Source organism: Homarus americanus, unplaced genomic scaffold (assembly GCF_018991925.1).
Source record: "Homarus americanus isolate GMGI-L3 unplaced genomic scaffold, GMGI_Hamer_2.0 scaffold19318, whole genome shotgun sequence".
NCBI classification, from domain to species: domain Eukaryota; kingdom Metazoa; phylum Arthropoda; class Malacostraca; order Decapoda; family Nephropidae; genus Homarus; species Homarus americanus.
Genome location: NW_024732238.1, coordinates 5,582,933 through 5,655,021, shown reverse-complemented (window position 1 = coordinate 5,655,021; position 72,089 = coordinate 5,582,933). Strand labels below are relative to the sequence as shown.

The 72,089-nt window shown below is 47.1% G+C and overlaps 1 long non-coding RNA gene across 1 annotated transcript; it reads right to left on the bottom strand.

The window, feature by feature from the left end:
- Positions 1-11,529: 11,529 nt before the first annotated feature.
- On the bottom strand, positions 11,530-65,013 carry LOC121868383. Its single transcript, XR_006089388.1, has 3 exons — positions 64,079-65,013; positions 38,021-38,053; positions 11,530-11,587 (listed from the first exon to the last, which is right to left on the bottom strand). It is a non-coding gene; the product is annotated as an uncharacterized LOC121868383 (long non-coding RNA).
- Between the last annotated feature and the right edge of the window lie 7,076 nt (positions 65,014-72,089).

Sequence of the window (72,089 nt, the reverse complement as noted above, 5' to 3'; positions counted from 1 at the left end):
GGAAATCATTAGCTTCAGTCTATTGGTCAGCAAGTATACAAGGCTGTAGTGTGGGGAGGTGGTCAAGCACCTAACCTAACCTAACCTAATCTAACCTAGACCTAAGCCAATAGAATTTTCAACTAATCTGGCCCAATCCTAACCTACTCTAGCCTAACCTAACCTACCTTAACCTAACCCAATTCCTTTATAACTTGACCCCACAGACGCGAAAGTTAAAACACCGTAAAAAGTAACACAGGTAAAAGTTAGGTAATACAATTTACGAGAAGGAACTCTTACACTCACGCTGTCCTGTTGATGTTTCGGATATTCCTTTGTTTTTATTCTTATTTGTTTTATTGTTATTCTTTTGTTTTATTGCTATAATTTTGTTATTTATTGTTATTTTGTTTTTATTGTTATTCTTTTGTTTTTTGTTTAATGTGGTTTTATTTTTCTTATAACATAGTTGGTAGAGATGTTTTTGTGCTGATTATTTTGCTGAGAGAGAGAGAGAGAGAGATCACTAAACCACCATCCCCACCACCACTACCATCTTCACCAACACCACTACCACCATCCCCACCACCACTACCACCATCCCCACTACTACCACCACCACCACCACCACCACCATCCCCACCACCACTACCACCTTCACCCTCTGACACCACCAACCAACCAAACCTTCACCTCATTACCGAAGCTGACGTGTGATAGGACCCGATGTGACCCCCCCCAATTTAAGGGAGGTGAGCAACACACCGAAGAGTTACATCATCGTTGCCAATTTAGTGAGATAATCTAGCGGTGGGTGAGGGGAGGAAGAGGAGAGGAGATGGGGAAGGAGGGAGGAAAGTGGGTGTTGGGAGGTCATTAACAGCTGGAGGTCATCACCTGAAACAGTTGGAGGCCATCACCACCCATAGCAGGAGGCCATCACCACCCATAGCTGGAGGCTATCACCACCAACAGCTGGAGGCCATCGCCACCAACAGATGGAGGCCATCGCCACCAACAGTTGGAGGCCATCACTACCACTAGTTGGAGGGCATCACCACCACCAGTTGGAGGCTATCACCACCACCAGTTGGAGGGCATCACCACCACCAGTTGGAGGCCATCACCACCACCAGTTGGAGGCCATCACCACCACCAGTTGGAGGCCATCACCACCACCAGTTGGAGGCCATCACCACCACCAGTTGGAGGCCATCACCACCACCAGTTGGAGGGCATCACCACCACCAGTTGGAGGCCATCACCACCACCACCAGTTGGAGGGCATCACCACCACCAGTTGGAGGGCATCACCACCACCAGTTGGAGGCCATCACCACCACCAGTTGGAGGCCATCACCACCACCAGTTGGAGGCCATCACCACCACCAGTTGGAGGCCATCACCACCACCAGTTGGAGGCATCACCATCACCACCAGTTGGAGGCCATCACCACCACCAGTTGGAGGCCATCACCACCACCAGTTGGAGCCATCACCACCACCAGTTGGAGGCCGGAACACGGAGAGGCAGGCAGGCGGCTGGTCGTCATGGTGACATCCCCCTCACATCCCTCACCTTGATTCCCTCACTCAGCCTCTGTGTTCACTCCCCGTGTGGTCACCTCCACCCGACACCCCCTCTGGCGCTCCTCACAAGGGACGAAGATACAAATTAGAGTCGGGTTAGTCCAAGTGCAGGTACAGGTACAAGGACAGGTAACAGGTAAATTGCAGGTACAGTAATCCCCCAGGTGATGGCTGTATTATGACACCTGTTTTAATTCACCCCGCCCCCATATATGTTTAAGTGTTCAGTTCATATATTCACGCCTGTAACCACGTACGGCACTCTGCAATCACGTCAATCACTCACGACACTCTCTAACCACGTACAACACCCGTGTTTCAAAATCCAGTAGTCCACTCCAAAGCTTCTCTTCGTTATATCGTTATATATATATAATCCTCTCTCTCCCTTCACCCCCCCCTCTCAATACATCCTGCAGAGTCGTGAGAGAATGAAAAAAGTGAGAATAAAAAAAAATAAAGACACATGAAGGCCATAAATAATATATTCAGGCTGGGTCTGTCCCCAAGCTACGCCCCAAGTCATAAGTTATAGTTATCTGACGGTCCCTCCAGTGGTCCCGTGTTGCCTCTACTTGCTGGGAAAGATTTATATTATTATTTTGATTTAAAGCTTCAACTGTGTACATTGTTTACCTTTTTATTTACTTGTGTTTATTTAAAGCTTCAACTGTGTACATTGTTTACCTTTTGTTTACTTGTGTTTACTTTAAAGCTTCAACTGTGTACATTGTTTACTTTTTATTTACTTGTGTTTACTTAAAGCTTCAACTGTGTACATTGTTTACCTTTTTATTTACTTGTGTTTATTTAAAGCTTCAACTGTGTACATTGTTTACTTTTTGTTTACTTGTGTTTACTTAAAGCTTCAACTGTGTACATTGTTTACTTTTTGTTTACTTGTGTTTACTTAAAGCTTCAACTGTGTACACTACTTATGTTTTGGAAGGATCTGTCAGCCATTGGTGTTTAAATGTCATCTGTGAGGTGGAATTTCTCTCATATTTGATGCATTTTTTAATCCACTCATGCGTAAATGTTGTAAATATTAACTGTGTAAATTTTTGGATGTAAATGTCTAAACCACCCATGTGTAAACTTCCACTCTGTGTGCATATTGTATACTGTACGTTAGCATGTGTACACTGTTTTAGTATTAATCTGTAAACAACGTGTAGGTAAATGTCGGCATTGTGTACGTATTTTTAAACCATTTTTAGGTTACTGGTATGGGATATGAAAGTGTGGTATGGGGTATGAACGTGTGGTATGGGGTATGAACGTGTGGTATGGGGTATGAACGTGTGGTATGGGGTATGAACGTGTGGTATGGGGTATGAACGTGTGGTATGGGGTATGAACGTGTGGTATGGGGTATGAACGTGTGGTATGGGGTATGAACGTGTGGTATGGGGTATGAACGTGTGGTATGGGGTATGAACGTGTGGTATGGGTACGAGTAGCAGTGCAGAGGTGATTATGGCGCTGTACCCTGACACCTTAACACCTCACGGATTGACTTCTTTATGGCCGTGATTAAATTGGTGCCTTGTGTGGCGTCATTTCAAGCTTCTCGGGGAAGAGGCTGTCAGCCAGGCCATGATTGGTTGGAATTTATGACGTCAAGTTCCCCCAAAATAGATTAAGCATTTCTTATTGTTGTTCCTTTCAGAGACACCAACGACCCAACCCAAAATGATCTGACGGTTAGGTTAGGTGAGAGCGAAGACAGGTTTGGATGAAGCTGGGTTGAGTTAAGTTAGGATTAAGACCAAGAGGACAAGTTAACGCAGGTCAAGTTACGAGTACAAGTTAGATGAAGTGCTCACATTCCGGGTTCAGGGTATTTTAGCGCCGCCCCGAACAACGCTCTTGGCCAATCTCAAGTTGGGAAACGAGCAGCCTTAACTCGGTATCCCTGTCGTCAAACACCTGCCCAACTTGTCATCCAGGCTATCACAACTGCTTTAACTTTCGGCGTTGTGTTCCACCTTAACCCGAAGCCACTTTAAATCATCTCTCTCTCTCTCTCTCTCTCTCTCTCTCTCTCTCTCTCTCTCTCTCAGTTGGATTATCTTAAAAGTTCTGGTGTGGAGAGCTGAGGAGTAATTTTGAGCCAGTGCTTCAAGAAACTAAATAAAACGAGACAGAAAAAGTGTGTGTGTGTGTGTGTGTGTGTGTGTGTGTGTGTGTGTGTGTGTGTTTGAGTGAGTGACAAGGGAGAATCATTCGGGGGGTTTCTAGTTAATGAGTAAAGGTTAACACGGATCCAATATTAAACGTCACACACACACATAATGTATTCCTGACAGGGTCGTTGACTCCCCAGGTGATGACAAAGCACAGGTAGTGGTGGTGGGTGGTGGTTCTGGGCTCCACTCCTCATTAAACACCCAACACTGCCACAATACACACACCTACACTCAGACCCACCACCTACACTCAGACCCACCACCACCTCAGACCCACCACCTACCCTCAGACCCACCACCTACACTCAGACCTACCACCTACACTGGACCCACCACCTAACTACCCCTCCTCTCCCCCATTGGTTAGGTCGGTATGAAAAGAGCCAATCATGAAACAGATCACGGTGAAGAAGGCAACCATCACGGTTCCCAAGGCGCTCAGATTGCCGGCTTTCCCTTGATTGGGTTGGCAGGGCAGGGGGACGTGGGTTGGTCTGCCCTCATAAAAAGATCGTCTCTCGGGTCATCTAATCAGATATCCCGGGTCGTGATGCCTTGTACAGGTGACCGGAAACTAACTGACACACGACACGCGGCAGCCTCAGCGTAAACAGTGTGTGTGTGTGTGTGTGTGTGTGTGTGTGTGTGTGTGTGAGAGAGAGAGAGAGAGAGAGAGAGAGAGAGAGAGAGAGAGAGAGAGAGAGAGAGAGAGAGAGAGAGAGAGAGAGAGAGAGAGAGAGAGAGAGAGAGAGAGAGAGAGAGAGAGAGAGAGAGTAGGTAGGTAGGTAAGCTGTAGAAAACTGAAAAATACACACACACACTCACAGAAACACATATGTTACAGTTTCCCACACGGGTCGTAGGTGAGGTAAAGTCCCCGGTTTGACACTAACAGTCGAACACACACAAACACCTGCATCCAACACACACACACACACACACACACACACACACACACACACACTCACTCTCTTTACAACACAAAACAGGAAGCCTCTGCAGCGCTAACAATAACATCGGGATCCTAACGGGGAAGAGTCAGAGATAAGAGCCAGTGCTGGTAACAGTGTCAGACGTTGGCACACTAACACGACCCAGAAGGAAGGAAGGAAGGAAGGAAGGAAGGAAGGAAGGAAGGAAGGAAGGAAGGAAGGAAGGAAGGAGAGAGAGAGAGAGAGAGAAGACTGCTCAATTCAGAAGACTAATTAAATGTCAACAGAGGAGGAGTCTTGTGGGCCAATAGCCGCCATCCAGGACTTACACCTCGTTCCGGGTCACTTATTACTGAACTACCCTCACCACTGGGAGATGACCCACTGTTGGCCAATCTAACTTACGAGGAACTTAATTTAGCATTATTAACGTGTGTGATGATGGTTGATGAAGCGAGTTACTGTAGGTTATCCATAGGTGGCGCTGATGAGGTGTGTGTGTGTGTGTGCCCGCTGATAAACACTGTTACCTAAAGTGGTCCATTTATCCTTTATTGTGTTGGTTAAATCCCCGCCCTTCTGCCACACACACACACACACACACACACACACACAGCCATTGTTCCTCTCTCTCACCCAACGTGGAAGTATAATAAGAGAAATTGTTGTAGAAATTGCATCTTGGATTGTGTTGACGGATGGCGGGACGAAGACGATGAAGTGGACGAAAGACGACGACGAGGACGATGAGGTGGACGAAAGACGAGGACGATGAAGTGGACGAAAGACGACGACGAGGACGATGAAGTGGACGAAAGACGAGGACGATGGACGAAAGACGACGACGATGAAGTGGACGAAAGACAGGACGATGAAGTGGACGAAAGACGATGACGATGAAGTGGACGAAGACGAAGACGATGAAGTGGACGAAAGACAAGACGATGAAGTGGACGAAAGACGAGGACGATGAAGTGGACGAAAGACGACGGTAAGGATGATGATGGCGGAGATGGTCGAGCGATGACAAAATGCTTCTCCTCATCCTCCAAAAGTCCGGCTAAAAATCACCGTCAAACATCCACAGTTTTACGAACTATTTCATCTCTTTTACACACGCAGGGGAAGGTGATGGAACAGGGGGTGGTGGTGAAACAGGGTGGTGATGAACAGGGGTGGTGATGGAACAGGGGTGGTGATGGAACAGGGGGTGGTGATGGAACAGGGGTGGTGGTGGAACAGGTGGATGGAACAGGGGTGGTGGATGGAACAGGGGTGGTGGTGGAACAGGGGTGGTGGATGGAACAGGGGGTGGTGGTGGAAAGGGGTGGTGGTGGAACAGGGGTGGTGGTGAACAGGGGTGGTGATGGAACAGGGGTGGTGGTGGAACAGGGGTGGTGATGGAACAGGGGTGGTGATGGAACAGGGGTGGTGGATGGAACAGGGGTGGATGGAACAGGGGTGGTGGTGGAACAGGGGTGGTGATGGAACAGGGGTGGTGGATGTGGAACAGGGGTGGTGATGAACAGGGGTGGTGGATGGAACAGGGGTGGTGGATGGAACAGGGTGGTGATGGAACAGGGGTGGTGATGGAACAGGGGTGGTGATGGAACAGGGGGTGGTGGTGGAACAGGGGTGGTGATGGAACAGGGGTGGTGGTGGAACAGGGTGGTGATGGAACAGGGTGGGTGTGGAACAGGGGTGGTGATGGAACAGGGGGTGGTGGTGGAACAGGGGTGGTGGATGGAACAGGGGTGGTGGTGGAACAGGGGTGGTGGTGGAACAGGGGGTGGTGGTGGAACAGGGGGTGGTGGTGGAACAGGGGGTGGTGATGGAACAGGGGGTGGTGGATGGAACAGGGGTGGTGATGGAACAGGGGTGGTGGAACAGGGGTGGATGGAACAGGGGTGGTGGTGGTGGAACAGGGGATGAACAGGGGGTGGTGGATGGAACAGGGGGTGGTGGTGGAACAGGGGTGGTGATGGAACAGGGGTGGTGGTGGAACAGGGAAGGTGATGGAACAGGGGGTGGTGGTGGAACAGGGGTGGTGGTGGAACAGGGGGTGGTGGTGGAACAGGGGTGGTGGATGGAACAGGGGTGGTGGTGGAACAGGGGTGGTGATGGAACAGGGGTGGTGGATGGAACAGGGGGTGGTGGTGGAACAGGGGTGGTGATGGAACAGGTGTGATGGAACAGGGGTGGTGATGGAACAGGGGTGGTGATGGAACAGGGGTGGTGATGGAACAGGGGGTGGTGGTGGAACAGGGGGTGGTGGTGAACAGGGTGGTGATGGAACAGGGGGTGGTGATGGAACAGGGGGTGGTGGTGGAACAGGGGTGGTGGATGGAACAGGGGTGGTGGTGGAACAGGGGTGGTGATGGAACAGGGGTGGTGGTGGAACAGGGGAAGGTGATGGAACAGGGGTGGTGATGGAACAGGGTGGTGGTGGAACAGGGGTGGTGATGGAACAGGGGTGGTGGTGGAACAGGAAGGTGATGGAACAGGGGTGGTGGTGGAACAGGGGTGGTGGTGAACAGGGGTGGTGGTGGAACAGGGGGTGGTGGAACAGGGAAGGTGGATGGAACAGGGGTGGTGGTGGAACAGGGTGGTGGTGGAACAGGGGGTGGTGATGGAACAGGGGTGGTGATGGAACAGGGGGTGGTGGATGGAACAGGGGTGGTGGTGGAACAGGGGGGGTGGTGATGGAACAGGGGTGGTGGTGGAACAGGGAAGGTGATGGAACAGGGGTGGTGGTGGAACAGGGGGTGGTGGTGGAACAGGGGGTGGTGGTGGAACAGGGGTGGTGATGGAACAGGTGGTGGTGGAACAGGGGGTGGTGATGGAACAGGGGGTGGTGATGGAACAGGGGGTGGTGGTGGAACAGGGGGTGGTGATGGAACAGGGGTGGTGATGGAACAGGGGGTGGTGGATGGAACAGGGGTGGTGATGGAACAGGGGTGGTGATGGAACAGGGGGTGGTGGTGGAACAGGGTGGTGGTGGAACAGGGGGTGGTGATGGAACAGGGGGGGGATGGAACAGGGGGTGGTGGAACAGGGGTGGTGATGGAACAGGGGTGGTGGTGGAACAGGGGTGGTGATGGAACAGGGGTGGTGGTGGAACAGGGAGGTGATGGAACAGGGGTGGTGATGGAACAGGGGTGGTGGTGGGAACAGGGGTGGTGGATGGAACAGGGGGTGTGGTGGAACAGGGGAAGGTGATGGAACAGGGGGTGGTGGTGGAACAGGTGGTGGGAACAGGGGGTGGTGGTGGAACAGGGGTGGTGGTGGAACAGGGAAGGTGATGGAACAGGGGTGGTGGAACAGGGGTGGTGGTGGAACAGGGGGTGGTGATGGAACAGGGGTGGGGATGGAACAGGGGGTGGTGATGAACAGGGGTGGTGGTGGAACAGGGTGGTGGATGGAACAGGGGGTGGTGGTGGAACAGGGAAGGTGGATGGAACAGGGGGTGGTGGTGGAACAGGGGTGGTGGTGGAACAGGGGTGGTGGTGGAACAGGGGTGGTGGTGGAACAGGGAAGGTGATGGAACAGGGGGTGGTGGTGGAACAGGGGTGGTGGTGGAACAGGGAAGGATGGAACAGGGGTGGTGGTGGAACAGGGGTGGTGGTGGAACAGGGGTGGTGGTGGAACAGGGGTGGTGGTGGAACAGGGAAGGTGATGGAACAGGGGTGGTGGTGAACAGGTGGTGGTGGAACAGGGGGTGGTGGTGGAACAGGGGGTGGTGGTGGAACAGGGAAGGTGATGGAACAGGGGTGGTGGTGAACAGGGTGGTGGTGGAACAGGGTGGTGGTGGAACAGGGGGTGGTGGTGGAACAGGGGGTGGTGGAGGGTGGTGAACAGGGGTGGTGGTGGAACAGGGGTGGTGGTGGAACAGGGGGTGGTGGTGGAACAGGGGGTGGATGGAACAGGGGTGGTGTGAACAGGGGGTGGTGGATGAACAGGGTGGTGATGGAACAGGGGTGGTGATGGAACAGGGGGTGGTGATGGAACAGGGGGTGGTGATGGAACAGGGGTGGTGGATGGAACAGGGGTGGTGATGGAACAGGGGTGGTGGATGGAACAGGGGTGATGGTGGAACAGGGGTGGTGATGGAACAGGGGTGATGGAACAGGTGGTGATGGAACAGGGGGTGGTGATGGAACAGGGGTGATGGTGGAACAGGGGTGGTGGTGGAACAGGGGTGGTGATGGAACAGGGGTGGTGATGGAACAGGGGGTGATGGTGGAACAGGGGTGGTGGTGGAACAGGGGTGGTGGATGAACAGGGGTGATGGTGGAACAGGGGTGGTGATGGAACAGGGGTGGTGGATGGAACAGGGGTGGTGGATGGAACAGGGGGTGGTGGATGGAACAGGGGGTGGTGGATGGAACAGGGGGTGATGGTGGAACAGGGGTGGTGGTGAACAGGGGTGGTGATGGAACAGGGGTGGTGATGGAACAGGGGTGGTGATGGAACAGGGGGGGAGGTGGAACAGGGGTGGTGATGGAACAGGGGGTGGTGGGATCAGGGGTGATGGAACAGGGGGTGATGGTGGAACAGGGGTGTGGTGGAACAGGGGGTGGTGATGGAACAGGGGTGATGGTGGAACAGGGTGGTGGTGGAACAGGTGGTGATGGAACAGGGGTGGTGGAAACAGGGGGTGGTGATGGAACAGGGTGGATGGAACAGGGGGTGGTGGATGGAACAGGGGGTGGTGGTGGAACAGGGGTGGTGGTGAACAGGGGTGGTGGATGGAACAGGGGTGGTGATGGAACAGGGGGTGGTGGATGGAACAGGGGTGGTGGGATGGAACAGGGGTGGTGATGGAACAGGGGTGGTGATGGAACAGGGGTGGTGGGATGGAACAGGGGTGGTGATGGAACAGGGGGTGGTGATGGAACAGGGGTGGTGATGGAACAGGGGTGGTGATGGAACAGGGGTGGTGGTGAACAGGGGTGGTGGTGGAACAGGGGTGGTGATGGAACAGGGGGTGGTGGATGGAACAGGGGTGGTGGTGGAACAGGGGTGGTGGTGAACAGGGGTGGTGATGGAACAGGGTGGTGGTGGTGGAAGGTGGTGGTGAGGGGGAGGGTGGGTGGAACAGGGGTGGTATGGAACAGGGGGTGGTGATGGAACAGGGGTGGAGGAACAGGGGTGGTGGTGGAACAGGGGTGGTGGTGGAACAGGGGTGGTGATGGAACAGGGGTGGTGGTGGAACAGGGGTGGTGGATGGAACAGGGTGGTGGTGGAACAGGGGTGGTGGTGGAACAGGTGGTGATGGAACAGGGGGTGGTGGATGGAACAGGGGGGATGGAACAGGGTGGTGGTGGAACAGGGGTGGTGATGGAACAGGGGTGGTGGTGGAACAGGGGTGGTGGTGAACAGGGGTGGTGATGGAACAGGGGTGGTGATGGAACAGGGGGTGATGAACAGGGGTGGTGGTGGAACAGGGGTGGTGATGGAACAGGGGTGATGGTGAACAGGGGTGGTGGAACAAGGGGTGGTGATGGAACAGGGTGGTGGTGGAACAGGTGGTGATGGAACAGGGGGTGATGGTGGAACAGGGGTGGTGGAACAAGGGTGGTGATGGAACAGGGTGGTGATGGAACAGGGGGTGGTGGTGGAACAGGGGTGGTGGATCAGAGAGAGAGAGTGTACAACGAAACTCACAAGAATTCAAAAGCTATTTCCTGAATCTCTCTCTCACACACACAGCCACCAGGCTACCCTAAAAGACAATCACAAGAGGTGTATGAACTGTGACGCGATGTGATGTGGTCGCCAATACACAAACAAACAAACAAACAAACAAACAAATTCCTTTCTTGACTTGAAGCCGCCACGACAACAATCCCCCATCTCCCACTCAAATATGCCGAAGGTTGAGGATGTGATTTTATTTACCCGCATCGCCACAACTACCACCACCACAACCACCACCACCACAACAACCACCACCACCATCACAACAACCACCACCACCACCACCACCACCACAACAACCATCACCACCACAACAACAACCACCATCACAACAACCACCACCATTACTACCACCATCAGGGCCCACGAGCCAGCCAAAACAAACACGGTTTTCCACTTTTTTTTAATTTACCAGGATTATATAATAATTTTAACACTGATAAAACCCGTGATAAAATTTTGATATTTCCACTAAAAAAAAAAACATTTCCATTGATTAAACAATTATAATGTTCTAAAAAAGTATTTAAAATTTTTCTCTATATATATTTTTATTATAGGATTTTTTATACACTAAGGAAAAATAATAATAATAATGTAGACTTTTAAAGACAATATAAACTCTATGTAATATATCTATAATTAATAACTATACTGCGTCTATATTACTGTAATACTAAGAACAGAGGTGTAATTGTTTGTTATTTTCCAAGCTATTTAGGACACACTTAACTTCCTCACTCCAAATGGCGTCGAACTTGGGTTGAAACTCGACCTAGATTGAGGAAAACACATAAGGAGTATTTGTGAATTAACTTAACTTAAAGAGGAAAGAGGAAGACGTGGAGGACAAAAGAAGAGGAAGGAGAGCAAATAAGAGGAGGTAGAGAAAATAAGAGGGAGAGAAAAGAGGAGGGAGAGAAAATAAGAGAAAGAAGGAGATAAAATATGAGGAGAAAGAGGAAGATGAAAGAAGAGGAGGAGGAGAAGAGAAGATGTGAGTGAAAAAAAGAACAAGAAGAACAAGAACAAAAACAAGAACACGCATAAGACGTAGAACAATAAAACGAATAAGAAAACAAAGAAAAAGAAGCAGAAGAACAAGAAGAACAAAGAAGAGGTCGTGTACTCACCTTGGTAAGGAGTGAGGGCAACATATGATAAACACCTCCCTTAGTCACCCCGCGCCACCTGTAACAACAACAAGACGAGGTGTCAGGTATTACTCCAAGGTAACAATAATACACAGGCACTTAGCACATATGTTTACCCATGACATAATCACACCACTTACCCAGAGGAGGGAAGAGGAGGGAGAGGAGAGGAGAGGAGAGGAGAGGAGAGGAGAGGAGAGGAGAGGAGAGGAGTGGTGTAGTCTTTCGTTATTATTGGATAAAATTAGCAGAACTTTAAGTGATGGTGATTGAGGTGGTGGTGGTGATTGTAGTTGTGGTGGTGATTGTAGTTGTGATGGTGATTGTGGTGGTAGTGATGGGGGAAGAAGAGAAGTCACGCAGGGAGGAGGTGTTGGTGAAGAGGAACAGAATGACTCCCTCAACACACCCAGTACCACTTCCTCTTTCCCTCCTTCAGGAAATGGACATAATTATTGATGTTTTCCTCTCGCTAAATACCTCGTACGACCTGCCTGCTGGTGTCATGCGTCACCCGCAACACGACAACCTGTTCCCCAACCTCCTCCTCCTCCCCCTCCGGCAGGCACACCGTCTTGCACATGTCGTTACCAGTGTCGCGGTGAGGCAGGAGCGAGGCGGGACTGGGCAGGGGCGGGCAGAGCCAAGTAGGTCAGGAGTAGGGTGGGGTGGGGTGGTTGAGCCACGTTCTCTATGTCACTAATAACACAACACTACCACAGTCCCTCGTGGGGTGTAAACTGTCTAGTTATTTACGTCACGACTCCTGCAGTGCCGACCCCTTGCCCGCCCTCCACACACACACACACACACATCATAGTCTCTCTCGACCACAATAAACATCCCACAAAGCATCACACGACATACAGTATACACCTTTGAGATGATGACAGATGAAGGCGAGGAGAGAACAGGATCTTAGGGTCAATAAATAAACATGTGATGGTGTGGTTAGGTTATCCTTGGTCAAATAGATTTACTGTTTGCCATTGTTTGTGTACCTGCACTGTCTAGGTGTGTGTGTACGCCAAGAACACGCACACATCAATATATTTACACACACACACACATACAGGTAGCAGCCAAATATAAGGGTAAGTACCTATATGTAGCTACACAGACGAGAGAGAGAGAGAGAGAGAGAGAGAGAGAGAGAGAGAGAGAGAGGAGAATATATTGAACCAGCATCACACACAGGTCTCCGGAGGGCAGGCGGAGGCAACAGGACAGACGGACCATCCATCTTGCGACTCATCCACCAGCAACACAACTCATCCACCAACAACACAACTCATCCACCAACAACACAACATCCACCAGCAATACAACTCATCCACCAACAACACAATTCATCCACCAGCAATACAACTCATCCACCAACAACACAACTCATCCACCAACAACAGAACTCATCCACCAACAACACAACTATTACCAGCAACAGAACTCATCCACCAACAACACAACTCATCCACCAGCAACAGAACTCATCCACCAACAACAGAACTCATCCACCAACAACACAACTCATCCACCAGCAACACTTAAACAATTTTACTATCATATCCAAGGACAAGACAAGCGAACACATTTTTACGTGACATTCCTTTAAAACATTATTTCTTTTCCCACCTTCCTATCTCGCTCTAACCAACACTAATGACACAACCCAGCCTGAGGCAACACTCTCCAGCCCTCCTCACTACTACAATCATTACTATTACTACTACTACTACAAAAACTACTACTACCGCCACTACTACTACTACTATACCACCGCTACCGCCATCATTACTACTATTATTACTACCCTACCACCACCACTACTATTAATATTACTACCAACAATACCACCACTATTACTACCACCGCCATTACTACCACACACACACCAAGTTGTTGTTGTCTTTCCAATGTAGTTTTCCCACCACGGTTCTGTTATCACGAGCCACCTCACACTGTATCGCCTGATGACACAAACTCCCGGAAAATTAAAACAAAATAATAATATATATATATTTTTTTAAATATAGACAAGAGGATCCTCAGGTAAAAAGCCTTAGCGGAATAGTAAATAGGCCGCCCCTCTTACCTGTACTTCAGTAAAACGACACAGGAGTTGGCTTATGAGAGAGAGAGAGAGAGAGAGAAGATTTCACAATCACCAATCTTCACTCTGAAGTCATGCCCGAAATACCTGACCTTTAACAGGGTATTGGGGCATGAGTCGAGCGGGAGGGACAAAAAAAGGCGATCTTATTAGGAAATAACCCAAGGTAGGTAATTTTCGGGGATGGTCACAATTTTTCTCCTCCTCCTCACCTCATCTCACCCACCCCAATCTCACTAGCCTCACCCCAACCTCTCCCTGCATCTCCACTCCCCACCCCACCATCCCAGGTCGATATTTCCCTTCACCTCATCGGAAATTGAATCGAGGAAACAACCGAGTGATTCTGACCTATTGTATAATTACTAGTGGTGAGGTAACTACTTTGATGTTTGGAGGGGTGATGAGGGAGGGAAGGTGTGGGTGGTGAGGGAGGGAAGGTGGGGGTGAGGAGGGGAAGGTGTGTGGGGTGAGGAGGGAAGGTGTGGGGGTGAGGGAGGGAAGGTGTGTGGGGGTGAGGAGGGAAGGTGGTGGGTGAGGGAGGAAGGTGGGGGGTGAGGGGAGGAAGGTGTGGAGGGAGGGAAAGGTGGGGGTGAGGGAGGGAAGGTGTGGGAGGGAGGGAAGTGTGGGGTGAGGAGGGAAGGTGGGTGAGGAGGGAAAGGTGGTGGTGAGGGGGAAGGTGGGATGTGAGGGAGGGAAGGTGTGTGGGGTGAGGGAGGGAAGGTGGGTGATGAGGGAGGGAAGGTGTGGGGTGAGGAGGGAAGGGGGGGAAGGTGTGGGGGTGAGGAGGAAGATGGGAGGGAGGGAAGGTGTGTGGTGAGGGAGGAAGGTGTGTGGGGTGAGGAGGGTGTGGGTGAGGGAGGGAAGGTGTGTGGGGTGAGGGAGGGAGGTGGGTGGTGAGGAGGAAGGTGTGTGGGGTGAGGGAGGGAAGGTGTGGGGTGAGGGAGGGAAAGTGGTGGTGAGGAGGGAAGGTGGTGGGTGAGGGAGGGAAGGTGTGTGGGGTGAGGGAGGGAAGGTGTGTGGGGGTGAGGAGGGAAGGTGTGGGGTGAGGAGGGAAGGTGTGTGGGGTGAGGGAGGGAAGGTGTGGGTGGGGTGAGGGAGGAAGGTGTGGGGTGAGGAGGGAAGGTGTGTGGGTGAGGGAGGAAGGTGTGTGGGGTGAGGGAGGGAAGGTGTGTGGGGTGAGGAGGGAAGGTGTGGGGGTGAGGGAGGGAAAGGTGGGGGTGAGGGAGGGAAAGGTAGGTGGTGAGGGAGGGAAAGGTAGGTGGTGAGGGAGGGAAGGTGTGGGTGGTGAGGAGGGAAGGTGTGGTGGTGAGGAGGGAAGGTGTGTGGGGTGAGGGAGGGAAGGTGTGGTGAGGGGTGAGGGAGGAAGGTGTGGGGTGAGGGAGGGAAGGTGGGTGGGGAGGAAGGTGGTGGTGAGGAGGAAGGTAGGTGGTGAGGAGGGAAGGTGTGGGTGATGAGGAGGGAAGGTGTGGGGGTGAGGGAGGGAAGGTGGGTGGTGAGGGGAGGGAAGGTGGGGGTGAAGGAGGGAAAGGTAAGGGTGAGGAGGGAAGGGTCGGTGGTGAGGAACGAGGAAGGAGTACTGAGGGAAAAGAGGAGGGGTGATGAGGGATTAAAGGAGGAGGGGGAGGGAAAGAGGGAGGGGGAGGGAGGAGCTGTATCTACTCTTAACACTCACTGTGTTATGACTGTGTCCTCCTGTTTACTAATTTGTTTTGACTGGTGTGTGTGTGTGTGCGTTACCTGACTAATCTGACTTTGAGGGTGAGGTGATGCTAGGTGAGGTGGTGCTAGGTGAGGTGATGCTAGGTGTGGTGGGTGCTAGGTGAGGTGGTGCTAGGGTGAGGTGATGCTAGGTGAGGTGATGCTAGGTGAGGTGATGCTAGGTGTGGTGGTGCTAGGTGAGGCGGTGCGGTGAGGTGGTGCTAGGTGAGGTGATGCTAGGTGAGGTGGTGCTAGGTGAGGTGATGCTAGGTGAGGTAGGTGCGATAACTTATTATTTTCATTCCTTGTCTGTGAAAACTGAAGTAAAATGCAAGCTTTTGTAGTCGAGCAGCAATTTTAGGACAATATATAATACTAAAATAGCTAAGTTCTGTAAGACAAGTTTGTAGATATGAGTACAAAAATATCATGAATAAGGTAGGTTAGGTTAGGTTAGGTTAGGTGTCAATAGCAAGTGATGAGAGGAGGGCGACGACACGGGGTGAAGGTCACACCTGCCACACACACACAACACACACACACACACACACACGTTGATATATTTACCGTTTGATAGCTGGATACCCCCCAAGCCATGTTCTCTACCACTTATCACTTTACCCGAAGCTTACCTGGAATTAGTAACGGTGGACGTGTCTCTTGCACCCCACCCCGAGACATGCAACAGAATTTACAAAGTCGTTTGGTTGAGAATATGGATGTTTTCAGAGCTCTGGTTATCCTCCAAAGCCTTCGAAAATATATCAGACAGTTACATTCGGTACACAACAGCATACAAGAGACATGAGGGTTAAAATCCAATGTACCGTGGATGAGTTATCGGCTCCACACACTCCCTGACACACGCACGGACACACCACCTTCATTTTAAAGCTCTCAGTTATATTCACACATCTCTTTTATCTTTACAAGCTACAGGTTGAAGAGTCGTTTGTTGTCATATCAGGTGGGTCAAAGTTTGGCTTCATGCTGTTGTTGCGTGGCGAGGTGTGTGTGTGTGTGTGTGTGTGTATTCATATTGAAGCAAGTGCCCTCGAAGAATCACATGTCTAGTCAGGTTCGAACTCTGGCACTCAAACATATACAATATCCACATGCCAACATCACCGTCCCCACATGCCAACATCCCCACATGCCCAACATCACCCACATGCCAACATAAACCAACTCGTGTTAACAGGGCAGACAACAACAACTTGATGGTGTGGGTTTCCTTGTTAACTCTCTACGCCACAGCCTCAAGTTTCCCGCCAACTACCAGATCAAACACTGAGAGCTTCAACCTTTGTCTTCACCCCCAGTTAGTTTGGGTACCATACGAGCGTTGACGTCATCAGCATTGACGTCATCAGCCAGCATGACGTCATCAGCCAGTGTTAATCATACCAATCTCAAAAAAATACTGAAATATATACATGATAACTTAATCAATGCTAACTTAAAAGCCTCAGTAATAATCCCATGTTGTAACCTCGTCAGATTTAGGATTAACAAGTATTTAACAGTAATCGGGGTGTTTAATCATCACATGAAATAAACTGAGGTAATCCGAGTTTTTTCTGCTTTATTTACAATTTTTTCCAGATTCTGATGTCAGGACTAACATTCTTTAAAATATCCGTCAGTCATCTCTCCCCACTTGTAAATAATACCTAACCTAACCTATTTATTTCTAATCTAAACTAAACAACTAACCTAACCTAATCTAATCTACACTAACCTAACCTCTGAAAATCGATCTTTGTAGCTGTAGATCACGTGAGCTATTTGCATACGTAAGTCCTCAGGCCGCGAGTCGAAGGGTAAAAAAAAAAAATAAGGTAGGAAATTGCGAGAATCGTTGAATCTACACCAAAAAATTATCCCTACGAGGTAAATCTTTCCTTATGGACGGATTCACTCACTCACGCACTCAATAACTCACGCACGCACGCACTCACTCACTAGCTCCAGTTGTCAGCGAGGTCAGCTCTTGGAGGATTTAGGGTAATTGTTGTTCTCGGCAGGGCACCATCTTCCCAGGTCATAGCTCTTTGCCCTAGTTGGCGGAATATTTCACTGAATGTAAGTAATTAAAAGTAATGTAACCATATTCACAAATGTAATTAAAACCAATACCAAATCAGAATGAATTATGAGGTCGTATCAGAATCAATATTGTAATCAGAATCAAGTGTCATTTTAATCAAAGGAATAATTAGACTACAGTGTAATCAGAATCAAAACTACAATTAGAAGCCATTATGTAATTAGAATCACCACCACCTGTAGTGCCTAACCTAACCTAACCTAACCTAACCTAACCTAACCCAACCCAAACTTAACTTACAAAAACAAAACAAAACTCAACTTGAAGATATGTTTCCCCAACACCATTTCGTGTCTTAATTAACTACACAAATAAAATAATATATTAAATTACGATAAGTGTCAACATCTGAGCCAAGAGTTGATTACATAATATTGATGCCTATCTGAGGGTAGTTTTTCCCACTAGCCCTCTCTTATATTCCCGTTTTCTCTTATATTCCCGTTTTCTCTTATATTCCCGTTTTCTTTCTCGTATATTTCGTTTTAATTTTATATTGCCACGACATTATAAGACACTTATTGTATTGTTTGGATGATAACAGAAATAAAAGGAACCCTAATAATAATAATAATAATAATAATAATAATAATAATAAAAATAAAACAGCAACAATAATAATAATAATAATAATAATAAAAATAAACCATAATAATAATAAACTAATAATGATAATAATAACAATAATAAAAAGAAAACAACAACAAAAATAAATAAACCTGACCTGACCTGACCTACCCTACCTACCTGCTGGCTGTCATTAGGAAGATTAGGCACCTTAGTTTATGTCACCTGATATTTAAAACCCTAACGCTAACCCAACCAAACCTCACCAAACCTACCTAACCAAACCTAACCAGCAACCAACCTAACCTAACCTAACCCAACCAAACCTAACCTAACCTAACCTAACCTAACCTAACCTAACCAAACCTAATAAAACCCCACCCCAGGTAGCGTTAGGGTGTTTAATCAGCAGGTGAAATAAGGGGTGGGTGGGGGCCAAATCTTCAGGTGATCCAATTTATGGTGCCGGGGGGAGCACAGGTCAAGGCCTTTATGGGGCTACAGTTTAATGTTTGGGGTCAATGGTGCGAGGATATATAGCCTATAAAGGATAAATTACTAACACACACCTGCCATCATTATCCCAAGCCCTGCCCTCACCATCCCCTAGCCCTGCCCTCACCATCCCTAACCCTGCCTCTACCATCCCCTACCCCTGCCATCATTATCCCTAGCCCTGCCCTCACCACCCCTAGCCCTGCCCTCACCTATCCTCTCATCCCTGTCCCTCAGTTGCCCCCCTCCCCTCGGTCCTACCAGCACCTATCGACCAGGTCCCCAGCAGGCTGAAGCGGCGTAGTCCAGGGGTGAGGGGGAAGGAACGACCAGCTTGAAACAATAAGAGAACATTCTTATATTTTAAGGGTGACCAAAGTGGTAGTAGTGGTGGTTGTGGTTGTGGTAGTGGTGGTGGTGGTAGGTGGGTAGGTGGTAGTGGTGGTGGTGGTAGGTGGTAGTGGTGGTAAAGTGTGGTAGGTGGTAGGTGGTAATAGTAAGTGGTAGTGGTAGTGGCTAAAGTGAACATTAAACACCTTATTCATGAAACTCTGTCAGCAAACAACAACAACAAAAAAAAAATAACAATCATAATAAAATAAATAACAATATAATGCATAACCCAAAAGAATCATTACACAGTTTACTACCGAACCCATGAACCCTTGATCCCTGAACCCCTGATGCCGGGGTCTCATACAACACACATCAAGGACACATTATGGACCCGACTGTAATCAAGACGTACCTGAACAACCCCGTCTCACCTGGGGCTGCAACACCGTATTTAACCATCACACACACACACACACACACACACACACACACACACACACCATATGCTTGCCTGGGCCTACCTGTGTGATACCCCTCCTGTCACTACCACACACCGTCTCCTGCAAGTGATACTTTCCTGTACCTTCCCACCTCACCTGCCTGTCTGTTTTACACACACATTTACATCCAAACATAAACATACATTAAAACACACACACACACACACACACACACACGGTAAAGCACATACAATAAAACACACAAACACAAACATACATAAACATTCACTAAAACACACACACGTGAGAGGTGCAGAGGGAGGCGCGGCGGGCGTGTGGGGCGCGGGATCAATAGGCAGGAGGTATGGTAAGGGCGCGGGTCAAACAGTTGGGGTGGGCGTCCATACGTGGTAGCCCCCCCTCCCCCACACACACACACCCCCTGATGTTTATATAGTTACATCAACACCTCCCAGGACCCCACTGTGTGTGTGTGTGTGTGTGTGTTGCCTCAGGTGCCCCTACTAATTCGTCAAAAGGTGTATAACTCCCACCAAACACACCTGTCACGCACCTTGTATTTACCACCATCCTGCACTAGTGTCTGACCTGACCTTTCAACTTTGACCTTCATCAGTGATATTTAACACCTTTTGGAATTATGTCGCGTCATCCACCATATTTTCTGGTGCCGAAGCATGAGCATCATTCAACCAACAACATACAACCACAACACCACACACCACTGCAACAACCATCACCACACTACGTAATCACAACCGCTACACACAATCACCACCAAACTACGCAACCACAACCACCACACTACGCAACCACAACCACCACACAACGCAACCACAACCACCACACTACGCAACCACAACCACCACACTACGCAACCACACACACCCACTACCACACACCACCATCGCCTTAAAACAACAAACTCGCAGGATATTTGTGACCGTTACTAAAATAAGCACACTCAAAATAACACAGAAATAATTGGTCCTGGAAAATTTGATCTAGCAACGCGAGCGCCCCCCAAAAACATTGTACTCGGGAGTAATTTATCAACAAACTGAATTTAGTCCAGCGCACAAACAAATTCTGGCGAGCGAGCAATTAGGACCAAGATGAGCCTCTCCCCCACGTCAAGGTAGTAAACACGACTAGCGAACACGACTTGGTCAAATCTATAAGCTAGCGAGGTTTGTAGTTGCACCCCCAGGTTTATTTCACCTGATGATTAAAGATTTTATTACTATTTGGGGTTAGGTAAATAAGGTATGTAAGGTAAGGTAAGGTATAGGTTAGGTGGCGAAGGTAAGGGTGATATGTTGAAGGTAAGGTATGTAAAGGTAAGGTATGTAAGGTATGTAAGGTAAAAGGTATGTAAGGTAAGGTAAGGCAAGGTAAGGTAAGGTAAGGTAAGGTAAGGTAAAGGTATGTAAGGTATGTAAGGTAAGGTAAGGTAAGGTAAGGTAAGGTATGTAAGGTAAGGTAAAGGTAAGGTGTATGTATGTATAGGTATGGTAAGGCAAGGTAAGTGTAAGGTAAGGTATAAAGGTAAGTAAGGTAAGGTAAAAAAGGTAAAGGTAAGGTAAGGTAAGGTATGTATGTAAGGTAAGTAAGGTTAGGTAAGGTAAGGTAAGGTAAGGTATGTAAGGTAAGGTAAGGTAAGGTAAGGTAAGGTAAGGTAAGGTAAGGAAGGTAAGGTATATTAGGTGGGTATGTGGGAAGGTAGGGTAAGGTAAGGTAAGGTAAGGTAAGGTAAGGTTTGCTTTTTCTGTTTTTTTTTTTCGTTACTTTCAATTTTTATTTTATTTGTCAATCATCATTTAACGGACTACATGTAAGAAGTTAGTCCGTTAAATGGAGGTTTCACTGTTTCAGCTGGTTTACCTTCATCTGATGTGTCAAAGTTACTGAGGGGAAATCAATTGGGGGAACAGGGAGGTTAGACGGTAGGAGAGTGAGGAAGGAGGAAGGGGAGGGGATTCGAGGGGGGGGGGAGAGGGATGGAAGGGGATGATTATTGGTCTAGATTTATGATATTAATAAATACTATCATTACAACTTCCACTATAACAACTACAACAACAACTACTACAACAACTGCTACTACTACTTCTTAGTATAGATGAGTTACTTTTCTCCTCCTCCTCCTCCTCCTCCTCCTCCTCCTCCACAAAATTCGCATTCTTTTACACATTTTTTTAATCTTCGCAGTGGCACATCTTAGTCCTCGTCCCAAGATCAATACGGAGAGAGAGAGAGGGACTAGATGTACCACACACACAAAAGCTAACATCAGCACCACCCTTCCCTCACTCTCCTTTCTCTTTGTTTCTCTATGTAACATAACTCTCTCTCTCAAGATAAGATAAACCTGTTCCCCTTCTTTTCTTTCTCACTTTAATTGATATCATCTCTGTCTCCCCGTCTCTTGCTCCTTCTCTTTCACTCTTAACTAATCTCTCTCTCTTCTTTCTCTCTCAAGATAAGATAAACCTGTTCCCCTTCTCTTTCTCTTTATTCTTCTGTTCCCCTCTCTTGCTCTCTCTTCCCTTAACTATCTCTGATTTCTGCAAACGTTTCATAATTCATTTTTCCTCACCAATTCTGGCAATATTCGCTCTCAACGGTATTGCAATTCTTATCACCTGAAGCAACATATGTCGTAACCAAGGAAATGTGCCCTTAGTTTACAGTCACCCTTCTACTGACTGTGTACTGACTGTGTGGTTTTGACTGTATACTAACTGTGTGATTTGACTGTTTACTGACTGTATGGTTTGACTGTGTACTGACTGTATGGTTTGACTGTTTACTGACTGTATGGTTTGACTGTGTACTGACTGTATGGTTTGACTGTTTGGTTGATTATATTGTACTAACTGTGTGTTTTTGCTGTGTATATGTACTGACTGGGTACTACCTGACTGTATACTAACTATGTGTATTAACTGTATGCACTATCCGTCTTTCTCACTGGACGACAAAGGACGACTGTCGAGAAATACCAATGGGTTCAAGAAGCCAGACAGCTGAAGTGTTACTAATGTTTTGAGTCCTTGAGTACTATGTCTTGAGTCCTTGAGTATTACGTCTTAACCCTTGAAGTCCGATTAACTATTGTACTCAAGAGGGATTTGAGCCATAGTACTACGAGATTAAACCATGCGAATACTGAATACCTTAAGTTAAACACACACACACACACACACACACACACACACACACACACACACACACACACACACACACACACACACACACACACACACACACACACACACACACACACACACACACACACACACACACACACACACACACACACACACACACACACACACGCACACACGCACGCACACACACACACGCACACACACACACACGCACACACACACACACGCGAGCGTTTAAGAGGTTGGTATCATGGGATCTGGCACAAATCTAGCATAACGTGTCGAGAGAATTAAAGTAAGAAATAAAACTTACCCTTTTTTTTCCAGCAAGATATTTGACCTTACGAATCTAGGACACCGGGAAGGAGAATCTCGCTCGGACAATGGGTAGAACTGAGGCAGGAGGCGTTATTGGACCAGTGAGGAGGAGGAGCAGGAGGATAGGAGAGGGGGGAGGAAGGGATGAGGAGGATTAGGAGGGGGGAGGAGAGGGGATGAGGAGGAGGAGGGGGGAGGAGGATGAGGAGGGATAAGGAGGAGGAGGAGGAGGACGGGAAGGGGGAGGCGGAGGACTTGGAGGAGCGAAAGGAGGAAATTGAGAAGGAAGAGGAGGAAAAAGAGGAGGAGCAGGTGGTGAAGGAGAAGCACGAGGAGGACCTGGAGGAGAAGGAAGAAGGAGGAGGAGGAAGAGGGTGTTAATGATGTATAAGAAAAGAGGATCACTTGAAGATTAACCACCCACTTATATCACCTTATAATTAATCATCGTAACCTGCCCAATCCAACTGCCCACAGGTAGCATCAGGGTGTTTAATCATCAGGTAAAATAATACAGAGAAAAAGCCGCTTCGAGTTAGAAAAAAATTCTAATTGTTTACAGAAATTTGTACATATTTAGGGTTAACAAGTGATTCTATTTTGACTATGGTTGACCAAGATGACCTAAGGTTCGGAGGTCATAAGATTTTAGATTTTAAATTGCCCACAGGGGCTAGTTTATTAGGCACCCCCTTACATCCTGTGTAGGTGAAGCGCAGAAGCGTTTACAGTGCCCATCTGGGAAGCATGCGGAGTTCATGCTTGCCTTTTATGACTCATGTATTAAGGGCGTAAAAGCCTGAAGGGTCATAAGACAATCATTAATAGGGTCTTGGGGTTGAAGGTCAATTTCCGTCTGGGTTAAGTTCTCCTCGGGAGGTGTGGCGAGTGACTTGTATCTCGTAATAACATTGATGAACGAGACACCCACTCCATCCCCGAGTCATCAATCACTGGAGAGGAGGGAGGGTGTGGAGAAGCAGTCAACAAGGAGGGGTGTGGAGGGACAGCCAACAGGGAGGGAGGGAGTGTGTGGAGGGAACTAATCACTCCGACAATCATCACCGTCATTATCAAGCACCAAAAATACAAAACAGGAAGGTGGCTTTTTTATCCAAGCAAGCGGATGAGTACTTCCTACCTCACCACGCTGATATACGCTACATATTTCTCTTATTCTTTGACCAAATAAGTAAAAATCTCTCGCACACACCCACACCATCATGCCACCTCTGAACCGCCGACAAAAGCCATATGTCTAAAATTACTTGAGTGAGCAATACGTAGCAGCACCAGTGACTCCAGACAAGAACTTCAAGAATCTGTCCCACACCCACACCACAACGGGCTGGCCAAGTCGTCATCCAGCCCTCGCGTCTCTGTAAGCGTTTATCGAGTGGGAGGTCGTGTGTTCGTCATGGTGTGCCTGAAGCTCCGGAAATCGATGACCAAATAACTCTTAAGTAACTTTGGCTAACGAGACCCCACCAGCCAGACCAGACTCTCCTTAACATAATAATACACCTGGGTACCAGAAAGACAAGACAGACAGACAGACAGACCCCCCAACACCAAACTCACCACACACAATAATAGCTAAATCCTCACCTCCTCTCATCATCACCCCCCCTCCCTCCTCTTTCCTCTTCGACTTGGGGCGTTAGGACAAGGGAAAAAACTTTACTAATTAAGAGTGCCGGGAAAAAGGACACAATAATCAAAGATGTGACAATAGGGCGACCTTGTTAGTAGATGGCGGAGGCTGAGTGAGTGAGTGAGGTGTGCGTGTAATTGGTGGTGTGTGTGTGTGTGTGTGTGTGTGTGTGTGTGTGTGTGTGTGTGTGTGTGTGTGTCCCATTATGGCAAGTGAGGAAAAAATACGAGGAACAGTGAACAGAGGGAGACGTTATGAATAGGAGAGAGATTAGAAACAGAGACGAGGGCATTTGATGATACGATTGGGGAGAGGCAACGTAAACAAGAGGTCAAGAGCACATAAGAGACTGGAAATATAATCAAAAGCAAAGAACAAGACAACGAGAGATTGGAACTACAATCTGAAACAGCTGAAAGAGATTGGAAACGAAAATAAACACAATTAAATAAATATTGGAGAACAATAAAAACACGAAAAAAACAGATTGAAAGCACGTGTTAAGATTGGTGTTATGCAAGACGTGTTAGGATTAGAAGCACGTGTTAAGATTACAAGCACGTGTTAAGATTGCAACACCTGTTAAGATTAGAAGCACGTGTTAAGATTGAGCACGTGTTAAGATTACAAGCGTGTTAAATTGGAAGCACGTGTTAGGATTGGAAGCACGTGTTAAGATTACAAGCACGTGTTAAGATTGGCAGTGTTAGATTAAGCACGTGTTAAGATTGGAAGCACGTGTTAAGATTAAGCACGTGTTAGGTGCAAGACGTGTTAAGATTGCAAGCCGTGTTAAGATTGCAAGCATCTGTTAAGATTACAAGCACGTGTTAAGATTGGAAGCACGTGTTAAGATTGCAAGCACGTGTTAAGATTGGATTAAATTCAAGCATGTTAAGATTGGAAGCATGTTAAGATTACAAGCACGTGTTAAATAATCCTGACGCAGAGGTTACTAGAAGGTTGAATGGAAGTTTAAGATTGTCACGCACAGAAGAACTTACATGCATATAATGATGGTAATGATCATCTAAATGCAAATGAGGTTTTGCAAGAATAATTGGCCTCTCAGGAGAATAACATGCCATTGCAGTGAGAGAGATACACTGTAATCATTCTATTGTCTGATACAAACTAAAGACGCTGCTATCCCTGTAATAAGATACGCAATAATAATAATAATAATAATAATAATAATAATAATAATAATAATAATACCAACCAAGACAATACCAACCACCATAATAACAATAACAACAACCACAATAACAACACAGCACAATAAGGTAATAAGATAATCATGATAAAGAAGGAAGAAGTAAAAAGAATTAGTTAGGAAAGTCATCGGAAAGTTTAGTGAGGGAACAATACCATTAAGGCGACGACGGTGAGGGGAACACGCCGACCATGATCTAACAGAGGCAGGGAGGAAGGATGGGGGAGGGAAGGGAGGAGGAAGAAGGAAGGAGGAAGAAGGAAGGAAGGAGGAAGAAGGAGGAAGAAGGAAGGAAGGGAGGAGGAAGGGGGAGGAGAAAAGGAAGGAGGAAGAAGAAGAGGAAGGAGGAAGAGAGAGGCGGTACAGGGAAGGAGAGAAGGTCAGGGAGGAGGAAGACAGGGAGCAGGAAAACGGGGAGGAGAGTGAAGGAAGGGAGAGTGAAGGAAGGGAGAGTGAAGGAAGAGAGAGTGAAGGAAAGGATAGTGGAGGAAGGTAGGAGTGACTGGAGAGACTGTATAGTAACTGGAGATTGTACAGTGACTGGAAACGAATAATTTGAGACTGTGGTATTAAGTGGAGACAGACTGTGGTAATAACTGGAGACAAAGACTGTATAATAACTTGACAAACACTCTTTAATAACTGGAGACAGACTGTGTAATGACTGCAGACTGTAGTAATGGTAAAGACAAACTGTTTATAATGAAAACACACACACACACACACACGTAGCCAAGAGGAACTGTACACAGGAGGTCCCTTATGGCTGAGGACTTGTGTGTGTATTAAGCCATCACACACACTGTCCATTGTAACTCTATGTAAACAAACTGTGGCTATATCTGTGTGTGTGTGTGTAGGAGAGAGAGAGAGAGAGAGAGAGAGAGAGAGAGAGAGAGAGAGAGAGAGAGAGAGAGAGAGAGAGAGAGAGAGAGAGAGAGAGAGAGAGAGAGAGAGAGAGAGAGAGAGAGAGAGAGGAGAAGAGATTTGTTTTTCATCATCTCGCCCACAAAGTTTCCAGCCAGGTGTGAGGTGTGCTTTCGGATGTTGCTTTTTCTTAATCACAGGTAAATAATCAAGGTAGGCGCCACTGCAGCATAATTGAACTTTGCTTTTTCTTCAGCATTAATTAGCAGCCGTCCTCCCTTTTTCCCATGATGAGGACGCCGCCGCCGCTGTGTGTGTGTGTGTGTGTGTGTGTGTGTGTGTGTGTGTGTGTGTGTGTGTGTGTTTTTGACCTTGTGGTGTTGATGAGCAGGCGAATGCAGGTTAGGTGAAGTTAGGATAGATTAGATTAGGTTAGGTTAGGTTAGGAGATTAGGTTAGGTAGGTTAGGGTTAGGTTAGATTAGATTAGGTTAGGTTAGGTTAGGTTAGATTAGGTTAGGTTAGGGGTGAATATAACCAACAAGATCAAGGAAAAGAAAATTGGATTCAAATCGTATGGAAATGAAGACTCACTGGCGCGCTGACGAGGAAAATGAAATTACAGTTAAGACGTAATCATTACAACTGCTCGTGGCGATGAAACGTGAAGACTGAGGAACATACCAAGGGAAGGTACCGCCAGAACTACAGGTATGTGAGAGTGATACCAGTGATGGGAGCAGTGATACCAGAACCATATGGAGTGATACCAGTGATGGAGTGATACCAGGGATGGGAGCAGTGATACCAAAACCATATGGGAGTGATAAGTGATGGGAGCAGTGATACCAGAACCATATGGGGTGATGTGGGAGCAAGCAAACCATATGGGAGTGATACCAGTGATGGGAGCATACCAGAAACCATATGGGAGTGATACCAGTGATGGGGAGCAGTGATACCAGAACCATATGGGAGTGATACCAGTGATGGAGCAGTGATACCAGAACCATATGGGAGTGATACCAGTGATGGGAGCAGTGATACAGAACCATATGGGAGTGATACCAGTGATGGGCAGATACCAGAACCATATGGAAGTGATACCAGTGATGGGAGCAGGATACCAGAACCATATGGGAGTGATACCAGTGATGGGAGCAGTGATGCAGAACCATATGGAGTGATACCAGTGATGGGAGCAGTGATACCAGAACATAGGAGCATACCAGTAATGGGAGCAGTAATACCAGAACAAAATGGGTATAATACAAAAGACGAATGTATTAAGAGAATTATACAACAGGACCCACATCTTCACTACAATACAACACTACAATCGCCAAACTATACATCACTACAGTACCCCACCACCCATCCACCTCCTCTTCCCTTCATCACCCTCCCCAATACAACACGACCGATGAATCAATCAGTATATATAAAAGAAAATAACTAACCTAAAATCCCCGAAAGACAAGAATTAAGCGGCTTTTGTGTCTGTGTGGGAACAATATACCCCCCCCCCACCTCTTGCCTCTCACCGCTCCAACATTGTGAAGGAAGTGTTTGTTGTCATCTCCATCAGCGGTCACCAACGATGGGCTGCTACCTCTCTGTGTGTGTGGGAAGCTATAACGAGTCTAAATGGCTATGTGATTCGTTATTAAATTTCTAAAACTACGAAAGAAATATATTTTATTTTTTTCCTTTAAAAAATGGTGTTTATAATCCTAGTTTATATATTTCTCACTAAATCTCTAAAATATGTTAAGTATTAAAATTCTTCTCGCTAAAAAATCATCTTTATAATCCTAATAATACGATTCGTCAGTAAATTTGTAAAATACGTAGGAAATAAATAAGATAAATAAGTTTTCCCTTTAAAATTTCATCTTTAAAATCCACAATGCATAACTTCGTCTTATTTTTTATTATCCTTGACCGAGTTTTCCTTTTCCTTCGTACAAACTCGATCTACATTCCACAACAGTAAACAATAACAAGTTCCCAAAACGCAAAATATGAGTCAAATCAACACGACAAATTCAACATGACACAAAATATGACTAATGGTATGGAAAAAAAATCCACCATGAAACCCTGAATTAACTTCGACAAAACGCTTTTGGATGTATAACTCCCAAGCATCGTATTCCAGGGGCATACACGCGATTATCTGTCTAGTTGTTGTTTTTTTAGTATAAGGAAAACTTATAGTTTGGAAGGCACGTTGAACCCATTACAGAGAGAGAGAGAGAGAGAGAGAGAGAGAGGGGGGGGGGGGGGGGGGGCAAAAACGTGAATCCTTAGAGCAGTAATGTGAAACAGTCTCAAAGTGCATAGATTTTGGGAGTCGAGGCAGCGTAACACAGCCTTCGGGACGTGGAGACAAGAACTGTGGACATACCAATAACACGAGGACGAATGTGTAGGTTAGGGTACCCGGCCGCACAAAACCTAAAACCAACGATGACGAATAAATCCACCAATCAGGAGCAAGAAGGGTAGATGACAGCACCGGCAATAGCAATATAAGGAAACAGCAGCAACAACAACAGCGAAGATAAAACCGAAACAACCACACGAGCGACAGGAATAGCAGCCGGAGGTAATATAATAGTCGTAGTATCAAGAAGCCCCAGTGTATGAAGTTGAGGTAGGTAGGGAGGTACGGAGGAGGAGGCCAGGGAGGGAGGGAGGAGGCCGGGGAGGAGGTAGGAGACCAGGGAGGAGGGAGGAGACCAGGGAGGGAGGGAGGAGGGAGGGAGGGAGGAGGGAGGGAGGGATGCTGGGTGGATAAGCAAGTAGGGAAAGAAAGGGGGCCTGGAGGAGGGAGGAAGAGAGGGGGGGGAGCCTGGGAAACATGGTGTGGTGGGAGAGGGAAGGAGGTAGGGAGAAGGGTCAGGGAGAGAGTGGGGAGGGAGGGGGGAGGAAGTGTGTGTGTGGAGGCCAGGTGTGTGCTGTACGCTGGGACAGTCAAGTTAAAGGAGATGTACGCCTCCTGAATCGATTTATACTACATCAGAATACACTAGTTACCCCAGTGGTCCTGTAAGAGTAACTGTACCTACACCTGAAGGTCCCTTATACTACCGACTACTACGACTACTACTACTACTACTACCGACTACTACTACTACTACCACGACTACTACATCCATCACCAACCTTGACCAATCAACATTTCTGGACCCACTCAGCACCTCACTCCCTCCCCCCCTCATCTTAACTCCTTTCGCACCATCAACTAATATAAACATCAAAACCAACCAACCAACCAACAACCACACACACACACACACACACACACACACACACACACACACACACACACACACACACACACACACACACACACACACACACACACACCTTCAAGCTGAAATATTCACTACCGTCCCGACATCATAACCCTGGAATTCAAAATACTCTCACACCTTGAAGCTGAAAAACACACACAGCCATACAGTTTGACCCCAGTCCTTGATGTTGTATCTTCCTCAGTGACCTTTGACCTTGGGTGGGGGGTGGAGAATGGAGAGTGGGGGGTGGAGGGATCCAGGTCATACTATTAGCAGATTTATGCACCCCAGAAAAGTTCCCTAATGCTGATGTGAACCTGAGTCTCTGTCGTGCCCTGGGAATGAAATATGTAGGACAATCACACTTTTTTCCTTTTTTCTTTCTTTCACCTCGGAGTTAAAGCTTGGAACCTTATCACTATGTTTCGAGATGTTGTTCGTTATGCCGTTACCTGCACCCGGACGCTGGAATGTTCATTGATGTTTCCCTGACGTTGTACAACATTTGAAGAAGAGATGTCCTTTAGTCTCGCTCTCTTGAATTTCATTCGCTCGCTGTATTGTATCTGAAGCCGAAATGTACTTTGATGAGAAGCTGAGTCTCCCTTACTGTACCCTGAAGCTGAGTCTCACTTCCTACTGTACCCTGAAGCTGAGTTTCACTTCCTATTGTACCCTGAAGTTAAACCTCACTTCCTACTGTACCCTGAAGCTGAGTTTCACCTCCTACTGTACCCTGAAGCTGAGTTTCACTTCCTACTGTGCCCTGAAGCTGAGTTTCACTTCCTACTGTACCCTGAAGCTGAGTTTCACCTCCTACTGTACCCTAAAGCTGAGTTTCACCTACTGTACCCTGAAGCTGAGTTTCACTTCCTACTGTACCCTGAAGCTGAGTTTCACTTCCTATTGCCCTGAAGTTAAACCTCACCTCCTACTGTACCCTGAAGCTGAGTTTCACTTCTACTGTGCCCTGAAGCTGAGTTTCACTTCCTACTGTGCCCTGAAGCTGAGTTTCACTTCCTGCCCTGAAGCTGAGTTTCACCTCCTACTGTACCCTGAAGCTGAGTTTCACCTCCTACTGTACCCTGAAGCTGAGTTTCACTTCCTACTGTACCCTGAGCTGATTTCACTTCCTACTGTACCCTGAAGCTTAGTCTCACCCTACTACCCTGAAGCTGAGTTTCACCTACTGTACCCTGAAGCTCAGTCTCACCTCCTGTACCCTGAAGCTGAGTTTCACTTCACTGTACCCTGAAGCAGTCTCACTTCCTACTGTACCCTGGCTGAGTTTCACCTGCTGTACCCTGAGCTCAGTCTCCTACTGTGCCCTGAGCTGAGTTTCACTTCCTACTGTACCCTGAAGCTGAGTTTCACCTACTGTACCCTGAAGCTGAGTTTCACTTCCTACTGTACCCTGAAGCTGAGTTTCACTTCCTACTGTACCCTGAAGCTGAGTTTCACTTCCTACTGTACCCTGAAGCTGAGTTTCACTTCCTACTGTACCCTGAAGCTTAGTCTCACTTCCTACTGTACCCTGAAGCTGAGTTTCACCTACTGTACCCTGAAGCTCAGTCTCACCTCCTACTGTACCCTGAAGCTGAAATGCTCACTAGGAGGTCTACTCCCCCGCCCCCGCCTCTCCCCTGAACACCTCGTATATAAAGTATATTTGAAATTCCCGGCACAGAGGAAAATTATTTGCATATCCTAAATGTCTTTTTAAGAGTCCACAATATTTTTCGCTATTTTCTTGGGGGGTAAAAATAGAGGAGGTGAACGTACCATAACTCTTTCTTGATTCACCTGAAGATTAACCACCCTAACGCTACCTGGAGGGAGGTGTGTAGTTAGGTTAGGTTAGCGTTAGGTGAATTAAGCTAGGGTGTCTAATATTCAGGTTACGTTAGGTTAAGGCAGTTCATCTTCAGGTTAAATAATAATAATAATAATAGTAACAACAATAACAATAATAAAAAATAATAAAAAATAAAAAAACTCTTAGCTGTTATATGTGTACCCGGAACAGCATTTATCTCGCATTAACGCCAATATTTTTCCCAGGAACAGCTATCTAATTACGCCCTTTTACGCGAACCAATGGGACCTGATACCTCTAATTGCCAGTTTAATTAAAATCCTTGTTAAAAGTCTAGGGTCAGGAGAGTTGTTCAGGCCACGGCAGGAAAAAAAAAGATCTATTTTATAATGTTAGTTTAACCGACAGACGGGATGAGGGAAAAAACGCGGGAATTTTTCATAGATGATCGATCTTTAAGTGAGCTTGAGACTGTCCTGGTGTTTACTTGTGGTGGGGAGTGGATGGAAGGGGGTGAGGGAGGGGTGGGAGAGTAGGTGGATAGATGGGGTGGATGGATAGGAGAGATGGGAGGGTAAGATTATCCACACGACGATGAAACCTTACAATCATACCTACTAACCTAAAAACTTCCATTATATTAGACAATAAACTATCAACACTGCATATATTAAAATAACTATATACATACAAAAGATCAAATACAACTTACAAAACATAAAAAAAACTAACAATAAATGTACAAAAATGGGAGAAAAATACACCAATGTTTATCTTATAACTTAAAGCTGGTGAAGAAACACATAGTAATATTTTCAGATCAAACGGCAACATCCCACAAACCGGAGTTGACAGGAATTGCTGCGGCCAAAAATGCTCGCTTGTATCCCATGATAATAATAACAAAATATTTCCCTATCTCGTATTCAAATTGCATGTTCCCTGCTGGTAACACAAAGCTTATCTCAACACAGAGGCCAATGTCAACAAAGGTCACATATAAAGATACAGGTAAGGGAATATAACACGTCTTCACACAATATACTCACCGTCTTTATGTCCTGTCTGTACACGACACTAACCTAACCTAGAGTCGCAACACAACCAAAGGTGATCCTAATATTCAACACTTGTATCCTAACAGTGTTGACCCCGTCCCCCAACACCACAGGGGTCTAGTGTCTCAGCCACCCGCCTCGCATCTTTAACTTAAATATCTTGTTTTAAGGAAAGAAAATGTCTAAATAAATATTAGATAAATAATACAGAGGACCATAAGAGTAACTCCGTGAACACAAGGTAATGGTCACACATCATAAGACAAAATGAGATGCAAAACAAAATTTTTGCACTCGGGCCCAACTTTCATCTTTTCACACAGTGGCATCCATGCATAACATCTCCTGAGGTCATCTGCATATTCATGTACTGCAGTCACCAGCGAATTTGCATTTTGCAAACTACAAAAGAGCAGATGGTGATGGTGGCTTTGTCATTGTCAAAGCAACAATGCAGTCATTTTATTGCAACATCCAACTGGGGAGGGCAAGTGTGAACATCACTCACTGTCTGGCAGACTTACGGAGGTCAGTAACTCACTCCAAGAAAACCGAATTTTCCTTAAGTCTTATATTGTAGAAACACGAGCTAAAGTGTACGGAGTTTAACAACCCTGTTAGCTGGAGCTCCTCAAACAATAAACAACCACAACACCCCGAGAAGAATGACACTTTTTATTCTTCTTTTGAAAACAATTTTCATGTAATGTTATTTATATGAAGACTGAAGTTGCAAGTGCAGTGCAACGAGCTAGAAGCATCTCTTGACTCCTGCTGCTCGTGACAAAGTTTCAAAGAGCTGGGGCGGTAAGGGAGGTGTGGAGGTGTTGCATGCCTCCCCCCATCCTGTACTGTCCCTCCCTGTGACAACTTGAGCCTCACACCTCCCTCCATAAGCCTCAACCTCTTCGTCTATACAATACACCCAATGTACCTACCATACCCCCCTCCCCCTTCCCATGAACTGAGCATAACCACGAACCAACAGCGGCAACAGATCAATCAAAGCTCCTGAGGGTAAATCCAGGTAAGCTTAAAGTGTTTTCTCTGTATAAACACTGTCGGGTCTGCATCTCAACTACACAATACTGATCCATAACACCGACGGACAAGCGCACTGTGAAGACCCCAAAAAAGAAATGTTTTCCTCATCGAGTGGTCCTTCGTTCACAGCTCTCAACCCAATCCTTTACCATAATAAATAAATACTAATACTAATAATAATAATAATAATACTAATAATAATTACACCACCACCAATAACAACAACTATAATAATAATAACAATAATAAAAGAGATAGGAGGGGAGACTCATCGATAACTGTATATACTTTGGTGTTGGTCTTACAAATACTATTCTGGCGCCGAGGGAATAAAGTCGTTGTTCTACCCAAGCTATGAATCTCATGAATTCCAAACACACCTCGTCCTTGTCTCCTACTCTCTCCTTCTGTTCTTCTCCTCCTCCTTCTCTCTCTCTCTCTCTCTCTCTCTCTCTCTCTTGCCTTCATCGATAACCCAAGTCATCACCCTCAACTGATGCGCCTGTCCAGTACCCCCTCCCTCTGTGACCATCTGAAGCAATATACTGTATCAGTGTTAGAGCCGCCGCCACCAACATCGCCACTACCACTACCACCACTTTTTCTTTAATTCTACTACTACCACCGCCAACCACTATCACTACCACCACTATTACTATCAAGGGCTGGGCCACGGCACTCTAAAATGGTTACCACTCTCCCAGAAATATATAATAATAATAAAAATAGAAATTATGATACTGCAGTTCCTTAATTTTTATATTGTTATGAGGAGAAAGAAAGAAAGAAAGAAAGAAAGAAAGAAAGAAAGAAAGAAAGAAAGAAAAAAGAAAGAACACTACTGAAACACGAGCCTTTGATATAATTTTTATTAAACGCACACACACACACACACACACACACACACACACACACACACACACACACACACACACACACACACACACGTAAACAAAAAACACACAAAAAACAAAAGCGAAAACATCAGCGCGACAACAACAGACTTTCTTCCGTCTTTAAAAGCAGGAGAGGAGAGGAGAGGCAAGGAGGAGGGGGAGAGAGCCAAGAGAGAGGGGAGGAGAGAAGAGCAGCCCGCCAAGCCTTCTGTGTTGACCATGGCGAGACTTGAATGTAAAATACGAAGAGGTGGAGAGAGAAAAAAGACGAAGAATAAAAGGAAAAAGATGGAGGAATTGAGAGGAGGGAAAATAAAGGAAAATTGGAGGATGAAGAGGGAGAGGAGGGAGAGGAGGGAGAATAGGGAGATGAAGAAAAAGTTCGTGGTCGTATGTGATGCTAATGGCAAAGATGGTGGTTGCTGGTAGTGATGATCGTGGTGGGGATGGTGATGGGAGATGTTAGTAGTGGTGGTAGGGGGGATAGCGGTGGTGGTAGGTGGGGATAGCGGTGGTGGTAGGTGGGGATAGCGGTGGTGGTAGGTGGGGATAGCGGTGGTGGTTGGTGGGGATAGCGGTGAAAATTGGTAGGTGGGAATGGTGGTGGTGAGTGAAAGTGGTGGTAGTGGGTAGTGGTGGTGGTAGATAGGGGTGGTGGTAGATAGAATTGGTGGTAGATAGTGGTGAACAGTGAGTGGTGGTAATAGTGGTAGGTAAAGAGGGGGGGGGTTGTGGTAGGTGGGGGCGGTAGTGGTAGGTCCAGCGTCCTTATCTCCCTCTCCCCCATCGTAGCCAGTAAGAAGCGCCACAACTCAGAAGCTGTGTCAGGGAGGAGGAGGAAGTAGGGAGGGAATAAATGAGGGAGGCAGTGCTGGAGGAAGGAAGAAAGGAAGTAGGGAGGGATGGGGAGTGAGGTAGGAAGGAAGGGAAGGAAGGAAGGAAGGACTAAGGGAGTGTCAGAAGGAGAGTTAAATGTGGGGGGCAGATAAAAAGAAAGGAGTAATGCTGAAGGGAGGAGAGAGAGGAGGAATGAAGAGAGGAGAGGGAGGGAGAGAGCGGCCCACACAGACATCCTGAATCAGAGGTTGTGAGAAGGAGTCAGGAACTACATTGAACTTACACAGAGGGAGACCAAGAAATATATTTAACCAAGAAGAAGCAGGAAAATAAACTAGGGAGGAAGAGGAAAGATGATAAAATAAACCAGGAGGGAGAGAAACAGGAAAATAATAAACCAGGAAGAGAAAGGGAAGGAGGATAATAATCAAGGAGGTAAGAGAGGAAGGATGATAAACCAGGAGGGAACCCTGTACACTGAACTGACAAAAAGAAAGATAAATTTTAAACCAAGAAGAAAATGACAATTATTAAACCAAGGAGAGGCAGAAGGATGATAAACATGAAAAAAAAAAACAGAAAATGTTAAACCCAAGATGAGAAAAAAATTAAACCTTGGATGAAAAACAAATAAACCTTTGAGAAAAAAATAAATAAAACACGAAAGACAAAAAATAAATTAAACCTCGAAATGAAAGACAATGAAAAAAAAAACCCAAGACGAAGAAAAAAAATGAGACAAGATAAAACCAAAATCCCGGAAGAAAAGAGAGAGATAGAAGGGAGATGTGAATAAACGAGAGATAGAGAGAGAGAGAGAGAGAGATACATAAAATACATGCATAAATACATATAAATGTGTAATGCCGCCCTGTAGTTCAGCGTCGCGGTTCAGACCATCAATGGGATGCATCTCTCACCGCGAGGTTTGAACTCGAATGCATGTTAATGAGGACAAGTTGCTACAGGGCGAGGGAGGACACTGCCACACATCACGGACCGTCTCACTGGCGCCACGGACTCCAGCAGCGACAAATACCTGGGTGTATGTGTGTGTGTATAACAGTACTGCGGTGCAAGGTGGTGCCGGAGTCGGAATCGAGGAGCTAAAAACACAAACCCGGAACCGAATCTTCCTACTACAAAATATGCGGGTTTGGTTATGTTGTGTTTGGATTCGGTTACACGTGAGTTAGGTCAGGTTTGGTTAAAGGTATGTTAGGTTAAGTCAGGTTACGGGTAGGTAGGTTAAGTTACAGGCAGGTAGGTAGGTTAGTGTTAAATTAGGTTAAGGTAGATTAAGTGAAAGGGAACTTTTAATGGCTATACTGAAAAAAGAGGGGAAAGGGGGTGAAGGGTACGGCCAGCAGAGGGACTAACTAAAGGGAAGTACCATTAGGAAGGGAAATATTGAGAGGGTGAGAAGGGGGGGTTAAGGGGGCAACTTAAGGAAGGGGGCGTGAGAGGAGGTCTTGGGAGAGTAGAGAGACATAAAGTGGTTAGAAACTCAGGCTTGATGTTATGAGGCGATGGGGAGGGAGGGGGACTTACGGTGCCAATAGAAGGTGTTGGATACTCACGGGGAGGACGTGCTGGCGGGGAGGTGCTAGTGGGGAGGAGGTGTTGGAAAAAAGGGGTCGATTGGTTGGGTGGTGCTGGTGGGGAGGTGCTGAAAAAAAGGCTTGATTGGTGGGGAGGTGCTGGTGGGGTGGTGCTGGTGGGGAGGTGCTTGAAAAAAGGGCTCGACTGGTAAAGAGGTGCTGGGAAAAAAAAAGACTTAACAATTGGTGAAGTAAAGGAAGGTAAAAGAGACAAAGGTGTAGCTAATTAGGGTAGGCCCTCCCCCCTCGCCATTCATAAAGTACTGAGAGGAAGTCCCGAATTCTTGAACTGGTCTGGGATGCTGCGGTGGCGGACCTACGCGTGGAGTCTTGTTTATAACTTACAGTTGTTGTTATCGTCTTCCTAACCTGGACACACACGCATGGGGTTAAAAAAAATGTGTGTATCTATATCCTGTTACTCCCTCACTTCTTTTCCTCTCTGATTCTCCTGCTCTCCTGCCTTCTCTTCCTCATTCCTCTCCCCTTCTTATTTTCTCTTCCCCCTGCCTCTCCTCCCTTCTTCATCTTCCTCATGCCTCCCCTCCCTTTTCCTCCTGCCTCTTCTCCTCCCCATTCTTCCTCCTCCTCCCCTTCTCCCCCACAAACGACAGCAAACAAAAAGGCGTCTCTACATTCCATCCTATACACAAACCACCGCCACGGACACCCACAAACAACATCTTACACACGAGAGGCAAAATAAGTTTCGTGTCCGCTACCGAAAGAGCAGTTATAGTTACTTAAAATTAAACAACACGAGGGCATTTTCCCGCACGATGAAGGACGGTGGTGATGGAGGTGGTGATGATGAGTGGTGACGACGATGAGGAGTGGTGACGACGATGAGTGATGAGGAGTGGTGACGACGATGTTAAGTGATGACAGGTGCTCCAACACTCTTACCTTACTCAGTGGCGTCTCACACGATCCCCTCACCTGCAGGAGACAATAACCTAATTAGTTTACCTGTTCGCACCTAACACACCTTGGCTACACTAGCAACAAACTACATAAATGATAAATAATTAACTACTCTACTATACTGACCATAAATACTCTTACTATTAGCAAAGTCTAATCAATCATACACGTCTTAATAATAATAATAATAATTATAATAATAATAATAATAATAATAATAATAATAATAATAATAATAATAATAATAATAATAACGATTTACTAAAAGAAAGAGGCAATCAAAGGGTTGAATATATACAGTCACTTGATTGACAAATAACATACTATTAATATACAGGTGACATAAGTGGTGTGTGTGTGTGTGTGTGTGTGTGTGTGTGTGAGTGGACAAGATATAGATGCTATGTGTGGCGTGTATCGGGCGTGGATAAGGCGTGGCGTGGAGTTACGTGTCTTGGTTCTCTGATAAGACCAAGAGGCGCGGGGATATATCATCAGGCGTGGTGGAGGCGCGCCTCATGGTGGAGCAAATTGAGTTTTGTGGGTGTTTGAAGGCGCGGGGAGGAGGCGTGCATAGGAATGAGTCAAAGGTTGTCTCCGTGCGTGTGTGTGTGTGTGTGTGTGTGTGTGTGTGTGTGTGTGTGTCCTGACGGTATTTTTCCCCGAAGGTCTTGGTTCTCTTACCCTTCAAGCACTCAACTCAAGTCTCTATCTCAAGTGTTTTCCTCCCTGTACCCTAAGTCTATCCAATATACCAAGCATACTACCCTCTGTACCCTAAGTCTATCCAATATACCAAGCATACTACCCTCTGTACCCTACACAACATACCATACAAGTATACTACTCTGTGTACCCTGAATCTATCAATCATACTAAGTACCAGGAGACTACCTTGTGTATATCAGGTACTTGGAGTACTCTTCAGCCGTGTACCTCTGAGAGAGAGAGAGAGAGAGAGAGAGAGTCTACTAACATCGGCATAAAACACACACGCTACCTAATATTTACCTGTCGTCTGTTCAAAGGTCCCCCGCCCAGCCCTCAAACCCAGACAATCAACAACATGATGCAACACCATGGATAAACAAACCCAAGCTCCAGGAGAAAGATAACAAGAAAATACACAAGTTGAGACGTTGTTAATTTACTTAGAAATTAGAATTTTAATTTACAGGTAAAGTGGCTATTGAGTTCTGAGTTTATGTAAGAAGGTTCACACACACACACACACACACACACACACACACACACACACACACACACACACACACACACACACACACACACACACACACACACACACACACACACACACACACACACACACACACACACACACACACACACACACACACACACACACACACACACACACACACACACACACACACACACACACACACACACACACACACACACACACACACACACACACACACACACACACACACACACACACACACACACACACACACACACACACACACACACACACACACACACACACACACACACACACACACACACACACACACACACACACACACACACACACACCATAAAACAGGTATCTAGTAAAGTAGAATATAACATACAGGTGTCAAGAGGTAATTAGTAACAGGTGATCATCACCAACACCACCAACCTCCACCACCCTCCTCCACTCCCCCGTGTGTGTGTGTGTGTGAAGCTGCAATTAACTGGACCACTTAGGCTATGAGGGCAAAAACAGCGCGAATATTACATTAAGACTGTACCCAACCTTAATGCATTCTCTCCTCCCCAGTTAACAGGTGACATAACATGGTAAAAATCTCTGGGAGGGAGGGAACGGGGACTCGAGGCCAGGTGATGCTGCTCTCATCCCAACACCTGTATGTTACCTGTTGTTGTTGTTCAGGTTAGGTTAGGTTAAATTTGTGCTAATAGGATTGATGCCCATTAGGGGTGACTTATTAGAACTGGATCATGTTAAAATTGTAGGCCATTTTGACTAGTGACCACCTGGAGGAAGGAAGGAAGGAAGGAAGGAAGGAAGGAAGGAAGGAAGGAAGGAAGGAAGGACGGAGGAGGCAGGAAGGAGAGCGAAGGAAGGCACTAACACTTCCCATCAACCAGTGATTATTAAAAACCCACCCAACCCACCAACCACCACCCGGCTACTCTTGAAATTTAATTAAAACTTGCGCAACGTCGACGCTATTGTAAGGAATGAAAAAGTCACCTCTCTCTTAAGCCAACAGCCAGTCGTCAACCCTAGATTGTAGAGGAGGAGGAGGAGGAGGAGGAAGAGGGTGAGGAGGAGGAGGAAGAGGGGGAGGAGGAGGGAGGAGGAGGAGGGAGAAGGGGAGGAGGAGGAGGAGGAGGAGGAGGGAGGAGGAGGAGGAGGAGGAGGAGGAGGAGGAGGAGGAGGAGGAGGAGGAGGAGGAACGGGAGGTTGAAGTAAGAAAAAAACAGGAGGGAGATAAAGAATTAGAAGAGGAAGAAGGTGGAAGAAAACAAGAAGAAGAAAAGGAAGAAGAATGAGAGGAGGAGGAGGAGGAAGAGAAAGGGTCTATCTAGTATTTTTAAGGAGTACCTGCCACTATTTTTGTTCACTACCTCTTATCATCTTCCATTGTTTTTGAGTTATTTTCTTTTTATCTTCTATCATCACTTGTCTCACTTTTCTTCCCCCTTTTGTCTCTCGTTTGTCTCACCCTCTATCTCTCAATATTTTCCACCTGCGACGATACACTACAATATTTATCTCTCACCTGTAATCCCATAACTCTCTCTCTCTCTCTCTCTCTCTCTCTCTCTCTCTCTCTCTCTCTCTCTCTCTCTCTCTCTCTCTCTCTCTCTCTCTCTCTCTCTCTCACAGTTCTAGGAAGCCTTTTCACCCTTACAGTTGTTACCCGGTATCTTCCATCACTCTGACACTCCCGTTCAGCCACACGCCACAAACACCAATGTAAACGTGGCAGCTTCGTGACGTGACCTTAAAAAAAAATAAAAAATCCTTGACCTGACCTAAAAAAGTTGGTACCCATGACCTGATCTGACCTAACGAAACCTAACCCTACCTTGCCTACCCGATCTAACCTAACGCACCCTAACCTAACCCAACCCAACACACCCTAACCTAACCCAACACACCCTAACCTAACCCAACTTAACCTCACCTAAACAATAGCTGATAGTATCCTAACCTTACGTTTACGTCGAATCAAAGGCGAATGTTTGAGGGTGAAAGCTCCTAATTGGTCCCGTCTCTCTCTGTGTTCCAGTGTCTATACATAGTAACAATTAGGAAGTTATCTCGGCATAGCGGTAAACAAGTACTGTACTCAGCTCCGTGTTGAATGACGATACAACAATTTTTTTTTCTGGTCGGCTAGAATCTGATTGGGTAAGTTTATTTAGTACAGTATTGTATAAGTTTGGGTATATGTGGATACAGTGAACTCTCTCTCTCTCTCTCTCTCTCTCTCTGTCACATGCTGAGTGCCACAGTGTTACGTGTTAAGAGAGCTAGGGTGCCATGTGCTGAGAGAGAGAGAGAGAGAGAGAGAGAGAGAGATTCAGTCAGGGGAGTCCTCGTCTCACAAGATCTGCCTGAAGGTGACTTGCCCATCCATGACTCATAATCCATTTTGTGTTTTTCCTCCTTGGCGACAGATTTACACAGGGAGGGTCGACCTTCCTGTCAAATAAATAAAGCCTTTTCCAGACTCTGTATAGCGCAGGGGAGAGAAGCTTTGTGTTGGCTAAATGATCACGACTCTCACCCTACCGTTATCTGTCTATTGCTTTATGATGAACCTGTAGTGTGTAGCTTCTGGTCCGGTATGTAATGTAGAGAGAGTAACCTGTAGTGTAGCCTGTAATGTGTAGTCTGTAGCATTTAGTGTGTAGCCTGTAGCGTGTAGCCTGTAGTGTGTAATGTGTAGCCTGTAGTGTGTAACCTGTAGCCTGTCGTGTGTAGCCTGTAGTCTGTAATGGGTAGCCTGTAGTGTGTAATGTGTAGCCTGTAGTGTGTAACCTGTAGCCTGTCGTGTGTAGCCTGTAGTCTGTAATGGGTAGCCTGTAGTCTGTAATGGGTAGCGTGTAGTGTACAATGTGTAACCTGTAGTGTATAATGTGTAGCCTGTAATGTGTAGCCTGTAATGTGTAGCCTGTAATGTGTAGTCTGTAATGTGTAGCTTGTAGTATATATTGGCCTCACTAGTATATACAAAATACATAAAGCGTTCATTTCTTTCTTTACGATATGAATTTTAATCAAGCAGTCACAGGGTAGGACTTTCACTCAAGCAGTCACAGGGGTAGGATTTTCTGTTACTCAAGCAGTCAGATGGTAAGGCTTTCTCTCATTCAAGCAGTCACAGGGTAGGACTTTCACTCAAGCAGTCACAGGGGTAGGATTTTCTGTTACTCAAGCAGGTAGACATTTTTTTTGAGGGAGGGTCGAAAAAAATATAATCTACAATTATATTTTCTAGTACAAAAAAACTTATTCCGTCACGATTACATTAAAAATAAAAAATAAAATATATAAAAATAAAATGAGAAACCCACATTCCTTTCCTTGTGTTTCCCCTTCTGTGTAGCTCCCAACATCACTACTAATTAAAACCTCTTAAAGGACCTCGGAACCAAAATATTTTCCCCCGACCAGCACTCGTCATTACCAACAAGAGTATTAGTGAATCACCTTCTCCACAGGTTTGTAATTAGCTTTCGGCCGAGCTATTTTCTTGGACCATGTGAAGATTAGACACCCCCCAACATGTGAAGATTAGACACCCCCCAACATGTGAAGATTAGACACCCCCACCATGTGAAGATTAGACACCCCCACCATGTGAAGATTAGACACCCCCACCATGTGAAGATTAGACACCCCCACCATGTGAAGATTAGACACCCCTCCTCAGTTTAATTTATCTGGTTATTAAACACCCTAAACCTGCCTGTCGGGTCGGGTTCAATTGAAGCTAAAACGGACTTCTGAGGAAACAGTTGATTTTGACCTTTGACCTCCTGACCCGATATAATGACAAGGACACACCTGCCTCCTAAATTTTCAATAGATCCACACACAAAAACTATAACAGAGAAACGACTGACTGACTGACTGACTGACGGACGGACGGACAAGGCCTAACTGCTACACTGAAGACATTGTCAGTAAATGAACATAAAATCAGATTACTGTGCATTCCCGCCTCAACAACTTCAACAGGAGGCAGGTCGGTCTCTTCCTCGGATGATGAAGCAAACTGCCCTGAATTGACTGTGATGGCTTCCTTCCTGCCTCAGAAATGTCCACATTACGTCTGGCCAACATCACTTCACGAGGCTTTGAGAGGCGAGTCACACAAACAGATGGCGGGACTCGTAAGCGGGTGTGTGTGTGTGTGTGTGGCGCCCTCAGCCTCCGTCAAGTGTGTTACTACTGACGGGGGCACCAGACGAAACCTTTAGGTATTGTACTATAAAACACAGCGCCAGCAGAAGCGATCAACACCACCAGGCATTTCACAGCGCCAGCACGAGCGTTCAAGAGTGCCAGGAAGGAACGATCAACACAGCCAAACTGTCCCCTCCACCCTGCACTCTTATGGAAGCTACTCCAAACGATCGTTCGCTCAACTTATGCCTACGCTGGCGATAAACTTTCATAATACGAGGTTTATAATTTTGAAGTGAAGGGAAAATCCACAACATCGCCGATTTTCTTCAAGATGATCAGGATTTATTCTGAAGAGATGATGAGAGCGAGTCAACGTGTTTTTTTTTTATTGTAGCCGAGGTGTGGGTGTGTAGGGAGAGAGGTGGGGTGGGTGTGTAGGGAGGTGGGGCGGGTGTGTAGGGAGGGAGGTGGGGTGGGTGTGTAGGGAGGGAGGTGGGGTGGGTGTGTAGGGAGAGAGGTGGGGTGGGTGTGTAGGGAGGGAGGTGGGGTGGGTGTGTAGGGAGGGAGGTGGGGTGGGTGTGTAGGGAGGGAGGGATGAAAGGAAGTGAGGCAAGAGGTCTGTAGGTGAGGCAAGACTGGCTGGCCGGGAGAGTGAACACGGCTGACACACACCAGACGTAGACGTCGATAAAACTCATCTGTGGTGCATATAAGCTAATGAACGAACACACACACACAACACCCACACCCACACACACACACACAACACCCTCCCTCCCCCACCCACACAACACCCTCCCCACCCACACACACCCAACCACCCCCACCTTCAATAAATTCCAAACTGGCATATCTTGGACCGGGATAAAACCTAACAGAGTGGCGCTCGTCAAGTGATCCAGAAACCAATATTGCCGGCCCATCATTCCCCCCGTCCTCCAATTTCTGATTTTTACCTCGAGGGACACATTAACATTCCCCTGCCATCTCCCTTTCTGTTGTAAATATGGAATGTGTCAGTAGCCAATTTTTCTCTTTTTTGCGAGGAACAAAGAAACGTGGGGACGGGAGGAAGACTGATTAGGGGTAGGAAAGAAGATGATGATGATGAAGAAAATAGGTCGTCAGAGGAAGTGATAATGATGATGGGACGTAGGAAGAGAAGGGGGAGGAGGAAGAGGAGGAAGATGATAAAGGTGAAAAAGCAGCAAAAGCAGTAAATATATATGTGTATGTGTGTGTGTGTGTGTGTATGGAGAGAGGAAGCAGAGAGCAGGAGGTAGTGGTGAGGTACAAGGGAGCCTAACACACACACACACACACATACGTCACAACAACAAGGCGGCGACTGTTCCATACGACCTACTCAACCGTAAACAACAAAACTGTGTGTCAAGTGCTGCCAGTCCTGCTATGACCTGGCGGCGACTTGTGGTACTTGACTGAGACAGCCCTCTACAGTGGGACAATTTGGTGGACGACAAAAACTGAAACTACAACAAACAATAAACCACGAGACTACAGCAGTGACAGATAAAAGGTGAAGATGTACCCCCTGTAGTGATGTGCATGACTAATATGTATTCATACTGTAGGTGTTGGCGCCTCTGTTTACACAATAACTCTCGGGCAGACGGGGATGATTACTAGGGACTCACTGCACAATATTAATTCTACATGGTGATTGCAGAATGGGGGGCTGGTGGCTGACCTAGGGTACCTTATACCCCTGTAACAGCCTTACTAGAGGATGAAAAGAAGCCTCAGGGCAGTGTTTTTCCTCACGAACAAAGAATCATCCAGTCAACAACCAAACCTAGCGAGAGGATAACAAAAAAAGGTGGGTGGGTTAAAATGTGGGTTTGGATTCCTTGTTCATCCCAGGAAAAAAAGGAGACATCAGCCTTCATGAACTCTAGCGGCTACGTGCCTTCACCCCCGACTTGTGTGTGTGTCGTTATGAGCTGCCGCGTGTGTAAGGCGTCACTACTGCCTGTATCTACACGAACTAAAGGGCAAAACTGTCCACTGTATATATCAGGAGAACAGGACCAGCAACAAACGTTCATATTTACCTCACACACTCACTAAAATCCCAACAATGCTATGATTTTGGGGTCAAAAGGTCAAGGTCAAAACTTGGAAATAATCCACAGCAGGGGGCGTGAGTTTGCACCTTGTTCAAGTGTGTGTGTGTGTGTGTGGAGGTCATACTGGACACGCCGCTTATCAGTCCAATAAAACAGAGGTGCCGTCAGGTTCACTCCAGCGGCACCTGCAAGTTTTACGCCAACACAAACTAATGGGCCAAGTTTGCAACCCAGGGACCCCGAATTCTCAAATATTCTTCAGGCGAAAATTCCCCATAAGTGAAAACGTAAACATGCATCCAATTCATTAAGGTAAAGTATTAATATACTGTACAAAAATAACATGGTAATTACATTGAAACTTTTCTCTGAAGGGACTCAGCGGCCATCACTCAGCGGACACACACTCACTCACTGCCTCTCAGGTCACGTTAGTCAAACACCTCTGCACTGTTGCTCAACTGCTTAGCCACTCAACCGCTGTCAATCTCCCTTAAAGAAAACATTTATATCCTTCCATATGTTTTAACAAGATTTACAAGTGTAGATACCGGGGTTAAATGTCATTTAATCTGTGCCAACACTTGTGCTCCGAGGTCTGGCCAACTCACGCCAGTTTAAAGTTGATGAATTTTAACGAGAAAATTCGAATATGGAATAAAAATCTAGATCTTCCTTCCCCCTTTTTTACGTTGAATATTTTACTTTTTGGTATAAATCTTTAACTAAGTTATTATTGAATTAATACGGTGTGATGGTAGATGTATGATGCTTTCACTATACCTGATGGTCGAGGCTCATCATCTGACAACAAGGGGTAACTCTACACTCACAGCAGGTCCTGGGCTGTGATGCTGTGGTTTAACACATACTGACAACTCTCACCACATTGTGTATCAAGACGAGTTGTTTCCGTGGCAGGCAGGTACTGTAATGGCCACGTCAGTAGTTCCGGGGCCGTGTATAAGGATCAGGGTGGTGGCACAAGGGAGGGGGGTGGACTATGGAGGGGGCGGCGCCAGGCTCGCCCCTCACCACGTGAAGAGAGTCATTCATGTGGTAAGAGGCGTCTGACAATGTTTGCCTTGGTAGGTGAACACACCGCCAGGAAACATGTGAGGAGAGAAGAGTGTTCCTCACAGTGCCCCGCCTCAGGTCGCCACTACCCCCACCCCACACGTCCTCCAGTTTTTCGTCCCCTCCCTGACATTCCTCCACTCACACAGCGCTCCATTGTTCATAATTAAATCCCCTCCAATATTAATATTCTACAACGTTGACTCCGCCTTGGATATAAAGAACTGAGGTCGAGTTGAATATACGGGGCGGGGAAGGTGGTTGGAGAAGGGGGGGGGGGGTAGGGAGTGGGTTGAGGTAGGTGATGGTTGAAGGCAGTAAACCCCAGTGATTGTTGACGGTCACCTAACCTAACCTAACCACGTGGGCAGGACTGTGTATCCCAGGAGAATATTGTGTTTGTTGACGCACACAACCCACACAATGGTCCTCCTCAGCCCTCACGCCCTCTCCTGCCTCCACAACCAACCCTTCCCGAGCCCATCCTCGACTCCTTCCCATCCACACACACACACATACATCTTGTCCCTCACACATTCACCCTGTCCCTCACACATTCACCCTGTCCCTCACACATACACCCTGTCCCTCATACATACACCCCTGTCCCTCACACATTCACCCTGTCCCTCATACATACACCCTATCCTCACACATTCACCCTGTCCCTCACACATACACCTGCCCCTCACACATACACTGTCCCTCACACATTCACCCTGTCCCTCACACATACATCTTGTCCCTCACACATTCACCCTGTCCCTCACACATTCACCCTGTCCCTCACACATACACCCTGTCCCTCACACCACCTGTCCTCATACATACACCCATTCACACACCCTGTCCCTCACATCCCTCACACACATTCACCCTGTCCCTCACACATACACCTGTCCTCACACATACCCTGTCCCTCACACATTCACCCTGTCCCTCACACATACACCCTGTCCCTCACACATACACCCTGTCCCTCACACACCCTGTCCTCACACATTCACCCTGTCCCTCATACATACACCCTCCCTCACACATTCACCCTGTCCCCACACACACCCTGCCCCTCACACATACCCCTGTCCCTCACACATTCACCCTGTCCCTCACACATACACCCTGTCCCTCACACATTCACCCTGTCCCTCACACATTCACCCTGTCCTCACACACACACATACACTGTCCCTCACACATACACCCCTGCCCCTCACACATACACCCTGTCCCTCACACATTCACCCTGTCCCTCACATTCACACACATGTCCCTCACATACACCCTGTCCCTCACACCTGTCCCTCACCCTGTCCTCACACACACACATATGTCCTCACACATACACCCTGTCCCTCACACATACACCCTGTCCCTCACACATTCACCCTGTCCTGTCCCTCATACATACACCTGTCCCATACATACACCCTCCCTCACACATTCACCCTGTCCCTCACACATACACCCTGTCCTCACACATACACCCCTGTCCCTCACACATACACCCCTATCCCTCACACATACCTGTCCCTCACACATACACCCTGTCCCTCACACATTCACCCTGTCCCTCACACATTCACCCTGTCCCTCATACATACACCCCTGTCCCTCACACATACACCCTGTCCCTCACACACACACCCTGTCCCTCATACATACACCCTGTCCTCACACATACACCCTGTCCCTCACACACATACACCCTGTCCCTCACACATACACCCCTCATACACACCCTGTCCTCACACATACACCCTGTCCCTCACATACACCCTGTCCCTCACACATACACCCTGTCCCTCACACACATACACCCTGTCCTCACACATACACCCTGTCCCTCATACATACACCCTGTCCCTACACCCCTGTCCTCACACATTCACCCTGTCCCTCACACATACACCCTGTCCTCATACATACACCCCTCACACACCCTGTCCCTCATACACACCCTGTCCCTCACACATACACCCTGTCCCTCACACATACACACACCTATATCCCTCATACATACACCCTGTCCTCACACATACACATATACACCCTGTCCCTCACACATACACCCTGTCCTCACACATACACCCTGTCCCTCACACATGTCCCTCACACCACCCTATCCCTCACACATACACCCTGTCCCTCATACATACACCCTGTCCCTCACATACACCCTGTCCCTCACACATACACCCTATCCCTCACACATACACCCTATCCCTCACACATTCACCCTATCCCTCACACATTCACCCTGTCCTCCATAATTAATGACAGTTAATGGTGCAGCTCGTTATATCGATATACTGTATAAATAAGTGAAAACATTTGAGCTAAAAACAATAAAATATTAACGCAATGGTGAAGAATTTGTAATACAATGACCTTATTCACTCTCACCCCCAGCTGATTTGACCTGAAGATTAACCACCCCAGCACTACTTGAGGGGGTTAGGTTAGGTTACATAAATACTTGGTTAAAAGAAAAAAAAATAGAGCCCCGTGATGGCACTACTCGTAAACGGAGGTAAGAGTAGCAGGTGGAGTGTAGCTGGGCAGGTGGAAGTGAGGTTGAGCAGGTGGAGGTGAGGTTGTGCAGGTGGAGATGAGGTTGGGCACAGAGCAAGTGCAGAAGAAGAAGAAGAAGAAAGAAAAGGAGGGTCAAGGGATTCAGCTCCTACACTACACCATCTGGCCGGGTCTCCACTACGTAAATAATAACTCGCTGCTGCCGACTCGTGGCTGCAGGAGGAGCCAGCGAACACGTCTCCCCTCCTCCATGATGCACCACCACACGACGACCCCATCAACACGTCAACACACTCTTAGTTTCTGCAACACCAAGAGCTGGTTAAGACCCACAACGACATGTCTTGGCTGGAGGCAGTTAGAAGAGCTCTTTGGTGATAGATAGATAGATTAGGCAGACAGACAGACAGACAGACAGACAGACAGACAGACAGACAGACAGACAGACAGACAGACAGATAGATAGATAGATAGATAGATAGATAGATAGATAGATAGATAGATAGATAGATAGATAGATAGATAGATAGATAGATAGATAGATAGATAGATAGAGATTTGAGGATTTTACGATTTAGGTATTTACGATTTACTCTTTTCATGCTCCTCTCTCTCACCCTCCACACTTCTCCCTCACTCGACCTCCAAACCTCTCCCTCATTCAGATCCTCCTCTCCTTCTTTTACACCCCCCATTCTTTCCTCCCTCACACCCACCTCCTTCCTTCCTCCCTCACCCCTCACACCAGGGAGGAGGAGGAGGAGGAGGAGGAGGAGGAGGAGGAGGAGGAGGACAGAGAGGACCCAAATTGTAGAGAATTTTTCAAGTCACGTTCCAAGCGGCTATCACCAGCAGACACTGGAGTCTTTACATGTGTCCAGTGCCCGGCCACACCCCCGACCACCCCATGTATTCCCCAGCCACACCAAGTGATCCCCAGCCACACCAAGTGATCCCCAGCCACACCGCCAAAATAATAATTAGATTAAACAGCAACACACACACACACAAAAAATCCTACATGAGCAGAGAATAATTATGGACGAGTGAGCCTTTCTCTCTCTCTCTCTCTCTCTCTCTCTCACACACACACACACACACACACACACAACTGGCTGGCGGGACACACGGGATGTGGGGAAAAAATAAACCCCAGTCCCATTAATGAACATGTCATGTGATGAGACCTCATGTGGTTATTTTTTGGTGTGTGTGTGTGTGTGTGTGTGTGTGTGTGTGTGTGTGTGTGTGTGTGTCAGCGAGCCTTCATTACCCATCCGTATCGTGATAACGGCGCGCACCAATACTATTATTAGTACGTTACATTGTACCAAAGCGTTATCTCTCTCTCTCTCTCTCTCTCTCTCTCTCTCTCTCTCTCTCTCTCTCTCTCTCTCTCTCTCTCTCATAAATATGGCTCAACATTTAGTGATGAGTTTTTATTGCCGCTGATGTTTTATTATCATCATTCAAATTACTATCACTCTTTCACTAACATATAACAAACTCTCATATTCCTCCACTGTCTACAACTTTAAACAGACCTATAAAATAACATAAGCTCATCTCCCAGAACCTAACCTAACCTAACCCAACCCAACCTAACCTACCCAGCCAGTCTTCACAAATACCTCCCTCCAGAGCTGCTGTATTTACCTCCTGTGTTGGCAAGACACTGTGGGGACTACTGACCCCAGCCACCCATACAGTCACACAGCTGTACTAGTCCTTAACCCCAGCCACACCCATACAGTCCCACACAGCTATACTGAGTCATAACCCCAGCCACACCATACAGTCACAGCCACACTAGTCACTTGACCCCAACCACACCTATGCAGGTCCCACACACAGCTTCCATGCTAGTCATAACCCCAGCCACACCCATACAGTCCCACACAGCTATACTAGTCATAACCCCAGCCACACCCATACAGTCCCACACAGCTATACTAGTCATAACCCCAGCCACACCCATACAGTCCCACACAGCCACACTAGTCATGACCCCAGCCACACCTATACAGTCCCACACAGCCATACTATCCTTACAGACGTTCACAAGACCCCACACCGCCCCTAAATCCACGACCCACATTACCCCTACACCCACACCACCCCTACACCCACCATCCCCACACCCTACACCCACACACCACCACTACACCCACACCATCCCTACACCCACACCATCCCTACACCTACACCCACACCCTACCCACACCATCCCTACACCCCTACACCCACACCATCCCTACACCCACACCATCCCTACACCCACACCATCCCTACACCCACACCATCCCTACACCCCCCTAAACAATTCAGAAGGAAGAGACACATCACGAAAAAGAAAAAAAAATCGGTTCAGTCATCCACGAGGAGACACCATCAACCACAAAAGACCGCCCATCTCAACCCCCTAATCGCTCCTCATACCTGCTGGCAACCTGCTGACCACACCAAGTTCTCCAGTAGTCACCCACCGCGGCCTACACACCCTGAGTCCTAATACTGTACCTAACCTAACCTAACCTAACCAAACCCAACCTAACCTAACCTAACCTAACCTAACCAAACCAAACCAAACCTAACGCCTAACCTAACCTAACCTAACCAAACCAAACCAAACCAAACCAAACCTAACCTAACCAAACCCAACCTAACCTAACCTAACCAAACCAAACCAAACCTAACCTAACCTAACCTAACCAAACCAAACCAAACCAAACCAAACCAAACCAAACCTAACCTAACCTAACCAAACCACACCTAACCTAACCTAACCTAACCTAACCTAACCTAACATGTTTATTCGTAGGACACAGTAAATCATTCAACCTAACGAAAAATAATTTAGCAGAGGTCAATCGAGAGGCCGAGACAGATAGATAGATAGATAGATAGATAGATAGATAGACAAAGAAATATCCCCTATTTTCGCGAAGAGGAGAACAACTAAAATGAGAACCAATTATGATGTAGTGAACACCTTGTGAATTTAAGCCAGTGAGAGCAGGAGGTGTGTTCATGTTAGTAGTGACACACACACACACACACACAGTGAGATAAGACGTGCCTGAAGGCGCTCTCGGTTTTAGCAGCCAGGCCGAATCTGTTTGGCCCTGCCCACTCCCCCTGCTATACCCCAACGCCCTACCAGCCTTACTACACCAGGATCGATTCAGCAAAACATTCTAGTGATTAGTGAACGAATGATTACGGAGCAGTGTTCCTATAGTGCACCTAAGGAACTTTCTCGGCAAAACATTCTAGCCATCAGTGCAATAAGTGATTACCATACAGTGCTCGATAGTGCACCCCAAGGAAAAGTCAGACAGTGGGCACTTTATCGGTCAACTTTAAAGTGCCAGTGACAAGGACCACCGCGGTGCTTACATATATCGTGAAAGCTGTGTCGGCGACCCCAAGCACCGAGGACAAAGTCCACGGTCTTTACAACTGACAAACATTAACAGATGTCTACCAGTGTCAGTGTCCCTCAAAGTGCCGCCAGTGACAAACACTTCCGTCCGCCCACAACAGATTTCAACCGATGGCCACCAATCACTTACTCCCGACGCACTCTGTATCATCTAAAGCGTGGGAACGGTTATCCTGATGGGAGTGTTATCGCGCTACTCAAGTCACTGAAAATATTCCACGCGCGGAGCCGTAGACAAGGCCGTCATGCACATAAGCCCATTAGAACCGTAACCTCCACTAGGAAACCGGAGAAACCCACCCCTGACAGACCATACCACCACACTGAAGTTCCACGGATATGGTATGATCTCCCGTCTTTACTGCTATCCAACGTCACTTCCCTAGCTAACAAGTTCGACGAGCTGGCAACTACAGTCAGGTCAACCGCCGCGCGCGTGGTTGCCATATGTGAGACTTGGCAAATTGTACCTGAAACGTGTCACATTGAGGGATATCAACTCTTTCATCACCTTCGTCCACAAAGACGCGGAGGGGGCGTTGCCCTCTTCTGTCAAGATGACCTACGCCCGTCACGCCTGGATGTTCAAGTCCCAGCAGATGTGGAAGCATTATGGGTACGTGTCGTGCTGCGGGCACACCCACGCAACACTGCCTCCATCATAATCTGTGTGGCATACCATCCGCCTCGATCACCCACCAGAGACACTCTTATCAATCATCTCATCACCACCTCAGACCACCTCAGAGTTAGGTACCCATGTGCCAAGTTAGTATCATGTGGGGATTTAAATGAAATTGACACCACTGATATCCAGGACCAGCTATCACTATCACAAGTTGTGACCTTCCCCACACACGGTCAAAACACCCTTGACCTTATCTTAACTGACTTAGCGGACCAGTACCAACCTCCTCAACCACTGCCTCCTGTCAGGTGTAGCACACACTTATCAGTGCTCTGGTCCCCTGCTGCCACTCCCACTCAAGTACAGAGACCCTACATCAAGACCTACAGGCCGATTACTGACTCTGCAGTACGCCTCTTTGGACAGTGGATAGTTCACTATCCCTGGACTGAAGTACTCAGCGTGGATGACGTGGAAACCAAATGGATAAATTATACCAACACCACCACGGAAGCTCACCACCACTTCTTCCACGAGAAGTCCGTCAGATCTCACCCAGCTGACTTGCCCTGGATCACACCTCGGATCAAAAGACTTATGCACCAGAGAGACAGAGCCTTTCATCTCAATGACCACATCCGCTACAGGTCACTTCGCAACAGAGTCATCCGCGAAATACGCACTGCAAAGAAGTCCCACTACCCAACCAAATTACAACACCTGAAGCAGACCAACATCAGTCAATGGTATGGTAAGCTTAAAGAACTCTGTGGACTAAACAATATGACACACCCCCTCCCCTTCCTTAGCCATCTCACTAATGTTGACGCAGCTGAGCAAACAAATAACCATTTCGCTACTATATGCCAGACGCTCCCCCGGCTTGACACAACCACTCTCCCTGCTTACCTACCAGCCCCCCTTCCCACTGACTTAGTAGAGGAATTTGACGTAGCAAAACGCCTGGACAAACTAAAATTAAAACGCTCTACCACCCCCATTGACTTACCAATGAAACTATTCAAGGAGTTCTCCCCGGAGCTTGCTAAACCCCTCTGCTCCATCATCAATGCTTCTCTCAGTCAAGCCAGATGCCCAGCTGACTGGAAGACCTCTTCTGTATCACCAGTGCCCAAGTCAACCAGCCCCCAATCCTTAAATCAGCTACGACCTATTGCAATCACCCCAATGCAGCTAATCTGCCCAGAAGTTTTGTGTTTGGCTGGGCTTATGCTGATGTGCAGGAGTCGTAGACCCTCAGCAATTGGCAACGAAAACTTCCTCCACACTCTTTCTTGTCAGCTTTCTCGATTACATATACCGCCATCTCGAGAAACGAAAAACGTCTGTAGCTGTCGCCTTCATTGATTTCACTAAAGCATTCGACCTAGTCGACCACAATATAATCATAAACAAAGCTATTGACCTCGGGCTTCGGAGAAGTCTCATACCATGGCTTACAGACTTCCTCAGTGACCGACGCCAAGCTGTACGCTTCCGAGGGGCTGTCTCCACCTTTCAGTCACTCACCTGTAGCGTCCCCCAAGGCACCAAGATGGGACCACTCTGCTTCCTTATGCTCATCAATGATGCCTAAAACCCTGCTGGCTGGAAATATGTCGACGACTCCACCATTGGGATCAGCATCCAACAGTTCTGCTCCCACAACTACCACCGCCCTTCAGGATTTATTGACCCGGTCTCCGACTGGAGCCACCAACAACCATGTCACCATCTAACCCATACCAAGACCTTGGTTATGCACATCAACCTCTCCTCCGACATTTATCCCACCCCTTCCATTACCTAGGTCCGAACTTTTACTCCGGTTGCGTTCACAGAAGCTCCTCCGGCGTCTGTAGACAACAAACTAGTGGAAACCACGTCAGTGAAGTTGTCAAATCCTCCAGTTTCGTCTCCACCTCCTCTCCGCCGACTCAAGTCCTCAAGGTTCCACTTTCTGACTCCTCAGTGTATACACAACATTCATACTTCCCAAGCTCACCTATGCCTCCCCCACCTGGTCTTCCTCCCTAAATGCCACACAACGTAAACACCTAGAAAAAGTGCAAAAGAGGGCATGCAAGATTATTCTCTCCCCTTCCTACTATACATATCAAGAAGCGCTCAACACACTGACCCTTTCGACTCTCACTGACCATCACCACGGCCTCATCTGCAAATTTGGTAAGAAGCTTCTACACCATCCCCGACACCGGCCCCTACTACCACCTGAGATCCCCTGTCCGAGAATTGCTGTTCGACACCACAACCGCATCCAGCCCATACGTGCACGAACTGATCGCTATAAGAACAGCCCAGTCCCAACCATTGTAAAAATTATCAATAACATGTAATAAATCAGTGTGTTCACTCCCAGTAAACACTGCTCCCTACACTGTCACTATGTTGAAATGAACTGTAGTTTGAGCTGATCCCCATCTAAGTTACTATATGTCTTATTTGTGTCACTTATGTCACTTGTATGTTATTTGTAATTTCATGTACATTTCCCCCAAATATGCTGGCTGTATATTTTCAGCCTTCTAACATAAAGCTCTAGTAAACCGTTAATTGTGTGTTATTGTTATTTACACACACACACACACACACACGAGGAATGCAGAGCCAATACTACAAATGTCTACGTCAAATCCCACACAATCAGATAGTTGTGTTGACGGATGGATGGATGGATGGATGGATGGATGGATGGATGGATGGATGGATGGACGTAGTTAAACACACATCTACAACACCTCCCAAGAGAGTCGAGAGGAAAAAAATGGTTCACGAGGCAAAAGACGTAATGTGGAGGCGAGTTGCTTCTTCAGGTTTGGTGAGATGATGCAAACATTTATTCCAGCTACAGCACCCCCCCCTCCACCACAACCTCATTGCACCTCTCCTCCAGCCTTCAAAACCTCACACTACCTCTCTTTCCTCCCCCAAACCTCCCACTGCACCTCCTTCCCTCCCTCTACCCCACCTCAGCCCCCCCCTCATCCCTCCTCCCCTCCCCAAAAATATACACCCCCATCTCTACTATTGGAGCAATGTGGTTTAAATAGCTGGCCTTAACGGTAACACTACGGCAGAAATGTGTGTTATTACAGGATCTCTCTCTCTCTCTCTCTCTCTCTCTCTCTCTCTCTCTCTCTCTCTCTCTCTCTCTCTCTCTCTCTCTCTCTCTCTCTCTCTCTCTCTCTCTCTCTCTCTCTCTCTCTCTCTCTCTCTCTCTCTTTCCCTCTCTCTCTCTCTCTCTCTCTCTCTCTCTCTCTCTCTCTCTCTCTCTCTCTCTCTCTCTCTCTCTCTCTCTCTCTCTCTCTCTCTCTCTCTCCCTCTCTCTCTCTCTCTCTCTCTCTCTCTCTCTCTCTCTCTCTCTCTCTCTCTCTCTCTCTCTCTCTCTCTCTCCCTCTCTCTCTCTCTCTCTCTCTCTCTCTCTCTCTCTCTCTCTCTCTCTCTCTCTCTCTCTCTCTCTCTCTCTCTCTCTCTCGTGCAGCTTAAATGCCAAGTGTTCTGTTGCCTGTACTCCTTCCTGTGTGCAGAGGTCAGGAACACCCTAATATTATCTGGGGGTTTAGGTTAGGTTAGGTTAGGTTCGGTTCGGTTAAGATAGATGAGTATTTGGTTCAGTTTAGTTAGGGTAGGTTAGCTTAAGTTAGCGTGCTGATATTCATTGTTTTAAGGAATATTACAAAAGGTTTAATAAATAAAATCTACTTGAACTGAATCAAATAATGTAATCGGTGAACAATAAAAGTAATGGACTAGATATTGCCGTCGCCAGTGCTAGAATGTTTCACCCCAATGAGGTTGTGAGGGCAGTGCTGAACGCTCCGACCTGAAGACTAATTTTAAATGGCGTGTTCTTTGTGTGTCAGATAATTATGGAGATGCTGATTCAATTACACGATGTAGCCGATTAATTTTTAAATATTTTAAGCTCTTGTCTGTGTTGCCTTCATTACAGCGACATATCAAGGGGAGAAATAACCTCGATAATGTGAAGAGTAAAATCTGCTCTTGAACTGATGAACGAATCGTAAAAACTGTCGGGCAATTTTGGCAATTAGTTGGCGCTTGGGGAGTCTTCTCTCGCCATGTGATGCAATTGTGTTGTTTCGAAAGTGAAAGTGGCTCCCGTAGCGGCACTGCGGACATATCACACTGTGCACTAAGTCTTTTATTTTCGGTACACAGTGAAGCAGAGGCCGGCACTGCACTCAGTCACTTCCCATACTGTAAAGTTAAGCACCTTTCACAGAGACCAGCAGGACAGGGGGCGGATGTTATCTCAACTCGGCAGCCTGAACCAATTGGTTATTTGTGCCTCAACATATTACACCACTTAACATGTGGGGGGTAGAACACTCACACCTGTTTGTACTGCGGTACCTATACAGAATAACCTTAATGAGTAACAATCCTTTAATGCCAGCAGTGACGGCCCTGGACGATAGGTGATGGACACTGAACCATACAGGGCGAGGCGGCATAGGCTGGCACCCTCACAGTGTGTCGGGTGTGTGGACAGGGAGTTGAGGTGGCACACGTGGCTCACTCCATCACCTGCACCGTGTAAGCCAGATATACACCAAACATTAATAAATGTAACTACCAACCATTATCGTTTCTATCACTAATAAATCTACAAAACTGCGATAAACACACACATACAACAACCCGGCCATTATATGAATTTAGAAGCGGGACGGAAGAGAATAATTTTACTGCGGTGTTAAATATTACAGCAGGCCGTTTAATACCCTCACGGTGGCCCAGATACATCTTCTATGCATTAATAACAAATACCAGGTAATAACGAGACCAAACACTGCAAGGTGAGTCAGGTGAGTCTCCTCCTCGGTCGGTGAAAGTGTGTCAGTCGGGTTGTGCTGGGGACTAGACCACTACCCAGAAAATTATACAAAATGTTCTGTTGGCCTCGAGGTCTTTCACGCCATCTTGGGTTGGAGTCATAACTATATCTCCCTCAGGTAAACTACTGGTGAAGGTGGAGGTGTAGTGGTGAGGGTGTAGTGGTGAGGGTGGAGATGTAGTGGTGAGGGTGGAGTGGTGAGGGTGGAGTGGTGAGGGTGGAGTGGTGTGGGTGGACAAGTAAGAGGCGACGAGGATATAAGCATCAGCTACTCGACGGGAAGAGGAGGAAGAAGAAGGAGCAGAAGGAGGAAGAGGAGGAAGAAAGAGGAGAAGGGTATATGTACGACAAAGAAAATTAAAGAATAAAATATAAAGGAGAAAATGAGAAAAAAAGAAGGGGAAGGAAAAAGAAGATTGATGATGGGGAAAAAGAAAAGAAGATGGAAGGGGAAGGTGAGGAAGAGAAGATGGAGGAGGAAAAGGAGCAGAAGAGGAAAGAGGTGTGGAGGAGGAAGGGGAGAAAGAAGATAGAGGAGGAAGTGGAGGGAGGAGAGGTGAAGGGTGTCTGGAAGGCAGTGTGGAGGGAGGGTGAAGGGGTGTGTGAGAGGTGGTGTGTGAGGTGAGGGGCATGTGAGAAGGTAAGTGTGTGGGGTGAGGGTGTGTGGTGAGGGTGTGGGAGGCAGTGTGTGAGAGGTGGGGGTGTGTGGGGTGGGGGTGTGGGGAAGAGGTGAGGGTGTGTGTGAGGTAAGGGTGTGTGGTGAGGGGGTGTGTGGTGAGTGGTGTGTGAGGTAGGGGGTGTGTGAGGTGGGGGGTGTGGGGGTGAGAGGGTGTGTGAGGAGGTGGGGGTGTGTGAGAGGGTGAGAGAGTGTGTGAGGGGTGAGAGTGCGTTGAAGCCTCCCAGCGCTACCAGTGATTAATCTCGGTAATTGTACCCAACAATGGATAACAGGCGACCCCCCCGCCCCTACCTCGAGACCCCGTGGTACTGTACTAAACCAATGACTCTCTCTCTCTCTCCTCTCTCTCTCTCTCTCTCTCTCTCTCTCTCTCTCTCTCATCCACACACACACACACACACACACACCCATTCAATTTGGTATACACACACAACACTTAACCACAATACATAATAAACAGATGAATCCCCTATCAGTTTAAGGCACCACTAAGCACACAAGGCCCCCCCCCCTTAACACCTTTATAAACAAAAACGAACAACTTTATCACCCTGAGCACCATGAAGTCTTTACAGGCCTCTAGCTTTAATGTGGTGATGGATTTTCGATTCCATGACGACTGACACCATCCCACACTGTATTCATTCCTGTAAACGTGTTAAAAATATGTTCATCATCTTTTTCTTCTTATTATTATTAATTTTTTTTTTGGGTATTGTTGTATTAGTGGCCAGAGGCTGTATTTGGGCCATGTAATCAGGGCGCTGTATCCTAAGGCCATGTAATTAGAGAGCTGTATTTGGGCCATGTAATTAGAGAGCTGTATTTGGGCCATGTGATCAGAGAGCTGTATCCTAGGACCATGTGATAAGAGAACTGTAATTAGACCATTTAACTAGAGCCATATCTTAGGGCCATGTATTCAGAGCTTACCCTTCCCTCGTACCTGACCCCTTTCACCGTCCGTCAAGGCTGGCCAACTCCTGCACCGTCAGGCATGAATCAGAAAGAGGAACCACTCAAAGAACATTCCTGCAGAAGTTTCACCAAAAGCGACCCAATAGTTCAAGAGAACTCGAAATGTGAAAGATTACGGACCGGAGTGACACAGGACGACCATACATGAGGGGGGGGACGAAAACACCTGCACACACACACACACACACACACACACACACACACCCCTTGCCCTTGCCCCTTACTTACGTCACCATCCCAACCCGGACGGATAACGTGATTAGATAACATCCAGATATTTTTTTCTTTCCATTTTATTTTAACCTTTTATCTTGTTTTTTTATCTCTCTAGTCAGCGTCAAATGTAAATACTGAAAATAACACACACACACACTTATATTCTCTCTCAATCACACCAATAAAAATAAACAAACACATACAATTGATTAAAAACACACACAGATACACATAACGTAGACACACAATACATACACACAAAGCACACAAACACACAATTACAACAACACACAAACACAGACATACAATGCATATATACACACAAATACACACACTCAAACACGTAGAAACACACATACAACAATACACACACGCCACCAAGCCACTAAGGGGCATACATCATGACGATTGTTCTCTTAGCGGTGGCATTAAAGGGCAGTAGGTAGCATTATGAGCCAGGAGTGTGTGTGTGTGTGTGTGTGTGTGTGTGTGTGTGTGTGTGTGTGTGTGTTACCCAGGACTGTACACCCTTGCCTAAAGCTGCAACAACTGTGTCTCCTTCTACCCCCACCCCTCCCCCCTCCCTCCCTCACCACCTCCTCCTCTGTTGTTGACACTGTACTGATATTGTTGCTAACGTTTGCTACTGTTATTTTTATTGGTGTTATTGTTGTTAGTGTTATTATTATTGTTTTTGTTGTTATTAGTGTTTGATTAAGAACTACACGTATATTATGATGACTTGATATAAACCCTCTAGATGAAACCACCCAATATATGAACCCTCAAGATGACCCCCCCCCAAAAAACGAATCCCCCCCGAAACGAATCCTCAAAATGAACCTCTAAAAACGAACCCTCAAGATACCTCCCCAAAAATCCCGAACCCTCAAGATAACCCCCAAAACAAACCCTAGAAATGAAAGCCTCACAAAACCGAATCTTCAAGATGAATCCCTAAGGTAAGATCGAAAAACGAGGAGACAATGAGAGAAATCCCGGACACCAGACCCATGGACGTGAGCAGCGGCGGTCATAAAGTGCATTCCAGCAGCCGGTGTGTGTGTGTGGACAGGTGGGGAAACTAGGTTGGCTTTTGAACATGTTGGATGAGAGATGTGACGCACCACAATGTTGTTAGAGCCACACCATGGATACTAAGCTATCCTCACATCCTACCCCATCCCCCTTCCCCCCCCCCCTCCAATAGCCCAACACCCTGTAACACCCTGCAATACCCCCGAAACACCCTGATAGACCCTGCAACACTCTGTAACACCCTACTGACTTTGCCCAACGCCCTCTGAGGAGACAAATGGTGGTTGTAGCGTATAAACGAGGCAGATATTAGCCTTTTAAAATGATGCACCAAATTATTGTTTCTTCGTGACACACACACACACACACACACACACACACACACACACACACACACACACACACACACACACACACACACACACACACACACCAACAGATACCTGACTGGAAGCACAGCTATCACCCCCCCAAGGCAACGGTCAATAAACTTATCTGGGAATCTTCATCACATTAACTGCAGGAGTCTAGGAAAAACTCACTTGGGGGACATGTCACCTTCTACAGGAGACAGATGGATGAATACCTTAAACTTCTACAGGAGAGACAAACAGACAGATACCTTAACCCCCTTCCCACTCCCATTCACTCACTCACTCCCCCACTATTTACTTCACTCACAACTCACTTACTCCCCCTCTCACTATTCACTCCACTCCATCTCTCACTACTCTCTCTACTCCATCTCTCATTCACTCACTCACTTATTCACTCCACTCACTCATTCCTTCACTATTTACTTCACTCACTCACTCCTTTCCTTCCTTCCTTCCTTCCTTCCTTCCTCCCTCCCTCACTTCACTCACTCCTTCCCTCTCTCCCTCCCACCCTCACTCACTCACTCACTCACTCACCCCCTCCCTCACCCCACTCCATCTCTCACTCAACTCACTCACGCACTCACTCACTCATTCAGGGACAAAATTTGATTCTATTCATCGTTCCAATAAATCGCCTCAAGACTCAAGCGATGGTTTGTGAGGCGAGGCCATTCACTGAGGTGTGTTGGCATCCAGTGGAGAGGCGACACGGGAGACGACACGGGAGACGACACGGGCTACAGGAGACGACACGGGAGGCGACACGGGAGACGACACGGGCTACAGGAGGTGACACGGGCACACAGCAGACGACACGGGCTACAGGAGGCGACACGGGAGAGAACACGGGCTACAGGAGGTGACAGGGGAGACAGACACACAGCAGGGAGGTGACACGGGGCAGGAGACGACACACGTGGGAGACGACACGGGCTACAGGAGGCGAGACACACACGGGAGACAACACGGGCTACAGGAGGTGACACGGGCTACAGGAAACCACACGGGAGACGACACGGCTGGCAGGAGGTGACACGGGCTACAGGAGACGACACGGGCTACAGGAGGACACGGAGACGACACGGGCTACAGGAGGACACGGGAGACGACACGGCCACAGGAGGTGACACACGGGAGACGACACGGGCCACAGGAGGTGACACGAGACGACACGGGCCACAGGAGGCATGAGGCGACACGGCTACAGGAGGTGACACGAGACGACACGAATACAGGAGGTACACGGGCTGCAGGAAACGACACGGAGACGACACGGGCTACAGGAGGCGACACGGAGACGACACGGGCCACAGGAGAGGTGACACGGGTTAAATTGCAAATGCGGAATCAGTCACGTCGGCCCCTGGTGCACACAAACACTGAGGGAGGTTAAAGATAGTCACACACACACACACACACACACACACACACACACACACACACACACACACTATAAATCCTCTTATAAACGTTTGCGTAAAATGAGGAGCAACAAAGCAACAACAATAACAAAAACGACAACAAAAAAACCGACTAAAAAAAACACACGCGAACAGAAATATCCTTCAAGCATTTTTACCACGAAGGAAAAAATAAACTGACTTTTTTCCTCCTGGGAACTGGGGAGAAAAGTGGGAGGAATATCGAGGCAGAATTATTGAAGTGGCAAGTGCGTGATGAAGTGGTGAGTACTTGATGAATGCGGCGAGTGCGTGAAGCGGCGAGTGAATGATGAATGCGGCGAGTGCGTGATGAAGCGGCAAGTTCGTGATGAATGCGGCGGAGTACGTGATGAAGCGGCAGTTCGTGATGAATGCGGCGAGTACGTGAAGCGGCGAGTGATGGTGACGGCAGTGAATGATGAAGCGGCGAGTGCGTGAAGCGGCAGTGAATGATGAAGCGGCGAGTGCGTGAAGCGGCAGTGAATGATGAATGCGGCGAGTGCGTGATGAGCGGCGAGTGAATGACCGTAATGGCTGAGCCAGTAATCATCCACCCAGCAGCACGCTTAATAACACCCAGCACCCAATAACACCCAGCACCCAGTAACACCAGCACCCAATAACACTCAACCCAATAACTTACAGCACCCAGTAACACTCAGCAGTCCTCAGTTACCCAGTAACCCAGCACTCAGTAACACCCAACACCCAGTAACACCCGGCACCCAGTAACATTCAACACCCAGTAACACCCAGCAACCCAGCACTCAGTAACACCCAACACCCAGTAACATCCAACACCCAGTAACACCCGGCACCCAGTAACACCCGGCACCCAGTAACCCAGCACTCAGTAACACCCAACACCCAGTAACACCCGGCACCCAGTAACATTCAACACCCAGTAACACCCAGCAACCCAGCACTCAGTAACACCCAACACCCAGTAACATCCAACACCCAGTAACACCCAGCAACACCTATTGATCAGCAGTATCCATCACACAGGAACACTCAGAACCAGATGTAACGTCACCCAGCACCATCCATCACCCGGCAACACCTGTCACCCATTACCTAGCAACACCCGTCACCCATTACCTAGCAACACCCGTCACCCATTACCTAGCAACACCCAGAACCAGATGTATCGTCACTCGGCAACACTTCCGAGGTAGAGGGGTGTAAATCTGTTTCCTGGGATGCTGTAATACACTGCCTATAACACTATTTGACGGCTGGTACTCACGTGTGGTCAGGTGTAGACGATGGGCGGCGTCTCGGGGCGGTGCAGCAGGAGGCGGCACCCGGGGCGTCTCCAGTTACTGTGTCACGGGTACTCACGCCACCGACACACTTACTGGCGGCAACATGTGCGTACGGTACGTGTGTGTGTATGTGCCGGTCTAGGGTGCCACCATCAATCTCCAGGAAGCAACAGGGTTGAGACACGAGTGAGGACAGAGAATGTGACCTGGGCTGGATGAAGCTTGTGTAGGGTGGGTCAGCAGGTGCACCGTATAACGGCCAAGGTCACCGGTGGTCAGGTCACACCGCAGGCAGACGGACAAGGGTGCGGGTGACGTGCGCAAAAGTGAGCGCGAGTAAGCGTGAGGCAGAGACGCAAGCGGCACGTGTTGCCTCGCCAGATGCTGGCCCAGAACTGAGGCAGTGGAGGCACACGGCACAGGCAACCAGACTCACCCACCTCACCTCGACCCGGCCCGTGGCACCACCACCGGCCCAGGACCCGCACACCAAGCAGCCGCCCGCAGTCACGCCCATTACCTCCTCCTGTTCTGTTGATCACATCACTTCCCCCAGGCCCACATTACCTCATGGATGCCACCAGTCCATCACTCTCTCCCTACCCATGTCACGGCTGACACTCCTATACCACCACTCCGCTCACACGAGCTGGTCCCTACCTGCAAAACGCCACTTGCTCAGATTGGTCCCTTACCGAAAGTGACAACAATTGTAAGTGTTTCCAGGAAATATCAAATTGTGTTGTGGTTTGTCCCGCCACAATGGTGTAACACATAAGAGCCCGGGGAAGAAAGTATTGTCAAAACGCTGTCACTGATATTACGTGTTCCACCCAAAACGGTCCAGGCTTTTGATGTTGGTCGAGGAGTAGGAGAGCGTCTCCCCCCGCCTGTCTTGATAATGTTTTGTAGTTTATATACATTAGAGAGCCACACAGACCCCGAGACTCACTCCCATGTAACTAAATAACAAAGTTCCTCGTTGGGGGCAGAAACTTCCTGTGGGAATTGGCCATGACGAAGACTGTTGATGGTAAAAGTTCAGCGGCGTCCATAAGTTAAGCAAGCGATTCGTTCCAGCCTCTCCTTTATGTCTTCATGCATGGCTGGGAGGAGAGGGGGCGCTGGTGGTCAAAGGGGAGATCAACAATTCTTAAATTTACTGTGACGTCTTGAATTGGTGGAAATATTTCCCTCGGGAAAATAAAATATAATTTCATTTTTTCTACCATGGCGGGGACAGGTGGTGACTCATAAACCGCACTGACATATTGATGGTTCTCTATGTTTTACACACACACACACACACACGAGGTTATCACAGGGCGTCCACAATGCCCAGCTAACGCATTCAATATTTTGTTCTTGTTGATCGTTCGTCATTTGAGTTTCAAGTCACTAAAGATAGAAGCTTGAGTAAAGATAGCGCTTACACAGGAGAAAACCCCGGACATGTCTGGTGTGAAGAGTTGGAACCATTCATTATTTCTCAGCAGGACTGGAGTTTGGCTGTGCATAACTTCCTTGACGAGAACTTTCCTGGCAGCTGGATTGGACGTGATGAGCCAGTCCCCCTCACACACACACACACACAAACAAGGTCTCTCGAGATAACGCCCTTTGACTTCATCTCTTCTAGGTTTATTACAAAATTTTTAAACCTTATATAAATATGTCTTAATTCTTGGTCGGAGATAAAACACTCCCTCTTCTGCTTACACAACAACAATAATACCAAGTCAATTAATACAAAATAATAATAATTCTTGTTCGTTGTCATACAGGACATCCCATCATTCTTATTCAATGTGGTGGATTTTTTTATTAAATAACTTCAACAACTGATGTACCGGTGTGTGGTGTGTTAAGGAATTAAATTAGGTAAAATTATTGTAGGAACGAATAAGTGTTTTGGATGGACGAAGAGGTAGAAGAAAGGAAGAACACGAATAGAAGAGAAGGAAGGAAGGGAGACAGACAGAACTACCGACGGAGCCCTCTAGTTACATTATCCTCCTGCCGCTCCCCGTCTGCGTATCCTTCATAACTGGTGGGGAGGAGCGCTATGGCTGTATCCCACCACTAACAGCCCCCCCTCCCTACCATCAGTTGCTGCCACCACATACTGTACTGGCACCCCTGGACACTACCGATTCACCGCACTCTTAATGTTTCTTGGATCTAGGTTACCAGGCGCATGATGTGTGTGTGTGTGTGTGTGTGTGTGTGTTCTTGCTAACAACTTAAACGAAACCTGGTCCCATAAGCGAGTTAGTTTTTTCCCCTGCAACACGAGAGACGCTCGCCTATTGGTCCTCCAGGGAAGGTACACGTCTATGTTTACTTGTAACCCACCAGTGAGGTGCTGACGCCTCACTGTAATGGTGGCGTTAACAAGACATGACTAAATAACGAACATCATCCACAATTCAACGGCTGTGACCTTTTGATAATTGCAAAGGCTGAGTGTGGGGCTTCGTTAACGGCTTCTGCCACGAAGATTTGAAGATCACAAGTCTCTACTGATGAATGTTTAACCTGATGTATTAATGTATCCTTATCGGCTTTCAACTATGTATGTCTTGTAAAAAAAAAAGCCCAAACTGGTATCGAAAAAATAATAATAAAAAATTAATAAATAAATAATTAAATAAAAAATGGATCTAGGTCATAAAAAACTTTGAAATGGCTTAAGTTAAAATAAAATAGATACTTATAATGCCATCAACATATTCTGAGGCGGATCATTAAAACATTTCAAGTGTCAGTTTCCTTGGGGGGGGGGGGCCGTTCCCTCCTGAAGGAAATGACGAGCGCTGCCTAGATTACTAATACGTGTATATATTAAGCACCAGCCACTCTCTCTACGTGCCTGATGACGTCTCTACAGGATCACTATATCAACATTAGGATATATTATTGTGTTCTTGGCTATAGGGGACACATTCTGTACGGTATATGACACACGACCTATGAATCACCCTGTACATTATGATGCACGGCTTTATGAGACATCCTGTACAGTATGATACCGCACGACTTATGAATCACTCTGTATGACGCACGGCTTATGAATCATCCTGTACAGAATAAGACACACGACTTACGAGACACCCTGTAGAGTATGATACCGAACGACTTATGAAACACCCTGTATGACGCACGAATTACGAGACATCCTGTACAGTATGATGACGCCCGACTTATGAGACACCCTGTACAGTATGATGCTACACGACTTATGAAACACCCTGTACCAAAATTACTACCACGAACCAACCAGGCGAATGTGGGAACAGGTCGTTTAATACACGGGAATTACTCGGGTGGGTGGGTGGGTCCAGTGAGAGTCTGGGTGGGAGGGTGGGTGGGTGTCGCAGAAGCCTTGGATGGATGGATGGATGGATGGATGGATGGATGGATGGGTGGGTGGGTGGGTGGGCGTCCCGGGATGATGAGCCAGGGAGGGTAATGAGAAAATATTGCCCCCTGAATGATGCTCGTTGGCCGTCAGCCTCTGAGACTCGGCAGCTGGAGAAGGCGATTGAAGACCTGTTTTAAAGTGAGGGTTTGACGTAGTGTATTTATCATTTTATCATCATCATCATCGTTATCATCTCATCATCGTTATCATCATCATCGTTATCATCATCATCGTTATCATCATCGTTATCATCATCATCGTTATCATCATCATCATCGTTATCATCATCATCACTAGTTATCATCATCGTCGTCAGTCGTTATCATCAATCATCGTTATCATTTTATCATCATCATCATCGTTATCATCTCATCATCGTTATCATCATCATCGTTATCATCATCATCGTTATCATCATCGTTATCATCATCATCGTTATCATCATCATCATCGTTATCATCATCATCACTAGTTATCAACACCAAGACGCTGACGTAAAACTCTTGATCTGAAAATAGACTCGAACCCGGATGTGAAAGCCAACAAAAACATCCCTATTCCCTACACCCTCACTACCACCACACTACACCCCTACCACCACACTACACACCCCACCAACACCACACTACACACCTCACCACCATCACACTACACACTCTCAGCACCACACTACACACCCCACCACCAGCACCACACTACACCCCTACTACCAACACTACACTAAAGTTGTTCCTTAACTTTAACTAACAACATCCTCCCTAACAATACACACATTGATAAAGACACTATGGAATTTCTTTAGTAAATAATATTATCACTTCCTAATGATAACAAACGATAAATATATATCAACTACTGTATTTACGTCGTGTGTGTATGTTTATATGTCTGACCACACCATCCACATCAACCATACCACACGCACAGTACCCACACTCCATCCACACAGTACCCGCACCACCCACTCCATCCAGACGACTCGGGGTGAAAATGGCACAGTCAACACTACCCACCTGAGGAGCTCCCTTTGTCACCGCCAGACGCGCCCCCTGATGGCTATCTCTGCCCAGCCTGGCGACCACCACCACCACCACACTTCCTTCCTCTTCCTCCCCCTCCTCCTCCCTCTTCTCGCTAAACAGACTGATAACAAACTTGACGATATTTCAACAGGAAGAAGTAGAGGAGGGAAAATGACAACAGAGGGACGTACACCAGTAAATAAAAATGTGTGTGTGTGTGTGATATCCCTCCACCTTGACCGTGTCCCGTGTGACCTCATTCCCCAAAACATGCCTCAGTCAGTGGAACATATATATATATTTATTTTTTAAGTCAGTTTAAAGAGCTACTTAAGATGCAACACAAAATAGGTGGGAAGGAAACGTCTGGCAACAAGATCTAACCCCCTCCCCCTCCTCCCCCTCATCAACTTAACCTTTACCCCATTACCCTAAAAGTGGATCAGAGAAACACTATTACGGAAACTCAAGCACCTCACACAGCCGGTACTGAGTGAGTGGATACAGACGAAACAACGCTTGGTCTGGCGATAAATATAACACGGTCAGTTGGACACTCATAAAACGAACACTATGGCTATATTAGATTACGTATATTATTGTGATATATATAGTAAGCTTGAGTTTATACCGTTACTTTATAAATATTAAAAATTGTAACTGGTAAAAACACATTAAGCTCCTACTTACGAGGGAAAGTTAGTTATTATCAGCCTATCGTAGAAACTGACAGAACTAAGTTGACTTGATTATTTACATTAATAATAAGATATCAAAGGTCAGCTGTAATCAGTAATACGTTAAAATGATCAGTAGAGGAAGCCAACTTTTGTCCTTATTACCCTCAACCACGGCCACAACCATATAGTGGCACTCACGTTTAATCCCATAGTGCCAGTCACGTTTAATCCCATAGTGCCAGTCACGTTTAATCCCATAGTGCCAGTCACGTTTAATCCCATAGTGCCAGTCACGTTTAATCCCATAGTGCCAGTCACGTTTAAAACCATGTAGTGCCATTCAGCTTCCAATACCACCTAGGCACTTGCCACCCATATTCAATGCCATCTAGTGCCACCCACGTTCATGGTTTAGGTATATACTACTATATTAATATTTACTAGTGGTTTATTCACCTTACACACTGTATATTAAGATCCAATGGCGTAAAAATCCAATCCTTTGCTGCTATTATCATCATTATTATTACATCACCAATTATTTCGTTGAGATTATTTTACTACAATTATGATCATCGTTATATTAATCATCATTACCACACTAATTAATGTTATCATTACATGTGACCGCCACGCCCGTCCTCACAACAGCATTACAGGTGTCAGGTGTGTGTGTGTAAACAAAGGGAACGGGCCAATTAGTGGATGGGAAACACAGGTGGGGTGAGAGTACCTTGCCAGGGCCAGTGTCAACATCCTACTAGTGCCTCACAAACATTCCCCCCCAAAAGTTCTTTCCATCCATAAGGAAAATGAGATAATGCGGCCACTTATGACAGTCTCATTGTAATTCCGGCAGCTCTAACGCCATAAACCTAACCTAACCTAGCGCCATAAACCTAACTTAACCTAGCGCCATAAACCTAACCTAATCCCATAAACCTAACCTAACGCCATAAACCTAACATAACCTAATCCAATAAACCTAACCTAACCTAACGCCATAAACGACTTGGCATGTGCTTAAGCCTTTCTGACTTTGAGGGTTTATCATGATATTGCACACATTTCTTTTAATATATATTACGTGTTTCAGTCGTGTACTGCTGTCTAGTTTAATGGGTAAAAAACAGTGGGTTAACTGCGTATTCTGAGAGCCTCCCTTGCCACAATAACTATGTAAATGTCTTCAGCTGGAGATATGAGAACGTACTTGTTATTCCCGGTGCAGAGAGTAAGTTGGGGGAAGGTGGGGGTGTAGAGTGGTCCTTGATGGGAGCGGGGGGGTGGAGAGATCCTTGAGAGGGGGTTGGAGTCGTCTTTGTCGCCCTTGATGGAGAGGGGGCAGAGGTGGAGTCGTGTGGAGTACTTCTTGATGGGATGGGATGGGATGGGGTGGGGTGGGGTGGGGTGGAGTGGGGCGGAGTGGTCCTTGTTTTATAAATACGTACGTGTGTGTGTGTGTGTGTGTGTGCGCTAAATAAGTGCGTAGATGCCTATAACCACGACCCCTGAATGCCACAGTAAAGGAAAGGTGGTGGTGGCAGATAACGACAACCCGCCACTCACAGCTGACACCTTGTAATGGCCAAAGGGACACGGGGTGCTTCATAATTAACCCTCAACCAAACCTGTCACCTCAACAACAACTACCTCCCCTCCCCTCCCCCCCTTCTACCCCCTCCCTCCGCTCCCCACGCCCCTTGTTGACACCTGCCTCAACTAAAACACAGGGAGAGAGGAGGGAGAGAGGGAGGGAGGATGGGGACTACTATTCCTCCATTATATTACCAACACTTAGGTTCAGGCTGCATCAAGGTGTACATATCCGGCTATAATAACGTGTACACCATCTCCCAGCCAACACCTACACTACAACACTACACCCACACACCTACACAGGGACACCGTACGTCAGGAGTGTACAGTATCTCTCAGTTAGCTACATCAAGACGTACTAAGTCACGAGTCAAATTGCCGACACAGTGTAAACCGTTCCCTTCAGCAACACAACACGTATATAATGTAAACTTGTTCCTCAGGTCGAGTACTAGTGTGGTATACGTTCTATCTATCTATCTATCTATCTATCTATCTATCTATCTATCTATCTATCTGTCTGTCTACCCATCCATTTATGTATGTATGTATGTAACTGTGTACATCTGCAGCATAAAGGAACTACAAGAAACGCTACAACTACCTTTTTTTTTGTGGAAGGGGGAGAGGAAGGAGGGTGTTTCCGAAAGGTCAGAAGGTCAAGGTGACAACTCTGGGGGGTGGGATATAGAATTGGAGTGGGGGTGGGATGGGGTGGAGTGGGGGAGGGGGACATCCTCGGCGTCTTGTTTAGTCAATTTCTCGTGAATTGAAACAAAGTTACTAGGGTGAGTTACAAGAGCCACTATCAACACCCGGTGTGGTGGTGTTAGGGGTGTGGTGGTGGGGGTGTGTTGGAGGTGTTGGTGGTGGAGGTGGTGTGTTTGAGGTAGTGTTGTTGGTGGTGGTGGTGAGTGTTGCAGGCGGTAAAGTTTTATCAACACCTATCATTGTACTCCACCACACGATATCAACTTGTTGGGGATACAGAGGTGACGCCGTATTGTTTTGTGTGTGTGTGTGTGTGTGTGTGTGTGTGTGCGTGTGTGTGTATGTGTGTGTGTGTGTGTGTGTGTGTTTCTTTAGTGTCAACAGCAACCTTTCCTTCCACCAGGTGAGAATATCAACACGTGGAATAAATTACTCTGCCCATTTCTTAGGATCACCTTAAACTCACCCCGCCCCTCCCTCAACGTCTCACCCTCACGTCTGGAAGAATAGCTTTCCAGGTCCCTGACACAAAAAACCTTTTAGCACAGCTTTCAAG